Source organism: Benincasa hispida, chromosome 4 (assembly GCF_009727055.1).
Source record: "Benincasa hispida cultivar B227 chromosome 4, ASM972705v1, whole genome shotgun sequence".
NCBI lineage: Eukaryota > Viridiplantae > Streptophyta > Magnoliopsida > Cucurbitales > Cucurbitaceae > Benincasa > Benincasa hispida.
In genome coordinates this window covers 53,391,539-53,452,857 of record NC_052352.1, presented here as the reverse complement: position 1 = coordinate 53,452,857, position 61,319 = coordinate 53,391,539, and the positions used below count along the sequence as shown (strand labels likewise).

Below are 61,319 nucleotides of genomic sequence, written 5' to 3'. Positions count from 1 at the left end.
CTAAAGACAAATGTTTACAGATGAAGGAAAAGGGAAAAGGGAATAAACTATAGGATTGTATCAGCAACAGCGGAAGCACAAGGATCATCTAAGCATTCAAATTCACTAATTTTGGCAAAATATAAAGCATACTTTTGCAGAAACAAATGAGTTTCAAGACATACCTCTTATAGAACTTCTTCAAAGCTCCTTCACCAGCTGCTATCTTCTCCAAATCTTGTTGCAGACCACCTCAAGATCTTTTCCACTATTCTCTTGGTGCTCTAGACTGAGTTGTGAGACTCAAAACAAGCTTGAATCAAGGGATGAAAGAGATATGATCGCTGCAGAAAACTAGTTGAAGAACTTTTTCTTTAAACAAAATTTGCTCTCAGAATTTCTATAGATTGCATCTCATTTTTCACTCCAATCTCTTCACTATATTGCAGATCAACATGCAAAGGAGTGAGTTGCATGAGTTGTAGATGCTTGGAGAAGAAAAAGCCAAGAAGATGCATTATGTGTGGCTAAAAAGCCAAGAAGATGCATTATGTGTGGCTACTTCAGAGATGGATAATGGAAAATCTCTTTTTTCTATTTTAGTGTTTTGCTTTAGTACTTTTTTCCAATTTTATCACAAAATCAAATTTTGATTTTATAAAATCTATTTTGATTTTAAAAAATGAAAAATTTAATTAATTTTTAAATAAAACTTAATTAATTTAATATCAAATATTAAATTAATTTTAACATATATCCATCTTTATATATTTAAATAATATTTAAATANATTTTAACATATATCCATCTTTATATATTTAAATAATATTTAAATATATAATTCTCCTATTCCATTTAATTCTAAAATTAAACATGTAACTATATCTCATATAATTACTAATTCCCTTAATTATAATTTGCACGTTTCAAATTAACTTATCACGCTATTCTAGAGGTAGTCCATTACAAGCTAGTAGGGGGACCTCGCGGACCTACAGATCATGGGCTCCAACGATCCGAGATCAATTGGCTAAACTCATTAGACCAAACTAATCTCCATACGTTAACTAATGGGTCACTCCTCTAAAGCCCATAGTTGCACTCCCTTTACTGTAGATATATTATGTCCACATGATTTAACAATAATCAGCAAGTTGACCCTTCATAGGTTGTTCGTAATAACGGTTGGGTCAAATATATGTTTTATCCCCGAGATTACGTCTTATTCCTCAAGTCCCTACTGATCCTCTAATGAACAACTGATTTGTGATCCAATCACTAAACCAAACTTTCTCAGCCCAGTGAGAGGGTGGGGCCCCTTGTTCGACCTGGATTCAGTACTTGAGAGAACAACCTCCCTTCTATCCCTAAATCGGGTAGGCGTGAACTCCGTCTTGCACCCTATGTCCCTAGCTATCTATCCAGTTTTACCCTTGAAATGGGAGTCTTATTGAGCCGGCACCGTTGAGCGTACCCTCAACTATGCAAATCTAAGGGTAATCGCGAATAAACAAAAGTTCATAGTTAGCTCAGGATTAAGATTGAGTTACCTAGGTCATCTAGGTGAAATAGTCAGTCTTAAATAGTAAACAACGTTATAAAGTAAGAGTGACTTATTTCTAGGTACTGATCTTATGCAAACTCATTACATAGGACGCCTCCACTTCTCATATCATAACATGTACGAATTAGGATCACATCGTATGTAGCACTTTACAACTCTTTGTAACAACTATAGAGTAGGCCGCATCCAATGGTGTTACCAGAATAAGGTACCCAATCTCATTCATGTACCATAGATCATTTTGACTATTTACTCGAACCTGATCCATTCTTATGTCTCCACATAAAGTTCAAGTACTCATATAATACTCATGGATCTTAGTTTATTGGATTTAGACTTTCATACAATTTATGAGATCAATAACAAGTATATTGATTATAGAAGATGTCAAGTTGTTTTTTGGAGAATCTTTTATCTTATAAAAAAATATATATTATGTACCAAAGATGAAAAGAAACTTGATCTCCATATCATGTCTACTGGAAAATATGTATAAAGTATCTTTTGAAGTTAATGAAGTGTTTGCTTTTTCAAAAGGTGTTCATATTTGTTCTGCTAGACTTGAAAATAACTTCTATGTGTTAAAACAAACTGAAGAAAAATCCATTTTAAATATACAGATGTTTAAAATGGCAGAAACTAAAAATAAAAAACGGAAACTAATGCCTATCTTTGCATCTCAGACTTGGTCACATAGATCTCAATAGAATTGAGAGATTAATTAAAAACAGTCATCTAAATCAGTCAGAAGACAGTTCTTTTCGTCATCGTGAGTCATGTCTTGAAGAAAAAATGACTAAAAGATCTTTTTCCTGAAAAGTTCTTTATGCCAAAGAACCCCTCGAACTTATACATTCAGACCTTTGTGGTCCGATGAATGTAAGAGTACGAGGTGGTTATGAATATTTTGTCATATTTATTGATGACTATTCTAGATATGACTATATTTACTTAATAAGTCACAAGTCTGAAATGCTCGAAAAGTTCAAGGAATTCAAGACCGAAACAGAAAACTTATTAGGTAAAAGAATTAAAACGCTTTGATTAGATCAAGGTGGTGAGTATATGGATTTACAATTCTAGAACTATTTGGTAGATCATGGAATTCAATCCCAACTCACAGCACCTGAAACACCACAACAAAACGGTGTTGTAGAAAGGAGAATCCAAACCTTGTTAGACATGGTTCGATCAATAATGAGTTTTGCTTAGTTACCTTAATCTTTTTGGGGGTATGTAGTACAAATTGTGGTATATATTATGAACATGGTTTCCTCAAAAAGTGTTTCTAAAACACCGTATGAGTTGTGGAAAGGACGTAAAGGTAGTTTCAGTAATGGGGATATCTGGTACACGTGTTGGTACAAAACCTTAAGAAATTGGAACGACGTTCAAAATTATGCCTTTTTGTGGGATACCCTAAAGAAACAAAAGGTAGATTTTTCTATGGTCCCCAAGAAGATAAAATATTTATTTTGACAAATGCTACATTCTTGGAAGAAGATCATATTAAAAATCATCAACCTCGAAGTAAACTAATATTGAAAGAAATTACCAAAGATACTACACACAAATCAACAAAAGTTGTTGATCAAGCTGGTCCATAAAAAATAATTGTTGCCCCATCACATTCTTCTCAAGAGTTGATAATGTCTCGCCGTAGTGGGAGGGTTGTTAATCAACCTGAACACTACATGGGTTTAACAGAAACTCAAGGCATCATACTTGATGATGATCTAGAGGATCCATTGACCTTTAAACAGGCAATGGAAGATGTTGATAGGGAACAATGGATCAAAGCCATGGATGTAGAAATGGAGTCCATGTACTTCAATTCTGTTTGGGAACTTGTAGATCAACCACATGAAGTTAAACCTATAGGTTGTAAATGGATCTATAAGAGAAAAAGAAACCAAACTGGCAAGGTGTAAACCTATAAAGCCAGACTCGTGGCAAATGGTTTTACCCAAAGGGAGGGGGTTGACTATGAAGAAACCTTCTCTCCCGTTGCCACAATAAAATCAATAAAAATACTCTTATCCATTGCCACATATTATGACTATGAAATATGGCAAACGGATGTCAAGAAAGCTTTTTTCAATGGTCATGCTGATGAAAGTATTTCATGTCTCAACCAGAAGGATTCATTGACCAGGGTCAAGAACAAAAGATTTGTAAACTTAAGAAATCTATTTATGGATTGAAACAAGCTTCTAGATCCTGGAATATAAGATTTGACACCACAATCAAATCTTATGGCTTTGAACAGAATGTTGATGAACCTTTGTGTATACAAGAAATAGTCAACAAAATTGTAGCTTTCTTGGTACTATATGTTGATGATATCTTGCTCATTGGGAATGAGATAAGTTTCCTTACTGATGTAAAGCGATGGTTAGCATCACAATTCCAAAAGAAAGATTTAGGAAATGCTCAATATGTTCTTGGGATTCAGATTTTTCGAAATCGAAAGAACAGACCCTAACACTATCTCAGGCATCTTATATTGACAAAATGTTGTCGAGATATAATATGCAAAATTCCAAAAAGGGTATGTTACCTTTTAGACATGGAATTATCCGTCAAAGGAATAGTGTCCTAAGACACCTCAAGAAATTGAGGAAATGAAATGAATTCCATATGCATCGGCAGTTGGGAGTCTGATGTACGCTATGTTGTATACACATCCTGACATATGCTTTGCAATTGGAGTCATCAGCAGGACACAATCATTGGACAGCTGTCAAAAATATCCTCAAGAATCTTAGAAGAACGAACTATATGCTTGCCTATGGACCTAAGGATTTGACTCTTATAGGATACACTAATTCTAATTTTCAGACTAACATAGATTCTAAGAAATCTACTTTAGGATCAGTTTTCACTCTTAACGAGGAGCTATAATATGGAGAAGCATTAAACAAAGTTGTATAGTTGACTCTAAGATGGAAGCAGAATACGTAACTGCCAAAAAAGCAGTGTGGCTATGCAAATTCCTGATAGATTTGGAAGTAGTTCCAAATATGCACCTGCCCATTACTCTATATTGTGCCAACAGTGGTGCAGTTGCTAATTCCAAGGAACCAAGGAGTCACAAACGTGGAAAACATATCGAAAGAAAGTACCATCTCATCAGAGAGATCGTACAACGAGGAGACATGATAGTCACGCAGATAGCCTCAGAAGAAAACCTTGTTGATCCTTTTATGAAGGCCCTCTTGGCTAAAGTGTTCGGGGGCCACCTGGTTGGACTAGGACTACGAGCATCATAATTTAGGGTAACTGGGAGAATGTCAAAGGGTATTTTAGATGCCCTAGTTTATTGTATTTTTCTCTTTATTTCTCAACATTGTAAACATTATATATTTATATATTTGTCTCACTAGAGTGTTAGTCCAAGTGGGAGATTGTTGAGAATATCCTAAACTAGCAGTTTGTCATATTTTTAACATATTCTATTTATCAACAAAAATATTGTTGAGTATTTTATTCAATTATTATTGATATTGCATTCTTTTATGAAAAAACTCCATTGCTATAACATAAATACTTTAACTTTATGTGGCCACATAAAAGAGGATCAAGTTTTAGTATGTTTTGGTCTATAAGTATACGGATGAGATTGGGTACCTCATTCTGGTGACACTATTGGATGTGGCCCATTTTATATATTGATATAAATGATGTGATCCAAAAATTATTCATATAGAGACATGTGAGTGGGGGTATCCTATGCAATAAGTTTGCATAAGACCGGACCTCGAAATAGTCACTTTCCTTTATAACAATTGTCTACTATTAAAACTGACTATCTCAAACTCAATGACCTAGGATAACTTGATCTTAATCTTGAGCTAACTATGAACTCTTGTTTATTCGAGATTATTCTTTGATTTGCATAGGTGGGAGTAATCCACCACACAATCCTTGCAAAAGAATAATAGAGAAGATCTTCGTGGTGGTCTACTTGTAGATTGAAGCATCTTTTCGTGGAGCTTGGCTAGTTGTGAAGAAGTTTCATCAAAGGTATTGTGTTCAACAAACCTTTTTATGAATTAGTTATTCTAAAGCATGTTTTAAACTCAAATTAAGTGTAATTAGTATGGATGGCAACGCGGTTGGGGCGGGGCGGGGATGCATTCCCCAGCCTCGTCCCCGCCCCGTTTCCTGTTTTGGGGACTTAGGGTCGGGATTGGGGAATCCCCGTTCGGGGATTCGAGTCCCTACGGGGAAAATCCCTATTTTTTTTTATTTTATTACTTATTATTAAAATTAACTAAATTTAATATTATATTGAAAATTGTAGATTTTATATAGGAAATTAGTATTATTGTATATATATAGTTGTTTTAAATTAACATTACATGTTTTTTATTATAAATTAATAAATACTAAATCGTTTATATTAAAATTTTAAAATTAAAAAAGAAAAAAAACTGAAGTAATGTTTCCTTATTATTATTTATTATTATTATTATTATATTAACAATTAAAAAAATTGGCAGAGACAAGGATCGGGTTTGGGGTCGGGGACAGGGCAAGGATCCCCTCCCTCCCACCTGTCCCCGATCGGGGATTCTTGATTTAAATCCCCGGTTTGACTTCCGTCTCCAATCAAACTAGAAATTCCCCGCCTTGATCGGGTCGGGGACCCGCAGGGACCTGCCCCGCGAGGAATTTTGCCATCTCTAGTAATTAAAGTGCTTATTGATTCTGATTTTCTCTGTTGCATGTTTATTTACTCCTTCACTAATGATTATAAATTAGGGTCAATTAAAGTAATTAATTATACATGCATAGCTAATTTGTCAGATTATCCCATACAAGACAATTGAATAATAATCTCAAGATAAATTCTCATAAAATTCAGATAAGTCTCACAAAATTACATATCGCAGACTCAAGAACGAATTGGGATGAAAGTAAACTACAAAACCAAAGCTAAATTCTTACCCTTCAGCCACAATTCATCTTCTAATTCAATACAATGCAAAAAAAGGAAGAAGATTCAGAGTTCTGGTCAAAATAGAGGAAGAAAACCAAGTAGAAACATAGGAGGGTCGAGTATTCGAGTGTGTGTGACCTAGGTTCGGACTAATGAGTTATTTATAGAATCGCTCATAGCGTCGCAACACTAGGGACAGTGTTGATGTAAAACCCAAGTTTTAATTACCTCAGTTAAGTATATTTGAGCATAAGGAAATGAAGAGGGAAACGTTTAAGTATGAGAAACTTGGTTTTCGGGAGTTTAATAACCTAGCCTTGCAAAAAGAAATTTTAGCTAAGTGTTAGTCGTGAAAATGATGGCTGGGCATCGAGTAAGCACAAGGTAGAATTCGAGTAAATGCCATCAAGCATCGAGTATGTGTGATCGAGGAAGGATCGTGCATTAAGAATGTGCGATCAAGGTAGGATTGTGCATCGAGTATGTGCGATCGAGGAAGGATCGAGCAACGAGTATTTGTGTTAGAGGAAGGATCGTGCAACGAGCAAGCCATCGAGCATCGAGTTTATCCATCAAGTATTTTTCAAAATACCATTGAATTTTCCATCAAGTATTTACCAAGATACCATCGAGTTTTGCACGAAGATTCAACTTTAAACCCTATGTAATCTGGATAGTTGGCTTAATCTTGGCTCTTAATCTCCACTACTGGGTGAGGTGGCTTAAGAAGATTTCATGTAGAAGGTTGGGCAGTGGTATAAAAAGGAAAAAGGGAACTTCAAAAGCTCGTTTTGGACGATTCCTTCGAGAAAATCAAGAAATCTTGGTACCATTGGAAAGCTCTAAGAGTCTAGTTTCTGAAGCCAAGCCATTGGAAGGAAGTCTCACCAGAAGAAGGCCGAAGAATGAAGGAAGTAACAATGGGTTCCGGTTTTGGGCGAATCTGGGCCGTCAGCGAAGAAATCAAGATCTAGGCTGAACCACCTGGAATTTCAAGTTGAAAATTTAAGATAATATTTTTATCACCTTTTTGAATAAGTTTGTAGAAGGAACTTTTGTAAGATAAGGTGTGAGGTTTGAGTTACATATTTTGGACACTAAACCTAGAAAGTGTTGAACAAGCAGGCAACTTAGTGGTTTATGGCCATTTGGGAAGATTTAAAGCTCTAGATCAAACCATGAAGATTCTTACACTCTAATTTTGAGGTAACATTTTAACACAATTCTGAGCATATTTAAAAAAGGAATTTTCTTAAAATGAGTTCTGGATTTTGAGTTATTAACATTAGAAGCTGAAACTGGAATTTATTGGGCGAACAAGCAACTACTTGCTAAACGTGGGTTTAGCATCCTAAAATCCTACTAAGTATTGGGTGTGGGCGTTAGAAAGGAGGTGACCAACTGAAGTTTAAGCCCTTTTAAATTTGACTAAGTACCCGACGCCCTAAGGTAAGTTACAAAGAATTGAAAGCGAAAGGAATAAATGTGAGCTTAATTCTAGAAGCGAGTCTAAAAAGGGAGACCATGGCTAGTAACTAAAGTATTTCGATATGTTCACAGGGTTGACATTAGTAGGAGAAGCTCATAAATCTTAAAAGGATTTCCCAAAGATTGTGAGTGACTCTAATGTTTACAAATGTTTATTAATGATTTAACAAGTCATGCTTTAATGAAAGTTACTTATTGATAGCCAACCTCAAACGTTTACCAAGCTATTTACTTTATTGATGTTTATGAATTTTTGATAGATTAATAACTTATAAAGTATGGATAGGTATGTTCCAGGCATGATGTTCTTAAGTGATTAATGTCTAATGCTTATGAAGTATGTTGCCCTAAACAAAGCCTGAATGGTTAGCGCATGCTATTAGGGAAAGCTAAGTCTATAAGACAAAGCTAAGTGTGATGTTTATTTGAAGGACTCCTAGTAAAGTGTGTTTAGCTTAATACCTCGAAGTGGTAACCGAGCTTAGAGACATTTAATGATAGGATCCTAGCTACGTACACGTAGGGCCAGTGGGACTGAAAAGGTGATGGATAGAGGAGCCACATCCAGGAGATGAACTCAAGTTTCAGTAAAACTTATAAATGAAGAATGCTAAGCATTGATTGGGTTCCGCATTAACAAGAACTATGAAGAATGATAAACCATGCGATTTCATTGATAATTGTTGAAAAGTTTATATGTTTTCAAGCACTTAAGTTACATGAGATTGCTTAGCATTTTCCTCAAGTATGTACTTGTTTTATTGCATGCCAAGGTGATATGTTAGTCTTATTTTAGATTAAGCATTCTATGTTGAAACATGCGTTCTAAAGACTATAGCTAAGTTTCTATAAATGCTAAGCTTAAATCTATGTTCTGAAAGATTCATAATATGTATGATTTTAAAGCATGATATGTTTTTAGTGTTGGATCGATATGGCAACCCTAGAGGGAGGGTGAATAGGGTTTAATTAAACTTTTTTTTTTCTAAATTAACCCAATTAAACTAATTAATACACTTTTTATAAATAATAAGAAAAATTCAATTTATGCAACAAATAAGATGACAAAAAGTGTGATGATTTGATTCTATCAAATTTTAGCAAATAAATAAGAACAAACTAAAACATACAATAAATTGCTTAAATTAATTGCAAAAATAAAAAGTAAAGAGTTAGAGAAGAAGACACTGTAATTTTTATAGTGTTTCGGTTAAACTTGACCTACTTCACTCTCCAAGCGCCTTTTGGGAATTTGAATAAAATATTTCCAATTCTTTCCACAGATTAGAGCCCAACCGTTACACCACTGCTCCTTTTATGGGTTCAAGAGCAAACCCGATCCTTTCCACGGTTTAGGATCAAACCGTTACAAATGTTGAAATTTTTGAAGAACACAATACAACTCTCACTAGAGTGGATTTACAAGTTTAAGCACTCAACAAATTTATCCTCACAATACAATAACACTCTCTCAAGAATAAAATGAAGAAAAAAAAATTGGGAACTTAGAGAGAGCAACAATGGAGACTTTTGAGTTTTGGAGGATTATGAAATGTAAAATTTATTCATACAAAATTTGGAGAGAAAGATGGTTTATATAGAGATGGGAAAGGAAAAAAATATTTAGAAACCACAATTAATTTGGACCATTGGATTTTGGAAAAGAAAAATCAATGGTGGAGATTTTAAACTAAACTAGTCGTTAGATACAAACAAAATATAATATTAAATTTCCTTTTCTTTTGAAATTCATTTTCTTTTTAAAATTAATCCAAAAAATAAAAAAAACATACCATGTGTCAAAAACTAGCCGTTAGACACAAACACAAAATAATATTAAATTCATTTTCCTTTTAATTCATTTTCTTTTTAAATTTATTCTTTTTAAAGTCAATCCAAAAAAAACATACCATGTGTAAAACAAACTAGTCGTTAGACACAAACATAAAATAATATTAAATTATTTTCCTTTTAAATTTCTTTTAATTTCATTTTTTAGATCAATCCAAAAATCAAAAGTCCATCATATGTTAATCTCTTAATGATCCACCATTCAACTAATATGTTGCCACATGCCTACATGCAAATGGTCTGGTTATGCCACGTCATCCACCACGGTATTTTCTCTATAAACTTGTTTCGATCATATCGTCTTCGTTTTAGCTCCAATTTAAGTGATTCAAGAGGTGTTGGAATTGTTGTTCCAAGCTCTACGCTATGGACATATTAAAACACTAAAATTTTCAGTAATTAAAAATTGAGTTTGTTATCATCAAAACATTGATTAATTAATTAATTAAAATTAATTAATTTGAGATTAAGGGCCAAAAAGCCAACATTTAGTAATCCGGATACTGAAAGCATGGAAGGTGTCCAGGAAGTACATAACATGTTGACAGTACTTAGTAACTCTACATGCACATAGAAAGTTTCGAATGAGAGGCCGAAGTATGGGTCTCCTAGGCCATATCTCAGTAACTTGAGGCCGAAGTATGGGTCTCTTGGCCTGATGCAGACATTAGAAGCTTGAGCGATGAATGCTCGTTCTCAACTAAGACTCAAGAAGTATTCACAAATGTTATTATGTTTGTTGCTTCAAGTTTTATGGAAGTTGTTCGACGAGTTACAGTTAAAGACATAAGTAATGGTAAGAAGTGACACATCTTGACTAAGGTTATAGTGAAAGTTGGGCCGGAGGGTCCCTCCCCCAACCAAGTTTTAGTTTGGTAAGGTTATACTCAAGAGCGGACCAGAGGAGCCGCTCTTTTGAAAAGATATTTAATGTGTAAGTTGAGGCCTAAGGGCCTCCTAGGGTTGATGTCTATGATGCCTTTGTTATGTTTAGTTACTAGTAGAGAAGTTTTATGTAAATACTTGCTTGACTAATTTCTCAGTTTTCACCTATGGTTTTCAGTTCATGATCTCTTTGTTAAGCATGATTGATATATATGTCTTCTATGTTTCAAAGGTTAGTCACTCACTAGGCTCCTAGCTCACCCTGTCTAAATGTCTTCTCCATAGGTAGCGGTCATTCCCCAGAAGACGACTCTGTTGTTGCTCTGCCACTCAAGACCAAGTTGTTAGAAAGCCTAAGTGTGGGGTACGTATAAAGTAGTACACATGTATTATGTCATATAGGGACTAGTTGAGTTTGTTGGGTTCACTACTTATGTAAAGTATATAAGTTGTATTAATGAAGAGTAATGTAGAACTCTATCAATGAATGTTATTGTCTTAAATTTATGGTTGAGTTTATATGCATTTCAGGGTTCTAAGTCAGGTTAAGAAGGGTAGTAGGCAGTGAGTGCCAGCAAGAGGGTTGGTAACTGCTACAGTCATATCTCCTTGCATAGCTCTGGGCGAAGATGTGACAGTTGCGCTCTGTCCTGCTTCCGCGCACTGCTCTAAGTCGTAGCATCGCAACACTACATGTAGTGTCGCAACGCTGCTCTATTATTTAATCGTCCGCTTCAAGTCATAGCATTGCAACGCTATTCTATACGGAATGGGTAGGTACTGTCTTATAGCATTGTGCAATGCTCAAATCGAGCGTTGCGACACTCCGACTGTGCAGAAAACTTCAATTCTTGGCCTTCTTTCTTCAATTGTTCAATGGGGCTCCTATCTTGGCCATCTTAACGTCTTTTTATCCCCAACACTTCATTCATTTGCTTATACACTGGAGTCCTACAAAATAATCGATTTAAAAATATTAAGTAGCTTAACAATCCCAAATTAAGTAAAGGAAGATAGCAAATTTCCGGTGCTATCAGTTATATCAAATATAGCATATAACCTAAAGTTTATATTATATCACATATAAGACAACCTATAGTTTATTGTTCTCCCATTTAACCTATAATTAATATTTGAATCATATTCAAATATTATTTCCTCTCAAATAAAACCTTACATTACAATGTATCATATACATTATATTAATTATATCATATATAATTAATTCCCTCAATTAATTTGAACACTCAAATTAATACAAAATTAATTCAATTTTTATTTATCTCAAGTGAGCTACCGAGGGGACCTTATGGACCTGTAGATTGAAGCTCTAATTGTACTTGATTAATTAATTAAACTCTTTAATTAAATTAACCAACTTTCATTAACTGTTGATCACTCCACTAAAGACCGCCAGTTGCATTCTTTGCAATATAAATATATTTATGTGTCCATTGGATATAACCAATCAATGGTGTATTGACCCTTCACAGATTGCTCGTAAGTACAGCTGGGCCAAAATCACCATTTTGCTCCTATAGTTACATCTAACTCCTTAAGTACCCTTGATCCCTCTAATGAACAATAAGTTAAAGTCCAACTATAACTAAACCTTTCTGGGGTTAGGAAATGGTGTGGTGTCACGTTGTTCAAGCCCTGAAATCCCCTTAAAGGAGCAATTTCTCTAACTATAGAGGATTATAATCCTTTTTGTGTAACTTCATTCATAGCTCCCCAATCAAACGAATCCCTAAAATGGTAGGCATATTGAATTGGGGAAATTGGTCACTCTCACCCATACAGATCAAAGGGCTGCCTTCAAAGGCAAGAATTCACAACTCACTCGAGATTCAGGTCAAGTCACCTATGGTCATTCTGGTGAAATTTTAGTCTCTTCTATCAACAGTGTTATATAGAGAGACTATTCATTTTATGGTCTGATCCTATACAAACTCTTTGTATAGAACACCCCTGCTCACATGTCTCTACATGATTGATCGGCATCAGATTATTTGTAGCTTTTTACAACAATTGTAATAACTACAACGCGGGTCTTATTTGTAGTGTCACCAGGATAAGGTAGCCAGCCTTATCTATCTATTGCAAACTGTTTAGGTTATCACCTAAACATGATCCCACTATATGTCTCCACATACATGTTTAAGATACAGAAGATAACTTTGGATCTTAGTGTTGCGTTTTAAAATCTTACTGTGCTGAACTTGTTATGATTATGTGATCTAGTGTACACTTAAGCTCAATGGACAATGTGCTAGACTAAATATGCGCCAATGTATGCAAGTATGCGCCTCTATCACACATTTTCTTATGACTTGCCAAGTATAACAAGGTCACAAGTTTCTTGGAATGATCCAAGGTCGAACACGGGGAATCTTTAATTGAAATATTTGCACGATAATATGTTCTATGACAAAAACAAATAATATATGATAAAGGGAGAAATCATGAGGTAAAGACTATGTTATGGCTATCTAAACAAACTAAGAATAGATAAAAACTAGATCTGAGAATGTTGTGATAATCAGTAGCTTTTGAGTTGTGAAAATGAATGGAGAAGATAGAGTTTGGAGGAAGCCAATATCAAGTCCCTAAGTTGACATCAAGAGTAATCCAAGACTGCATCATCCATTCATCGCACAAGTCTCGATGGCCAACCTAATTTTTCATATCTCTTCGACGCATGAATGATGTCGTGTTAGTCATAAGATTATTTATTTCTATCTCTAGAACCACTTCTTACTTTTCTTAGTTAGTTCCATAACTACTTACCCTCTCAAGCAGTTGGTTATAACTACTTGACTTTATGAGTGATCATAGGCAAGCATTTTCATAGCCTCACACTAAGCAAACAAGATTAACTCTTGCTTCAAACAAGTGATTTTCAAGGCTACTAGTGTTTGATGAAAAAATGAAGTGGAAAGGCTCTCTCAAGCTCTACTCCAGCGAGATTTCGGTCAACACTTGAAAGGAATGGTGGAGATGAAGGATTCTAAAAAAATAATCTCTATTTGTTCTTCGTTTGTGATCATAGAAATTTGTCTTAAGTGGAGAGCTCAGGAAAATACTGGATTATTTGTCGCATGCGTCAAGAATCTATATATAGAGTCATCCGCTGATTGCTTTGGTAATCCCACTCTTGGACAATCACCATCACTTTTAAGGTAGGTGAGAATGTCAACGTTGTCATCATGGCCAACCTTCGGAAGTTAGGCAAAATATATGTTGAGTCAGTGTCAAAGATCTTAAGGCAGGCGATCAACTTTTTTCATCAGGACTAACGCATGTGATCAACTCCTATGATAACTACAAAATATAGACTTTGGTGCATGTTAACTCATGATAACTAGTCAGCAGGGATTTTGAATGTATTTAACAAGAGTATCATTTTAAGCAGGAATTCCTAATAAGATTAATGCATATTCTACTTTTTTAACCTCATTATTCTAAGTAAAAGGTTACAATAACTTGTATTTCTAAAAGTTATCAGACGCCCAAATTTAGAATAATGTTTTTCCTCAAGCATATCTTATACTAAGAAAATTCAGGCTTACTATACACCTCTAATATGCGCTAACTAACTTCTCATAATGCTTCTTACTCGCACTTTTTCTTTCGAGCTACACAACTTTCTTAACACTGATCACTTTTTAAGAAAACATTTTCCGAGCTTCTGACAAACCCATGCTAAAAAATCTTCTACTCATTTTGAATACTTTTGTTTTCCTTTTATGATGCATTTTGTAAAAGCATTTTTGAAATGCTTGCGATTACTTATTCGAATTATAGACAATACGTTGAACTTGGTTACACCCTTCGGTTTGGCTTGTCTCCACGGGTGTTATGCGAGCATCCAACTACGATTGCGTGCCCATTTCAACTCAACTCTTATCTTACCTAAGTTTCCTTTTGTCAAACATTAGAGTTGTGGTTATTTGTTACTAATTAAATTACATTGATCTAGATTACCTACCTTTATTTTGGCTTACCTGCACGGGTGCCATACGAAGTATCCAACTACGAGCAAGTGCCCTTCACAACTTAACTCTTATCAGGTTGGGTTTTTTCCTTGCGCTGATAACAGAGTTTATTATTAGAGTATACTTGTGGGATTTTTTTTTTTTTGATAGATGATTATTGTAAACGCAATTTGTAAAAATAAATGCATCTACTTAGACCTCTCCCACCCCAAAACTTTTTAGAGTGGCCAAGTCCTCATTGCTTAAAAACTAAAAATAAAATAAGTAAAAATTTTTGTAAAAGAGGTTTGAGTAGAGGCTTGCATGCATAAAATCTTAGACTGGCAATCTTTAAAGAAGCTACTAAGGCTAAGTAAGTTTTGTAGCCATTAGAGAGTGACGTTAGTAAAGTAGCATAATTATCATCATTGTTGTTAAGCCGTCATCGCAAAAAAAAAAAGGACATAAAGCAAAGAAGAATTTCAAAAGAATAAAACATAAAAGGTAACAAGAAAAGGATAGATGAAGGCAAAATAAATGACACATCAAAGAAGATTTCATTGCATTAGTCAGAAGATGCGTTAAAATACAAAAGAACGTCAATCAAATACAAAAGACATGAAGAAAAATTAATTCCAAAAATCCAAAATCTAAACAACACCCCGAAATTTACTATTGCACTAGCGGATCATCATTTCTTAGCTCAAGAAGTGCAAGGTTTTGCACATCAGAAAAGTGTAAAGGTCGGCGAAGATAAGGGGGAATGGTTGGGCTATGAAGGTAGGCGGTTAATGAATTGAAGTACTTATGGTTCCGCTCCATTTGCATGTGTTAGAATTGATGGAGGATTGTTATGTCTCATTGCACATTGATGAGGGATCGGCAGATGGGCACGAGCTGAGCTTGTAACTCTTGGGGAATGAAGAGCTTGAGTTCATGGAAGTTGATGGCTGGAAGAGGTGGTGGTGCTGGATGAGGTAGTGGTAGCAAAGTATCCAAGTACTCGCCAACAATGGATTGGGACTGGTCTAATGGACCAGCATCCACGTCAAGTGGGCCATGAAAGTTGGACAAGGGAGGAGGGGGAGGTGATTTCTCTTCGGATGGCGAGGATGTGGTTTTATACGATGATTTTGAAGGAGAGTGATGTAGTGATGGAGAGTGAGGTGGTAAATTGATGGGAGAATTATTATTTTGACTGGATGTGCTCTTTAGGGTCCTAGAGCTTAGGGCTCTTTGCGGAAATCTCTTTATCCTTGGTAGAGAGTCTCGGTTGTTTGTCTCATTAAGGCTGTGAAGAATTGAGGTCAATTAGGATTGGGCGCTTGGGTCCTACAACTGGTTCGAGACGTTGTGGGGAATTTCACAGTATAATTCGTAGTATCTTGTTTGAGATCACCCCGTGCACTTCTACCATGGGCTCGTCTTCAATGCAAACGCTACGTAAAGACAAAGTCTAGTAACGGTCGGTCCATGGGAAGAAGAGCTGACCTTAAGGCTTGCCAAAAATTCCCCTGAGCTTGTTGTGATGATGCGCCTAACATCCATGGGAATGCCTTTTGCGATGCAATAGACAACCATCAAACGTTCCCTTGAAATGGTCTTGTCATGTGTTGTTGGGATCAATCGCTTCTTGACCAAGTATACCCATAATCTTGCTTCCAGAAGCAGACGATTAGATGCCAAGGTCCGGATGCTAGTGACAGAAATTTTAACTAGTAAAGCTGTGGACGTTGAACAACAAAACACGACCCTCAATTGTCACTGCATCCTTAGTCTCATGCAGGCTACCATGATAGAAGGCACGCACAACACTGGGCATAACTATGGACGGGCATTGACAAAATGCTTCCATTTTTAGCTCTGCAATGATGCTTGTCAAAAAGTTAGGTAGAGGTACAGGCGCTAGAAAGAATTCCATCTTGATCAGCAGGTTATCATTCTTTTTCTTTCCAGCCTTGGATGCCCTTTTCGTGGGAGATGACTCAACCACCTTCTCTTTTCCTTTGCCTTGAGCTGCTATGAGTCGGGCTCGTTGTCTCTTCTTCCTGTCATCTTCTTGTTCTTTCTTTGACAGGCCCAAAACTGACATCATTAATAAGCTTCAAACTTGATCAAAAGAAAATTTGTAAATACCGAATTGCTTCTATTACTACTAAAATGTAGCAACAGTGGTAAGTCCGAGTTGATCCGCAGGGAAGCGCGATTTGTTTCATTAAGTTAATTTTCTAACTAGAGCGGTAAATGGGGGGGTTTATGTGGAAGAGATATATGTGTGAAATTGAAATAAAAGGGTAAATGTAATCTAGAATATCTAATTTCTAAAGTAAGAGAGAGTTTTCTGTACAATTTCTTTCATGGCCAAACAATCCATATACTCCATGAAATTTAATTTCTATAGTTGGCTGAGTCTCACATGGCCAAACAACCTCTATACATCATTTTTTCCAGAGACCACCGTGTCCTTTAAGCTCAAGCCCGATTTGATCTATTTGTTAACTATCTTCAAAGGAATTCCATGAGAGAATCCACATAAGTGTTGGGATTGGTGTCCTAATTCTCCCAGAATCTCGTTGTTTTGTAAAGATACACATTGTTTGATGAATAAAATAAGTGTTATTTAATTCTGGCATTTACTCATATCCAATAAATAAAGCTCATTGGTTATCTTATGTGAACTTAAACATGTATATGTGATATACAAGTGGATCATGCCTTAAGTGATAACCTAAATAGGTCTGTAGTATAAGGATTAAGGTAGGATACCTGATCCTGGTGACACTACGGATACGACCCGCTTTGTAGAAGTTTGCAAGTATTGTAAACTACTACAGATGGTTGATCCTAAGCATCCATGTGGAGACTCGCGAGCAGAGGTATCCTATACAAAGAGTTTGTATAAGACCTGGACCATGAAATGATTAGACTTCTTATATAACGCTGTTGTACTAGAGACTTGCATCTCACCTAAACGACCATAAGTGACACGACCTCAATCCTTAGTGTTTTAGAAACTCCTGCCTTTGAGGGCGGTCCTTTGATTAGTATGTGTGAGTGTGGCCAGATTTCCAACTCAACATGCCTACCTTTTTGGGGACTTGTCTGATCTGAGAGTTGGGAACTCAATCCACAATATGGAATTCACTCCTTTCTCAAAGCAGGGATCAGTAGAGAGATTGCTCCCTTAAGGGCTGATTTCAGGGCTTTAACATAGTGGCCACAGCTTCTCTTTGGAAGAGAAGACTAGGTCATAGTAGGACTACGACTTATGTTCATTAGAAAAATTAGTGGTACTTAAGGAGACAGATGTAACTATAGGGGCATAATGAGTATTAGTCCAACTGTACTTACGAGCGATCTATGAAGGGTTGTTGCACTACTGATAGGTTAAGATGGACACATAATATATCTGTGGTAAAGAGAGTTCAGCTGTCGGTCTTTAGTGGAGTGCTTGGTAGTTAATGGATGGTGGATCCTTTAACTAAAGAGTTTAGTCAGTTATTCACGTACCGTTGAAGCTTCGAGCTACAGGTCCATGAGGTTTTCTTGGTAGCTCAATGAATTCAGTTGAGGATCAGTTCTTGGTGTTGATTTGAAATGTTCAAACTGACAAGAGGTATTTTCATTATATATGATATAATCGATATGATGTATGAGATACATCTAGTGGATGATTTATGTAAATGAGATTTACATTAAGTACAATAGAATAGAAAAAGAACTATGGTTTATATGTTTCATGAGATGAAATATTAAAACTATAGGTTATAAATATAGTATGATAAATTGGTTATCATTTATATTTATAAAATATTAATTATTGGATAATTAATTATTTTTCTTTAATAATCAAATGAGTTGATAGTTATTGGATTCATTGTAACCGTGAGTTTAAAAGGAAAGTGGTTTTCCTATTTTGAAAAGAAGTTTTTTTTTTACAAAAGGTTGATAAAAGTTTTTGAGATTTCTCTCTGCGAAAAAAGGGATCTCACGATAGTTGTCAAGTAAATACAGATTTATTAAACGACAGCTGGACGAGGTAAATGATCGTGCAGTATTTACTAAACGATCACATAGTTTTGCTAGACGATCGTTTGCCCTAAGTAAATGATCGTGTGGTGTCTGTAGGCGACAAACCGAGCTAAGTGATGAGCTAAACAATCGCATAGCTTTTGCTAGATGGTCGCTTAGCTTTAACTAAACGATTGGGCATCGACCTATCTAATAGGTCTCCGCCATCTCCCACTTGCCCAGTCGTGTACACATCAGTGTTTCCTTCTTTGTTTGCCTATTCCATGTCTGAACGGAGCCCACCCTCTGGATTCTCATACCGAGAATACCAAGGTAGCCTTTTTGGTTGTTCAGACTCAACTCGACATCGTCGAGGTTTTCTGGAGGCCGTTCGTGCTGTTGTTGACGAGTTCGTGGCCGAGGCAATCGTTAAGGACGAGCGCGAAGTGTTCGTGTTGTGTTCGTGCTGTGTTGCTCATGTAGATCGAGCATTCGAGGTTGTTTTTGTTCGAGTGGTCGTGTGCAACGGAGCGTGGAGACTCATCTTCAAATGGTCGTAAAGTTTCTCTCTTTGTGCATTTGAGTTTTTTCATGTTGTAATTTTTGTATGAATTGTATAATTGCTTGTTTGAAGTCGACTATAAATGTTATGTTCATTCATGATTGTGATTTGGAATAATCGTTCTTCCACTGCTCATGAAAATCTCAAATTCTGATTTCCTAAATAAGCACATAAAAGATTTTTACATGGTGTGTGATGGTACGAGACCCCATGGGGTGATTGAGGAAGAACTAAACCTTAGGGCCTTCCCTTTTTCATTAAAGGATGTCGCCAAGGACTGGTTGTATTACTTGCCCCCTTGGTTTATTGTGACTTGGAATGACCTCAAAAATAAATTTCTTAAAATATTTTTCCCGACCTCTAGGGCTAATATAATTAGGAAAGAAATTTATGGGATAGAACAAAATTTGCGGAAAACTTGTTGGAGTATTAGGAGAGATATAAGTAATTGTGTGCTAATTTTTCTCATCACCAAATTTTTAACAATTACTAATCCAATATTTTTATAGTGGTTTTCTCCTTAATGACAAAATTGTTATCGATTCAATGACAAAAGGAGCTCTTGTCGACAAGACACCGATGGAGGCTCAACAGTTGATTTCCCGCATGGCAGAAAACGACCATAACTTTGGATGTAGGGCTAATGAGTTTGACCCATCTTCAACAAAAGAGGTAAATGAGTTGATTCCCAATTATCCAATCTAATTGCTTTTGTTACACATATGGCACAAGGCAAAATCCCTAAAATAAAGACATGTGGAGCTTGTGGTGTGGCGGGCCATTCATTCGATGAATGTCCCCAAGCTCAAGTCAATGTTATTGGTGGCTTTCAAAAGATCTATGACCCTCACAGTCAAACTAACAACCAAGGATGGAGGGACCACCCCAATTTAAAGTGGGGGTCTCAAGGGCAATTTGACAATAGGAACCAATCTTCATCTTACTCATCCTCAGGTATGTCACTGAAGGATGTAGATAAAACTCTTGCTGACCACTCTTTTAAATTTCAACAGGATATTCATCAATTATAAAGGGATTCAATCCAAATTTCACAAGATACAAAGTCTTTGCAACAAGAAACTAAATCTCTTCAATAAGAAACAAGAACGAGCTTCTCCAATTTGAGAACATAAATCACCCAATTGGCAAGGGTGGTGAGTAAATTGGAAAGCAAAGCATCAGACAAGTTGCCAGCACAACTGGATCATGCTAATGTAAGTGCCATTACTCTGAGGAGTGGGAAGTAGATCCACACCACATCCTCCACACCGATCGATCCACATGTTCAACCTCCTAAGAAAATACAAGAAAAGGTAAAGGAAGAAGAAAAAGGTAAGGAGTAAGAAACAAATGAATCACCCATTTTCCCTAAGGTAACTTACTATACCCCCCTTTTCTAAGGAATTTGTTACTTGACTTAATTGGTCAATCGGTTCCCTAAGGTTCAACCCTAGACTTGCCGCTTATACTACTAGTTAGTATAAGAAGTAGGTTCGGTGAATTACAAATATTATTTGGTCAGGCCAAGGGTTTATTAACGACGTAAATAACAGCTTAACAATCAATATCGGGTTGGATCTTCTTCATGATTTTTTAAGCGAGAGGGGGAGTTGGTTGGTGACTACTTGTTTTGTTTGGTTAGGTTAGTTGTAGCTACATTTTGTTTGGTGTTTTCGTTGTTGATATGCTATTGTTGTTTGTTATCTTATATGTCTTTCTTGGGCTAAACTAGTTTGGTTAGTTGTTTGTAGTTTACTTTGGACTTGCTGACTTGTTCTTAGTTCTACTTGGACTCTTCTTACTACTATGAATTAATAGTGTTATTAATTCTCTGTCTAATGTTGTTAAATTTCTAATTGGTTTCGTTGGTGTGGATTTTTCTATCTTAAAAAATATATCTTACTCAAAGAGGAAGTTTGTTAGAAATGTGATTTTGGCTAAATATATTTGTTTAAAGCCCTGGCTCTGTGTTCTTGGGTTGTTGCAAAGTTGTCTCAGATTTCGTCTTTGTGGGTACTTGTCTCAGAGGTTGTTCTTCAAGGTGTCATCTTGTCAAGATGTTTCTTTCCTTATTTAAATTATTCTAGATAATATTTTCTTTGAGATGTTTTTCTTTTTGGTGAATTTTTGATATTATGTGAGGATTATTTCCATCATTTTGCTATCCTATTTAAACCTAAGAAATTCTTGTGCTAAAGTTGCCTCAACTATTGTTTGTGAGATTCTTGTATGAATTTTACATAATCTTACAACATTGCATTGATTTCAAGAAGGTTTTATGCTTTGTTTATGGCAGCGTGTTCTTTACTTGGTCTTATAGTGAATGTTTCATAAGAATAAAGAATTTTCAATATTAGGGGAAGCCTGAGACATTGTTGACTGAGAAGAATTTCTCACACCTTCGGGGGAGCCTAAGGTTTCATTCTTCAAGAAGGGAGTTCTCAAGTATTAGAGGGAGCCTAAGTCCTCACGTGAAAGGAGTTCACAATAAGAAGGAAAATATCTTCAAGTGAGAAGGAGTTTCATACACTTAGGTGGAGCCTAAGTGATCTAACAATAATATACGCATACTAAGGGGGAGGTTAAGTTCAAGTGAGAGGGAGTCTCACATCTAAAAAGAGCCTAGGCACTTAGCTAAGTTGGGTTCTATGTGTGTCATTGTAATCTTCTCTATTTACAAATAAGTACAACGATATAATCGCTTGACTTTTATACATTAGTGGACTATCTTTCCTGGGTACTTTGCCCTCCAGGCATAGGTGGTGCATCAACGAACTCGATTACCAATTCCTATGTGTTTATTCTTGATTTACTCTTTGTTGCTTTTCTGTTGTCTCTAGCAATGCTAAGACGTTGTGTGCAACTTCCATATGGTGTATACATAACCACTTTCCAAAATTTCAAAAATTTTGTTGAGTAACTTTAAGTATTTAATTAAAAATTTTCTATCATAGTTATTTATGCTAATTGATTATTTTTTAAAAGCAAAATACGGAAAAACGTTCACCACGAGGAACATGATCCCTAGGAAATTAAATGAAAAATTTTGCGGGGATGAGGAATGAAATGGGAAGTGGGGACTGTTGGGATTGATGCTATAAATCTCGTAGAGTCCCATAGCTTGTAAACATTGTTGAACAAACTCATTGTGTATTTAATAAAATATATGATATTTTATTCATTGTCTATAAAATATATGATATTTTAGTTAAATTAACCACAAGCCAATAAACTAACATCCAAAGTTATCTTTGTAACTTAAACATATATGTAGACACATAGGGTGGATCATAGTTAAGTGATAACCTAAATGGTATGTAGTAGATGAATAAGGTTGGGTACCTTATCTTGGGAACACTACGAGTATGGCCCGCTATGTAGGTGTTACTTTTGTTGTAAAGTGCTACAAATGATCTGATCCGGATCATTCATGTATAGACATGCGAGCGGGAATATTCTATACAAAGGAATTTATAAAAGACCGGACCACAAAATGTTTAGTCTCATTATATAACACTGTTCATAGTAGAGACTTACATTTCACCAGGATGGCCATAGGTAACATGAACTGAATCCTAAATAAGTTGTGAACTCCTATCAATGAGGGCAGTCCTTTGATTTGTATGGGTGAGAGTGGTTAGATCACAGACTCAACAAGCCTACCATTTTTAGGATTCTTCTAATCGGGGAGTTGGGAACACAGTTACACAAGATGGAATCCACTCCTTCCCCGAGGCAGGGGTAAGTAGATAAATTGCTGGAATCCACTCCTTCCCCGAGGTAGGGGTAAGTAGATAAATTGCTCCCTTAAGAGCCGATTCTGGGTCTTGACTAATTGTGGCACTACACCTCCCCTATCCCGAGAGTGGTTTAGTTATAGTTAGACTATGATCTATTGTTCATTAGAGAGATTAGTGGTACTTAAGAAGTAGATGTAACTACAAGGGCAAAACGATAATTTGGCCTAGATGTACTTACGAGCAATTTGTGAAGGGTCATCGTACTGTTGATTGGTTATATCCAATAGACATAGAAATATATCTGTAATGCGAAGAGTGTAGCTGTCGATCTTTAGTGGAGTGTTCGACAGTTAACGGATGGTGAATAATGTAATTAAAGAGTTTAATTAATTATTCATGTACCATTGAAGCTTCAAGCTACAGGTCCATGAGGTCCCCTTGGTAGCTCAATAGGATTTAGTTGAGAATTAGTTTTTGGATTAATTTGAAGTGTTCAAATTAATAAAAGGTTTAATTATATATGATATAATTAAGTTATATCAATTATATGTGATAAAATTGTCATAAATGATTTGATACATTATAGCTTAATGGGAGAAAATAAATATTTGAATGAGATTCAAATATAGTTTCTATGAATTGGATTCTTAGTCGTTAAATTTTATATAAATAAGATTTATATTAAATGTCATATAAAGAGAAAAGAAAACTATAGTTTATATTTATGTGATACAATAATAAAATTATAGGTTATATATTATATTTGATATAACATATAATTTAATATATATATATATATATATAATATGATAAATTAGTTATCATATTGATATTTATATTATAATTATTATTTAATAATAAGGAAGTGAGTTACAACTCCCTTCCCATTCTTTTCTTTAGTGGGTGGTGGTTATTTTTGGCAAGGAGAATAAAAGAAAAATGTTTTCTTTTTCTTCTATGTTGTTGTTGAACGATTGAGAAAGTGTAAACGACAGAAGTGTTATGTGTCTTTGAGTTTTTTATGAAAATTCTCAATCCCTCCTCTACATTAAGTTTTTCCTCATAATCCAAAATAGCCAGAGCCCACCACTCCTGGGTTCCCACCCTGAGAATACCAAGGTAACATTTGTGGTAGTATTCGGTCTCGTTCAAGGTTGATCTTGAAGAAGATCTTCAAGGAGTTCGTGATTTGTTCAAGGAAAAACGTGAAGAAAATGTCTTCAAATGTGAGGTTTCTTGAAACTCTTTCTAAAGCATGCTGTAATTTAGAATTAAATACATATCTTGTTGCTTGTTTACTGTAAACTTTGTATTCAATAAAAATAGAATTTGGTCAATCTACTTCCGCTCAAGGTTCTCTCCCGTTAGAGTTCCTTCAAGGACAAGGATGAAAAATTTCCCTAGCCTCGCCCCGTGGACATCGTCTCTAGTATTAGTGATAGAACCCAAAAAAATGAACATGAAAACATTAAAAAAAAAAAAAGTTAGATATCATTAATACATTGTTTTCTATTGATAATATATATCCATAATAAACCTAAAAGTAAATTATCATGTAAGAAAACATTGAATAGTGAATGAAGTAAATATCACTTGGATATCATTTTATATTCCATTGAATAAAATATCAATAATAAACTATAAGGCCTCCCATTTATTATACGTATAAGAGGATGGGTAAGAAAGGCGTTCCACAGGGACAAGAGCAAAGTGGGACATGAAGCAGTAAAGTTAGTGATTTCAGTGGGTGTTAACAGTGTGGATGTTTTGGGTTAAGCCTTAAGGAGAGAGAGCTAACACTCTGTAATTTGCTGGAGAGCTATCTTTGATGATCTTCTTACTTTCTTGTTCTTGTTATGAACTCTTGATCCATCTATCATATTGTGAATATATAATACAGGGATAGTGTTTGCCATGTTTTTGGATATATTGTTGGATAGATTTCTTTTTGTAGGTGCTTGGATATCTAACAATCGGTATCAGAGCTCGATTCAATCTGGAGATCACTCGAAAAATGGCACAAAAACTTATGGAAGAAAGGTTTGAAGCCAATGAGAAGGAAATGTTGATGCTTAAAGAGATGGTCCTCAATGTTTGTCACAGTATTGATCAAATGGAGAATGAGATGAGAAGACTTTTGGAACATGTATGTAATGGAAGTTCGATGCTTATCGAAGGCTCTCAAATAAAAATGAAAGAGGTGGAAATGGAAGAATGAGAATCATCCCAAGGAAAGAATGGGGGAATTGATTGGAGCAAGTATAAGAAGCTTGAAATGTTGATTTTCAATGGGAAGGGACCTAATTCGTGCCTTTTTCATGCAGAAACTTATTTTGAAATCCATGAACTTTGTGATATAGAGAAGGTAAAATTATCTGTGATTAGCATATCGTACGAAGTTTTCGACTTGTATCGATTGACACACGACCAGAACGTCAATACATGGGAAGAACTGAAAGAGAGAATGTTTGAGAGATTACGACTGAGACTTGAAGGAACTCTCACAAATCATTTGATGAAGATGAAGTAAGATGAAACATATGTAAAATATCGAAGAAGTTTCACATATACTCAGCTCCTCTACTGAATATGGAGAAGAGCGCGATAGCTCTCAAAAGGAGCTAATTTCATGCCTCCAATCTCACTTGCTTGTTAAGTTTAATGTGTTTAAATATTTATTTTTGTATGAACTCAAGCAATTCATGCCTTATGGAGCTTTATAGGTCGCACAAGGTTGATTTGGAGCTATTAGGAGTGATATAGAGTACCCAAATCTTCAAACAACGAGAAAAGACCAATTTGGCGCCAAGGAGTTAATGTAGCGGTACCATGCTCAGCACTATTTCAAGAAGGTAAGAAAATGATGCAGCGTCTTGATGCTCCGGAGATTGATGAGAATGGGAGGGTCGCATGCGCACACGGCCGAGCATGGGACTAAAGGTATTAAAATAGCTCTTTTTTGGAGCTATTAAGCAGTACTGTGAGTGGTGCCATAGAGTGCTGCGACACTGGCCTTTAGGGCATTCTTTAACTTCTTTGCTCAGGTTGATGCTTTAAGGCTCTGTTTCAGCCCTTTTAATCTGTTTTTTTCCCTAAAGGTCTATTCTACCTATTTTATACTTGAAACCTATAAAATCCTAAAATAAACTTATAAAATCAAGGAACAAACCCAAATTAAGTGGAGTGAGATAGCACATTTGAGGTGCTATCAGTTTCATGTTTAACGAAAGGTACTTCCAAGGCCATCGATGCAAAATCAAAGAAAAACGGAGTTGAATTTCTTGATTGCGTGCAAAGAGGTCAATATTGACGAGTTAGAAGTTGGAAAAACAAAAACAGTGGTAGAAACAAATACCCTAAATGTTGTGAATAACGTTGAGTTAACTCTTCGTTCCGTCTTGGGTTTCTCAACTCTTGGTTCAATGAAGTTGAAAGGATTAGTTGGGGAAAATAAGTGATAGTGATAGTGGATTGTGACGCGACACATAATTTCATTCACTAGGATGTTAATAGATGACCTGAATCTCCCTCTGATTGAGACTACTTACTATGGAATCATGGTAGAGAATAGGACAATTATCAGAGGTCAGGGCATTTGCCACTCAATGATGGTGGTACTACTGGATGTCACAATCACAGAAGATTTTCTACCGTTAGAACTGAGAAGGGTCGACGTGATTTTGGGATGAATTGGCTATATACCATGGGATTTATGGGGGTACATTGGTCATTGTTGACTATCACTTTCTCGTCTGGTGAGACACTAGTGACATTGAAAGGTGATCCATCCCTAATTAAATCTGAAGTTAGCTTGAAAGTATTGACTAAAACATGGGAACACAAAGATTAGGGGGTTTAATAGAATATCAGAATTTGCAAATTGACAGTAAGGAAATCTGGGAAGATATCAGAAAGAACAAGAAGAGGAAAGACTTCTGATGATGATAGAAACATTATTGGCAATAAATGAAAACATATTTGACACTTCTCAAGAACTTCCTCTAAAACGGGAGGTGGATCATAGTATAGTCATGGCCTCTTAGCAGCAATCAATTAATGTTTGTCCTTATAAATATGGGCATACTAGAAAGGATGAAATAGATAGATTAGTTGAAGAAATATTGACGACTAGAATTATTAGACCTAGTAGGAGCCCATTTTCAAGCTCGCTTCTGTTAGTAAAAAAAGAAAGATGGAGGGCGACATTTTTGTGTTGATTAATAAAACGTTAATCAAGTACCCCATTGTTGATAAATTTTCCATCCTCGTAATTGTAGAACTATTGGACGAGCTATATGGTTCGTGTGTTTTCACCAAGTTTGACCTCCAATCTAGCTATCATCAAATAAGGATGGATGAAGTTGATATTCTGAAAACGACATTCCAAACTCATATGGAGCACTAGGAATTTTTAGTAATATCATTCAGTCTCACCAATACTCTAGCCACTTTCAAGCCCTTAATGAATAAGAATTTTAGAGCTTTCTTGCAAAGATTTATACGAGTGTTTTTCGACGACCGCTCGGATATATCTACACACGAGTCACTTGGTTGTTGTCTTTAATGTACTCAGGGACCATTAGCTTCTCTAATCAATCTAAGATACAATATTTAGGTCATTGGGTTTCAAGTGAAGGGGTTAAGGCTAATGGTGACAAGATCCGAGCGATGCTGAAGTGGCCCTATCCTAAGAATTGAACTAAATTAAGGAGTTTCTTAAGACTAACCTGATATAATAGAAGTTTTTTGAATTATAGGAATTTGGCGGCCCCCCGACAAAAATACTTCACTAAGATTCCTTTGAATGGAATGAGGAAGTGACTCTAGCTTTTGATAGTTTGAAGAAAGCAATGTCTACTCTTCAGGTACTTTCTCTTCGAAACTTTGATCTTCCTTTTATTATTGAGACTAGCGCTTCAGGAACTGGACTCGGGGTTGGGTTAATGAAGAAATCAAGATTGATAGTCTACTTTAGTCATGCTCTTTCCTTTCAAGCTCAGGCTAAATCGATAAATGAGCGAGAATTGGTAATGATTCTTTTAGTCCAAAAGTGGCGGCAATGTTTGTTGGGAAATAAATTTATAGTCCTTTCTAATAAAAAAAGAAAAAATAGTGAAATTCTTGATTGAGCAACAGGAAATACAACCCCAATTTCAATGGTGGCTGACTAAATTACTAGGGTATGATTTTGAGATTCTCTACCAACCTAGTTTACAGAACAAAGCTGCATATGGCCTATCGAGAATGCTAGAGCAAGTTGAAGCCATGGTCCTGACTGCTCCTACCTTGTTAGATATTACTGTAGTCCAACAAAAGGTGGAACGAGATGATGAACTTCAAAAGGTGATGGCAAAACTAGAGCAAGATCCTTATCTGGTGCCGAAATTTTCTCTCCACCAAGGAAAATTACTCTACAAACCGATTAGTGCTTTCTAAGAACTCCACAAAATCGGATGAAGAAATGCTATGATCTTGAGAAAGGAGGTCAAGTTTAATGTTTGTAGTTGAGGATTTATAGGGCAACGATCCTTAGCTCAGAAGCACTGTGAGAAGCTCTCCATGAAATTTTATGGTGCTTACATAGTGTTGGAACGTAATAGAAATGTAGCTTACAGACTTCAACTGTCAGCCGAGACTAATATTCATAATGTCTTCCACTTTTCTCAAATGGAGAAGTTTGTGGGAGTAAGTCAATCGATTCAAGCACATCCTCCTTTGTTTTTTTTGAAGAGTTTGAGCTGCAAGTGAGTCCAAAAAATGTAGGATTTATATAGGGTTAGCTAGGAATGTGTTGAGTAACCTTCGAGGATTTGGGTTTAACAACCTTGTTGACAAATAAGACCTTTAGATGTAATACTCTAGTATGGAATGAATTCAAGGAAAAGTTTTAGAACCAATTACCTTGACGATGAGGATCAAGAGTAAAAAAAACTCATTTCTAAACTTGTGATTTGAATCATTTCACAAGATAGCTTGATCAAGATTACGTGAATATTCTAGTATGCAAATTTAAATACAAGAGATGCAAAATAAGATTCTTATAGCCATGGGCTCAAAAGAATTTTAATTTCATTGAAATTTGTATCCCTCCTTTTTGTTACAACAAGCATGGCTTGTTATAGCTTTCAGATCACCACCTTAATACAACTACTTTAGTGGTATAAAGGAGCACTGATACAAGTAACCTAAACGAATATTTTAAAGGTCTTTAAATTTAAAATAAACTAATAAATCATCATAAATCCGAAAATTGGTCTTCTAAATCAGCCACTCAAGAGTTTGTAACCATCCATGAATTATTGAAGCTTCACTTGAAGTAATTTGGTGTAGCTTTAAGTCTATTTCCTTGAATTAAGGTTGACTCACCATAAATGAAGCTTGAATGCATTAAATGGAACTACATCTTGAACTCATTATGGTGTGATGCCTAGATTTATATAAGAATGTGATAGGGTCTCAATTATATATTTACTGTTTTGGCTCGAAAATAGCTCAGGAAGGTCAAGACCCCCCTCCTGAATACAAGCTCAACAAGCTTAGACTCTCAAATGAAAAGATTCATACCCCCTGCTTCTACATTCCTATTTTTATAGCAATTTGTCATCTCTCCCTACTAACAGAATTCCCCCACTACTAACCGAATTTGTTATAGATTTGGTGGTCCCTTCACTAACTAATTTTATTCTTTTCCATAGTTACATTTGTGCCCCTCTCCCACTCTTTCTTTTGGCCTTTCTTTCGTATCTCCTAAATATGGGAGGTCTATCATTACCCTCCCCCTAAAGCATCACCTTGTCCTCAAGGTGAAAATCAGTGAATTGTTCAGTTAATTGTGCTCCTCCTTCCCAAGTTGCGTCTTCTACTGGCAGACCTTCCCACTATATGAGTACTTCAAAATCATTTGGTGATGATGTCGTTGAACCAATCTTCCTAACCCCCAAGACTACCAATGGTTTTGGTTGTTTTCCCAAAGGTCCCACCGTTGGTGAGGAGAATCGTGGTAATATGGTTCCCTCGGTCTTCCTTAATTGTGAAACGTGTAGTACTGGATGTATGGTGACATTGTGAGGTAGATCAAGCTTATATGCCACAGGTCCAACCTTTTGTATTATCTGAAAGGGTCCGATGTAACGTGGTGCTAGTTTTGGGTGCTTGTGCACCAATAGTGATCCTTGGCAGTAAGGCTTAAGCTTGATGTAAACCCAATCCGATACTTCAAAGTTTACCTCTCTTCTTTTTGAATCTGCTAGGGCCTTCATTCTTTGTTGTGTTGCTTCCAATGTTTTCTTCAACTGTTTGAGCATCTCATCCCTGTTTTGAAGTAGGAAGTTTACCTCTCTTCTTTTTGAATCTGCTAGGGCCTTCATTCTTTGTTGTGTTGCTTCCAATGTTTTCTTCAACTATTTGAGCATCTCATCCCTGTTTTGAAGTAGGAGGTCTACTTCTCCGACTGTGGCATTCCCTTGTGTGTAATGAATGAGTGTAGGTGCTGGTCGACCATACAATACCTCATAAGGTGTACATTTGATGGCTGTGTGGTAAGATGTGTTGTAATTGTATTCAACCCATGCCAGCCATTTATGCGATTGCGAAGGAGTCTCCATGGTAAAGCACTTGAGATATGCCTCTAAGCCTCTGTTGACCACTTCTGTTTGTCCATCCATTTGTGGGTGATAGGATGAGCTCCTCTTGAGTTGTGTTCCCATCAATTTAAACAATTCTTCCCAAAATAGACTAGTGAACACTTTATCTCTGTCAGAGATGATACTTCTAGGCACTCCATGTAATCGCACAATTTCCTTCATGAACAAAGTGGCCACTGTTGCTGCTGTATAGGGGTGACGAAGAGCAATGAAGTGCACATATTTGGATAGCCTATCAACCACTACCAAGATTGAGTTGTATCCCTCAGATTTCAACAGTCCCTTTACAAAGTCCATGCTGATATCTTGCCAAGTGAGCTCGGGTATTGGTAGTGGTTGTAGTAGCCCAGCAGGGGCTAAGGCCAAATACTTGGCTTGTTGGCAGACAGAGCAATCCCCTACAAAAGCCCTTACCCTTGTCTTCATCCCTGTTCAGAAGAATTCCTTTTTTAACCGTTGGTACATTTTCACTACCTCATTGTGCCCCCCAATTGGGTTGTTGTGGAATTCTTGTAGGAGTAATGGAATGATAGGTGATTGAGATGGAAGTACAATACGTTGTTTATACAATAGAAGCTCTCCCTGAAGTGTATATCCCTGGGGGTGTGTTCCTCCGCTCGAATGTTATCCCTAATTGCCCTTAGTTCATGATCTTGCTCAACTTGGCTTGTGAATACCTTCTGATTGAGGGCGTGCAGTACACTGATCATGGTCATTTCCAGCGTGGTAGGCAGCCTAGACAATGCATCTGCGGCAGAGTTTTCCCTTCCTTTCTTATACTCTATCTTGAACTCGTATCCTATTAATTTAGCTACCCATTTCTGGTATTCCCCTGCTATGATATGTTGTTCTAATAGGAACTTGAGACTTTTCTGATCTGTTCTTACAATAAATTTTCTTCCCAATAGATAGGGGCGCCACTTTTGTACAGCCATGACTATATCAATTAGTTCTCTTTTGTAGACAGCCTTGAGTCGATGTGTGGGTGGGAGGGCCTTGCTGAAGTATGCCACCGATCTTCCTTCTTGCAATTAGTTCTCTTTCTATTATGAATGTTTGATTGAAATCAGGGAGTTTGAGGGTGGGTAGTTGGGCCATGTGTTGCTTCAAAACCTCGAAGGCTTCCTGAGTGTCCTTGTTCCACTGTAGCTTATCCTTCTTGAGCTGCTGTGTTAAAGGGAAAGCCAGCGAGCCATAATGAGGTACAAACTTGAGATAATAACCCGTTAACCCAAGGAATTCCTTGAGTTGCTTGACTGTTGTTGGTGTTGGCCATTAGAGCATAGCTTCCACCTTTAAAGGGTATATCGCTACTCCTTGTTCTGATATGATATACCCTAGATAATCTATTTGTTTTGCCCCAAATGTACACTTCTTAAGATTGGCCATAAATTGGTTGTCCTCCAAAGCTTGTAACACCACAGATAGATGATGCACATGATCACATAAAGAAGAGCTGTAGATTAAGATATCATCGAAGAACACTAACAAAAATTTTCTTAAGTATGGATGCAAGAGATTATTCATTACCGATTGAAATGTAGATGGAGCATTTCTCAATCCGAATGGCATGACTAAAAACTCGTAGTGGCCTTCATGAGTGCGAAACGCGGTTTTGTGTATGTCTGAAGGAGCCACTCGGATTTGATGGTATCCTGACTTCAAGTCAATCTTCAAGAATACCCATGCACCAGCCAATTCATCAAGGAGTTCTTCTACCATTAGAATAGGGAAGTTGTCTGGTACTATGACTTATTTCAACGCCCTATAATCGACATAAAACCGCCAGCTACCGTCTTTCTTCTTCACTAATAACACCGGACTTGAGAAAGGACTTACACTGGGCTAAATGATCCCCACAGTGAGCATCTCTTCAACCTGCTTCTCAATCTCGTCCTTTTGGAATTGTGGGTATCTATACGGCCTAACATTCACTAGTCCTGCCCCTGTCTTGAGTTCGATGTGGTGTTCATGATGTCGCATTGGAGGTAAACCCTCTACTAAACTGAAAACGGCTTGGTATTTTTCTAAAATCTCTTGTATTTCCGGTTGTAGCTCTACTACTGATTGTGCCTCTCCATCTTTTTCAGAAGTCATGAGCGAGTTTAGCTCGAGAAGGATGCCTTGGCCCCCTTCTTTTACCAATTACATTGACTTTAGTGAAATCCGTGCTTTCATCAAGCTACGGTCCCCTTGCAAGTGAATTTTCCAGTCACCTACCTGAAATTCCATCTCGAACGTTCCCCAATCGCATTCGACTCATCCTAAAGTCATCAACTATTGTACTCCTAACACCACATCAGCACTGCCCAAGGGCAAGGGAAAGAAGTCATTGATAATAGTTAAGTTTCGAAGATTAAGAATTACCCCCTTGCAAATGCCCATCGTCCTCACTAATGTCCCTGTTCCCAGCATTATCCCATAACTTGTCGTCGGTGTCTGTGGTAGTTTCAGGGCTGATACTAGTTCGTTATCGATGAAGTTGTGTGAGGCACCACTGTCAATGAGAACAATCACGTCCCTATCTCCTATAGCTCCCCTGACTTTAATCGTCCGGGGTGAATCGATCCCTGCGAGAGAGTTTAGGGACAGCTCTGCTGCTTCTTGTGCGCCATCCTCCACCACCATAGATTCTAAGTTAGTCGTCAGGGGTATCTTGGCCTCTACTGGTTTGTCCTCTGTTTCTAGGGTCTCATCTTCTTTCTCCTCATTGTGGTAAAGCATAATACTTGGCTCCTTCTTTTTACATTGATGCCCAGGTGTATACTTCTCCTTACAACGATAGCAGAGTCCTTTATCCCTTCGGATTTGCATCTCACTTTCAGATAGTCGCTTGAAAGCTCCGACCGTGAACGGTTTTCCGTTGACATCTTTTAAAGTAATAGAGTTTGAAGACGTACCTGTCATGCGGGTCAGGTTGAGAGAGATCGTTCGGGCAAACAAGTGCGTGTTCTGGTTTGAATTGGAGTCAGGTTGACCCATGGTCGAGTTGGGCCCCGAGTTTGAAGACACGCTTGTTGATTTGGCCAGATTCGGGTTGCTCCATTTTTTTCTTCGAGCCTCCTCCATATCTTCTATTGTATGGGCCATCCTCATTTTCTCCTTCAGCCCAATCAACTTGAACATCCTCATTTCGATTTGAATATCTACCTTCAGCCCACTAACAAACTTTCTTTCTAATGTCTCATCGGATAGGTCTTTCAACGGCCCTGAGAGTTGCTCGAATCACTACCGGTATGCTCGCACACTGTCATCCTGCTTCAAGGTGAGAAACTGTGCCCTCCTGTCTTCCTCTTTGATTGGTAGGAAACGTAGCAGGAGTTGTTCTTTAAATTTGGCCCATGTGTCCATCTGCGTCCTCTCTTCCTCCCATTAATGCCATTCCAAAGCTTCTCCTTCCAAACACAAGATCGCAGCCTCGATTTTTTCATTCTCTAATAACCTGTTCACAACAAAATATCTTTTAACTCTGTGAAACCATCCCATTGGATCCTCACCTGGTTCTCCTTTGAATATCGGTATTTCCAGCTTCCTATGTCGCATATCGAATAAGGGCACCTCCCTTCTTTCACCGGTTGCTTCCCCATATCAGTCACTGTCCTTTCTGATGACCCCGATTCCATTTCCTTGGCTGTTTTTGATTTCTTCGACCAAACCTCCAGTGCCCGGATCATCTTCTCTCCATCGACTCTCCCAATGCTTCGATTTTTGCAGTCATCATGCTCTCTATGATCTGTTGCATTTCTCCAAACTTTTGATCCATCTTGTTTTCCATTCCAACTTGAAGTAAGGTGAGTTGTTCCTCCACAACTGATAGTTTTGCCTCCATCTTTTTCACCATACCCTTTCCCACGAATCGGATGGCTCTGATATCAGATTGATAGGGTATCAATTATATATTTACTGTTTTGGCTCAAAAATAGCCTAGGAAGGTCGAGACCCCCCTCCTGAATACAAGCTCAACAATCTTAGACTCTCAAATGAAAAGATTCATACCCCCCTGCTTCTACATTCCTATTTTTATAGCAATTTATCATCTCTCCCTACTAATAGAATTCCCCCACTACTAACCAAATTTGTTATAGATTTGGTGGTCCTCTCACTAACTAATTTTATTCTTTTCCATAGTTACATTTGTGCCCCTCTTCCTACTCTTCCTTTTGGCCTTTCTTTCATATCTCCTAAATATGGGAGGTCTATCAGAATGTTAATAGTGTAGATGTTTTGGGGTTAGTTAAGCCTTAAGGAGGGAGAGAGCCAACACTATAATCTATTGGACAACTATCTCTTATCTTCTTATTTTCTTGTTCTTGTTATGAAGTCTTGATCCATCTATCATATTGTGAATATATAATACGAGAATGGTGTTTGCCCTATTTGGACATATTGTTGGTTTTTTTTTTTTTTTTGTTTGCAGGTGTTTGGATGCCTAACATAAACATAATAGCAAACGAGCATAAAAACAATCAATGATAAACACCTATCACTGATATACTTAATATAATTGATAACTCTTTATCAATTTAGTAAATCTACTATTGATAACCTTCTGTCATTAATAAGTCTATTAGATAGGTATAACTATGACAAACCTCAATGATAAGATTTATCATGGAGAGGCATCAGTTAGTGATAGATCTATCATTACGAAAATTATGCCAATATTTATGATGTAACCTAAATAATCTGAAAGGAGTAATCCTCCAAGAATCATGATTGTAAATATTTTATTAAAATTATATGTGTTTCATACAAAAGGAAAAGACTCCTATTTATATAATTTTTTACAAATAGGGGTAAAAAGAAAACTAATCTAGAATATTACCTAACCCCTTTCTTCTTACATCAATTTAGTAAAACTTATGCATTTGGTTAGATTTACTATTATTTTGTGATGAGATTGACATATATGCTAACCGAAGCCCAAATAATATGGGAATTGAATTGATTGAATTTTCGTAAAACCTTTACCTTCAATAAAATGTACCATGTGATAAAGTAATAAAAACACAGGTCCCATGGTGTGAAAAATTGACCAAAAAATAACAAGTTTCAAAATTCTAGGCTCTACATATCTTTATATTACTCGCAATAGAATGTAGCAAGTTCATTTGTTCACAACTTTCATGGCGGCCTTTAACAATACAGACTCACCAAATGATAAGTGCTTTTGAGATTAAAAAGAAAAAAGAAAATTATACATCAAGAATCTGTTCTACGATCACTGGAAACCTCTACCAGATTCTCTAGGTCTGATTTTACCACTGGAGGAGGCAAATCTACAAGCATTTGAGGAGGAGCAAAATACATGTGCAGAGACATCATGCACACTATAATGCCTAGAAAAAGCTGTTTAAGAACAAAAGAAAATGGTTAACATTAGAGGTTTGAAAGAACAGAACCCGAAATAAGGCTTCTTCTCCTTTTTCTAACAGTAGATAATAAATAATGACTTAAATTTATAAAGAACACTAAAAAAGAAAACAGTCAAGTGATTGAATCAGAGAATGAAGATCCAGCTATGGATGCATATGGACAACACAAACAGACACCAAATGAGTGCTAGAAAAATGGAAATGCCTTTAATACACCTTTAATATAAGATTTTTTATGCCTGCAAGAATGGCCTGGTGTTGGCTCTTATTGTTTTGCTATACATTATTAGCCTCTAGCTTTGGAGGGTGAGTTAAAATAGAAGGTAAACAAAAGATAGTAAAATCCACAAGCAGACATTTGCTAAGACATTTGCTACAAAGGGTGTTGTTAAGCTATTCAAGTCACCATGGGAGGCTCGAACTCTTTAAAAAAGCAACACAAAACACAAGTTTTCACACAATCAAGATTTTCAAAAGGGCTTTTTGCTTTTTTCCAAATAATTTGCCTTAAATCAAATAGCAAATAGCTACATAATGAACATGACGACTCAAGATATAGCAGCTACATGGTAGAAAAAGAGAAACAGAAGAAATTTATAAGCCAGTCGGTATCTAAGTTTACCTGCAGTGTCGGCCTGAAGTTAAACAGATACACAGATAGGATTGTTGTCAGAAGCATTGCCATTGAAGTAGAATACACCTAGATTATTAGACAGGAAGGACCATGAGTATTTGAGGTATGGCCATGAGATAGTCATATTTTATTATAAGAATAGGAACAAGATAAACAGGTACCTTAACAATGTTATCAGCATATTTCATCAACCATGAAACCAAAAGTCCAGTGGAGCCAAGATTCACAACCACCATCCAGGTAGTAATACTGTATCCATTGAAAAGACGTTGCCACCATGGACCCTTCTCAAATCCACCCCTAAAATCATCAACTACAAGCCGTGCCATGTTAAAAATCGCCCCAAACCTGGAAAAGCCCAATCAAAAAGATTCTAATTTTAGCCTTCTAATCGCGTGAATAAATTTATAACTGACACACAAGGAACCATCAGTCGAAATAAATAAATATACATACATACATATATATATATATATATATATATATATATATATATTTGTTGGATAAAAATCGATTTCATCGATGAATGAAATAATCCAAAGGATATACAAAAGAGCCCATATAAAGCAGATTCCAATTTGCAACAAGGTAACTAATACTATGATCTTTAAGGAGCAATAAACGTTTACACCAAAAAAAAGCATTAAAGATGGATGATTCAAGGATTTCATTTGATGATTTTGAACTATTGTTGAAGATCCGATCATTTCTTTCCTCTCAAATCCTTGAAAAAACCGCACATATGATGCTGGACCATATCATTGAGTGGTCTTTGAAGGGATGTCCATAAGAATCAGTCTAATCCAATTCAAAGAGGCAAATGGAGTCACCAAATACCATTTGAAGACACCTAAAATCTCAGCCCATATGGCCAAACAAAGGGGCAGTGGAAAAAGATGTGGTTCATGGTTTCACTGTTGTTTTGAATCTTTGAAGAAAGCAACACCATGAAAGAGAGAGCTAGATCTAGGGGCATCTAACTTGAAGCCGATCCATAGTATTGAGGCAAGAGTAGCAAATTTCCCATATTAGGAATTTAATCCTTTTAGGGCAAGGTAACTTCCATAGATAACTAATAACATCAAGATTTGTGGTTGCTTTTGTGTGAGATAGATGATTGAGGAGAGATCTAGTGGAGAAAAGGCCATTAGCCTCCAATTTCCAGAACCATGAATCCGACTGGTTGGTGTGATGAAAACCCGACAAGGTGTTCATCAGGGTGGCCCATTCTTCAATCTCCTCATCTTTTAAAAGTTTTCTAAAATTGAGAGACCATGGTTCCTATTGATGATTCCATACATCAGCAATGTTGCCAAACAGACAAGGAAACACAAATTTGAGAGGAGATGTGCCAAACCATATACCAAAAAGCAGTAGATGCCACCATTTCCAATTTTGCACAGAATGTTATCATAAATGAGATCCGTCTGCTTCATAATATGAAACCATGGACGTTGTTAGAAGTAAACTGATGTTCCGTGGGTTTGAGATCAAAGTGACAGGATCCATATTTGATTTTGATAAGATTCCTCCAAAGAGTTCCTTTTTCAAATCTGAAGCACTCCATTTAGCAAAGAGGGATTCCTAAGCCTGACAACAAAAATGCCTAGACCACCTTCTTTCATGGGTTGCTTAAGGATTTTTCATCTCAAAAGATGACAGGAATTGCTATTATGGTCTGCAGACCATAAAAATTTCAAAAGCGTTTCTGAATGTAGTCCGCAACTTCGGATGCCATTTGAAAGAGAGATAGGTAATAATATATGGGTAGATTCATTAGAGTGCCCTTTAGGAGAGTTAATCTACCTCCTTTAGAGAGAAAGTTGTGATGCCATGATTGGAGCCTCTTGTCAAACTTGTCCATGATAGGCTGCCAAAAGGAGAAAGTTGATGTTTGCCATACGGGGAAGCCCCAAATGTTTAGTTGGAGAGGAACCCACTTGGAAATCAAATCTCCTAGCAATGGACTCAACCCACTATATGTCACAATTAATGCCCAGAAATTCAGACTTTTGGCGGCTAATGTTAAGACCTGAAGCTTCCTCAAAGAACATAATGAAACGAAGAAGATTATCAATATATTTCTCTTTGTTTGATGAAAAGAGAATGGTGTCATCAGCAAATAGGAGATGGTTTATATGAATAGCCCCATGGCATGGGGAGTATCATTTACAGAACTGGCCACCAATGTGATTTATGATTCTACTAAAGGAATCCATAACCATGATGAAGAGAAAGGGTGATAATGAATCATCTTATCTAAGGCCCCTTGTTGCTTTAAAATTGCCCCTTGGTTTACCATTGAACACCCCCCCCCCCCGGAAAAGGAAACAAGAGATATGTACAAAGAGCATAAAGCATAAAATATAAGGATCAAGAGGCGCACCCGAACATCTCAACTAGGTTGACACCCCCTTAGCACCCTCATCATATCCTACAAATTAAATGCAATGAAAAGGTGTTCGATGCTGAAATAGTCCTTACAAGAATCAATTAAGATACAAAAAGATAGCTTTCAACCAAAGCTTCTACAACAAAATACCAAAAAGAAGAAGAACAAACTTCCTAAAACAAGATCACACTATGCTGTAAATCTGAATCCAAAGACTGCAAACTTCTGTCAATCTTCTTGTATGAAGGCCCTCCAATTTAAGCTTATTTCTTGTAATGAGTAAGCTGCAAAGGTTTTAGAAAGAGAGCACCACAATGAAGCATTAAACCTAGCAGCCTCAAAACGAGCAAACCAAGGAGTTCCCTTGTCTTGGAACACTCTTTGATTTCTTTCAAACCAAAGTTCAACGAGCAAAGCTTTTACTGCGTTAATCCACAATAGATTTGGAGTTTTCTTAAAGGTTGGCCCAATAAGAATCTGCTGCACATTATTCTTGAATTCATTATCGAAAACCCAACAAATATTAAAGCATTCAAAAAGAGATCTCCAACAATTAATGACATAGGCACAATCAAAGAATAAATGCTGTAAATTTTCCCCTTCTGCTTTGCATAAAACACACCAACTAGGAGATAAACTGTGAGATGACAGCTTCTCTTGTAAAACAGAAGAACAATTAAGTGTCCCAAACAGCATGATCCAAACTGTAATACTCACTCTCCAAGGACACTTGGATTTCCATAAAGCTTTCTGTAGGCAATTATCAAGAGGGGAAAGCCAAAGAAAGATGCTTGACCAACAATTTTACCGAGAAAGAACCACTAGCTTCAAGAGACCAAGTACGTGTATCTTGGCAATCCTGATAATTGAGAAAGTTAGTGGAAGAGATGCAACCTCTACTCCAGCTTCTCCATATACAACCAAAGCCCTTGACTTTCAATAGTTAATCTAGATAATCCCGATCCACCTTGTCAAACGCTTTCTCCACATCTAACTTGTTGGCTACACCTTGCACTCTATGCCTTTCCTTGGTGATCTCATTAGCAAGAGATGCATCCAAAATTTGTCTTCCTTCCACAAAGGCAGATTGGTAGCCCATAATGGTAGATGGAAGACCTTTTTGAGACAGTTTGAGAGGACGTGTGCAATAATCTTATAAACCCATGGCAAGGCTAATCGGTCAATAGTCACCAACTCTTCCGGCATCAATCTTCTTAGGAAAGAGGCAAACGTATGTTTCATTGACATTTGAATTGATAATTCCATTCTGAAAAAAATCTTGGAATACTCCAAGTAAGTCTTCTTTAAGGATGTTCCAAGACTTTGTAGAGAATTTAGCTGATTATCAATCGGGTCCCGGAGATTCATTAGAGCCCAAAGCCTACGCCGGCCAGATTTCTTCAATGGTGAAGGGTTCTTCAAGGGATCTACATTGATCACTACTAATAGGATCCCAAGAGAGACGATATGGGAGGAATCTTGTGCCATGCTTTCGTGGAAAAAGCGATTTGTAAAAGGAGACAAATTCATTCCCAATCTCTGCATCGCTAGTCAAGCTACTGTCTTGTTCACTCAGAATTTCAGTGATGCTCTCTTTTCTCTTCTTTGCAGCAGCATATTTTTGGAAAAAAAGTAGTATTTTCATCTTCCTCTACAAACCATCTCGCTTTGCATTTTTGTCTCCATTTAATCTCTTCATTTACCAATATGGATAGAATCTATTCTTTATTTCTTTAATGGAAAAACGTCTATTGTTCAAATCTTCAGTGAAGGGGTTTTCTTCAGCTTCAAAATCAATAACAAGGTAGATCCCTCAACAAAGATGTTTTTCAGGACTCAATGAGAAAAGAACAGTGAAAAAGAAAGCATCTTGAGTGATTGACGAAGTTGTGAAAGATGTGGCATTCCACATGATGAGGATCCCTCCAAAACGGCTGGCATCTAATGATATGTCCATTCAATGCCTCTAGAGCTCCATAATGATTTGATGAAGTTTTGGTTGATATCTTTGATATCTTTGCTCTTGGTCTCTTGAAGAATAACAATATTTGCATTATTCTTTGTGATAATATTCTTGATAACGGCTCTCTTTTTCCAAGAGCCCAAGCCACGCACATTCCAAGATAAAATAATCATCAAGCAAAAATCAACCCTTCTCAAAGCAAACTTTGGCTTTTTGATCGAGACACTAGAGGGTGACGAATTCTCTGATGAATCAAATAAAATTCCGTTCCTTCCTTCACCGTAGTAGTGGAAGTATGGTCGAATCCATAGGGACCTTCGTGTTTCTCAGTTAGAATCCTTACAATCCCGAGGTGGGGGGTAGTTGTGATTGGAGTTGATTGCAATGGAAGTAAATTGCATAAAATGTAAATAAAAGGAATAGAGTTGTCAAAGTAATGAAAAAGACCTCAATTGGGTTTAATTTGGAATTCCTTTATTCAGTAAACTTGATCAACAAATTCTCGTAACTTGATTTCAATTATTTCTTTTTTGCACTTAACCAAATTAATAAGAGAAGCTGATTAACCAACCTAATTAACTAAGTAGCCCAAAGTGAATAGATGTAAGCATGCTTATCCAATTGGCATAATAGCATTAAGATCTAGGGCAATGTTAAATTTGAACATTTAACAGGAAAAGCCGTGATTAAACATTCGGTTGATTTCCTCCTAGGTTGATTAGAACAATGCTCATTGTCATCAACAACAATTTACAAGCTAAACTAACCTTTTGCTTCTTGTGAATTTAGGAACTTGAGCAAGTATAAATCAAAAGCATTAAATCATACAATCAGGAATCATTTGTCAAACAATTGCTAGACAATATGATCAAAATCTATTAAATTGAGATGGAAATCAGCTACCTTAGTCAAGAATGATCTTCCTAATTGATGGAGAAATAATCCTAAGCACAGATAGAGACTAGAGAGGAAAAATAGAAGAGGAAAAGTGTAGAGAAGTCAAGTGGCCGCGAGATCTTTTTAACCTAAAAACAGAAACTAGTATACATTGAAATCGTCAGAGCACTGCAGCGCTGTACCGCACCCACACGTTTGAATCTCCGCCAAAGTACGTAGCGTCACAACACTACCCTGATCCAAGGTCTTCTACCTTTAGTGTCGAGGGAGCGCTACATTGCTCTATGCCTACACAGCTACTACCTTCGGCACTGCGCATCACCCTCAAGGGCATCTTCGTAATTTTAACTTCTTGTCCTGTTGATGCGTTTGAGCTCCGTTTTGCCCATTTTAGCTCCATTTCAACCTTAACACCCGATTCTACCTCTTAGATGCCAGTGACCAGTAAAATCACTAAACAAGCACATTATACTAAAAAACAATCTTGAATTAAGCAAAGCGAGGTAGCACATTTTCGGTGCTATCACTTTTTTATTGTAGGATATAAAACATTCAAGGTTTCAAGCTTCCCTGATCCCTTTTCATTGCTTTGCCGAAAATGGGGGGATAAAGTCGTATCATGGTGCATCAATGGGATCTAATAAGAGTGTTGGGGAAGGCTAGGGAGTTGGGATAGGACTAGAAAAATAATCTTTTGTGTCAGCTTCGGATGGTAAAGGGATGATGGATGAAGCATTTTTTGGTTCCTAAAATGAAAGATGAAGATTTGTGGTTGATGGTTCTCTTTTTGGATGATGTTTTGGGATGGAGGATAGGGTTGGCAAACTGGAGGGTGAGGATGCAAATGTAGTCTTGAGATTCAATGTAGCTGGTCTAGGATTGTTTGAAGATGAGAGAGGTTGCGTGGGTGGCTCTATTTGATTGATAGATAGCAACAAACGCTTTGACAGGTGTGGGCTCACTGTTGGTTTGACCTTTGTTAATATGGTACACTATCACGCCTCTTAGGAATGCTAATGTCTGTGTGAAGTGGGACTGTTGATGCACCAACATGGCTTGATTCTTCACCCGATGGAACCATTTCCAGGTACAGTTCCCGTTCCTCCATCAAAGAGAAATTCTTTTTATAAAATACCTCAATAGAGTCACCCATCTTCATCATTGGTTTGGCTGCTCTACCATGGATTCTAGTGATAGCTCCTGTGTGGAGGTTTTCTTTTAAAAGAAGATCAATTAACACAAAAATCTAGGTTGATGAAGGGGGGGGGGGGGCAAATTTTGGCTAGGATGACGTCCATAGAGTTGCTTCAAACCCAAAGGCTGATTTCCATAAAATCCATCATATAGAGAGTCTCTTGCTAATTTCACAAGACAGTTGCTTGCCTCTCCAATGTATTTGAATGTATCCATGTTCCATTTTTCCATAGGTAAGCCACAAACTTTTATCCATCCTCCATATGAAGGCATTACTTGGTCCTTGTAAAATTCCTCATGGTTCCATGGAGACCCACTTTTTGCCATCCTTTACAGGTCCCAAGAATTTGTGCTTGCTCTCTATTTTTGCATCGCTTAATAGTCGGCTGAGAAGATGCAATTGAAAAATATGCTATGACATCCGCTTGTTGAGCTTGAAGGATCTTGTACCAGTCATCATGGAAGTTATGTCGCTTGAGAACAATAATGTTGGAAGTATCAAAAAGTACCATAGGTTGAGGAGTATTGATGGTTGATGATTTGTGCTCAATGGAGGTAGATGGGGCAAAGCTCTTTTCCATTGGAAGCCAAGTTTGTTTGTTAGGAAAAGTCACTTGCTTGGCTATATCCTTTAGAACGACGTCTTTAAAGGATGGTGGTTGGTCCAAATAAATGGAGCTTTTATAATCAGAGCCGTAAAAGTTTGTGAGGCCTATAAAACCTTTCCATCTTTTCCTTCCATCACCTACAGGTATTCAGATGTAATTTTCTCCTCCATTGTAGTCAAGCTTGACTATTTCTGCAGAAAAACCATTTTGGTTAAATAACTTTTCAATGCAATTGACTTGGTCATAGACCCTAGTTTCCTTGAAGAATTTCTGGTTTAATGGTCCAACAAGAAGGTTGTTGAAGACTTCATTAATCCATTGAAGGGTACTCCAGTGTGTTGCAAGGGAGAAGGTGACGTCTCTTGTTGATTCTGATATACATATATGAGAACCGCAAGTAGATGGATCGACCTCTATTTAAAGACTTTCTTCTCTATCGATATGGACTTATGCGGAGATCGAGTCATGGTGGGTGGGGATGAAGTTTCCGGAGCTGGAGGGATGGTTAAAAAAAGGGTTCATCGATGCAAGTCAAGCAAAGAGGGAGACAGAAGGAAGAGGAGGAGAGAGGGTAGAGTTCGTCTTCACCCCTCATTGATAAAAAATGAACATAAACTTAATTCTTGGAAGGATCATATTTTCTATTTTGAAAATAAAGCCAGGGTTTCATCAATATGCTTTCTTACATTTCCATATGAACTAGCAAAAGTAACAAGCTTGAGATAGCTAGTTCCCTCCCACAGAGCAAGTAGAAGGTATACACATTCAGTGGTTATAAAACTAGACCACCTTTTTCTTCTAGACCACCTAACCTTGACATAATTAAAGGGAAATAAAAAATGTCGAGAATTCACAGTCCAGTGTGTCCACTGTCAGTGAAGTACATCTGAAATTTCTCATGAAAATTTTATGCCCGTGATCACATTATTATTTTGTGGGAAGTATAAATCACGGTTCTGTCAATAATTGTCAAAAGAGTAAGTAACCTGATAAACATAAAAGGATGGATACCTACGTGTATAACTGAACATTCTGCCAATATAAAGAATCGTTATTCTTCTTCATCAAGAACTCCGTATAAATGCCTGCTAATGCAGAAAGACAGGCAGAAAGAATCCCTAACATGTATCCTTGAATTGGTGCTGAGAGAAGAGATTCACATGAAGCCTCTCCACACCCTTTAACCTGAACCAATTAAAAATTGCACAAAGAAGGAAAGAAATAAACCGATTAAAATTTATAGGACATATCAATAAGTAATTATAATTTGGAAAATTGGAGATATATCGAAGCCAGTGGAGCAAGCATAGGAGGCTTAGAAGCCAACAATTCTATAACATGCATAGGCTTGCTTTGTGAGATCTTATCCAATCCAACATGCAAGGGTTGTGAGACATCCATAGGCCACATCATTAGAAATTCATGTTTAACTAGAGAAGGGATGATCTAAAAAATTGACTACTAATTACAGATAGAATTCTAAAAGAACATCTACTTTATTTTGAATTTCATTCATAAATCTTTGACATGAGATGTTTCATAATTTAAGATATGAATTTTGACTGATTTAGCTACTTAAATATATCTTGGATATCTAGTTTGTTCTTACATTTAGTACTTGAAATATAAGAATCATAATTTAAAATGCATAAGGATGAAACCGGCCATGAGTCTAATAAAGAACTTAGAGTGAATGTGTTCAATCAATGGTGGCCACCTACTAGAATTTAATATCATGCTAATTAATTCCACTCCACCATACTTGATCTACAAGCTCTTCTACTATCAGTAATTCCAAGAAAGGCCTAGCCTTTAGTTATGACTATTCTTATCACTCCGACTTTCTTAAGCTTGTCAAGGTAAGCCTAGAGTTCTCTCTCTTCCCTCCATTTCCATCTTTCTTACTGATCATCAAAGACATCCAAGAATGTGTTCACTTCCATGAAATTCCCATAATTAGTAACAAGTCCATAAGCCAGATTTGAAGAATAGCAGAAGTATACTTCTTTTGTAGTGCAGTTACCTGGCTTGTGGTTGTCCCAACTGCAAGCAGAATAATAGCCATCCACTGCAAGTTGGATAATTTCCTCCTTAGGAATAACCTAAATCAGAAAGTAAAAATATCTGCTCCAGTGTGAGAATAAGAATTCCAGAAATGATATGTATTGATATAACATACTCATTTGTATTTGATAGAGAACCACCTGAACAAAATACCAGTTGTGACAATCTTCAAATTCCCCATTATCTGGTACGTGGATGTATCCACATAAGTCAGGGTAGCAAACTGAACATTGTTGTGGATCAGGTATATAATTGAAGGTATCGGATATAATCGAACAGTCCTCCAATCAGTGGTCATTTTTGGAGGAGGAGATTTCTGGCTCTCCTTCCACAGAAACAAACTTGACACAAAAAGCTGCAAAATATGTATTCAGATATAGATTAACGACACAAAAAGTAAAGAAACTCACATTGAACAAAGGAATGCAAAGCACCTTAAAAACTTCTGCAAGAAAGGGGACTGTCGCATAGTCGTAATCATATCTACCATTACTTTGTGATAACGTAGTCAAAATTCCCTGTCATACGTAGAAGAAAAGGAAAGGGATTCGTTAACCAAAAAAAAAAAAAGAAAAAAGAAAAACCCCCATCAGTTACACCTCTTGTTTAAACTAAAACGCCTTCCCAGTAGAGCATAGAACAATAGGAGCCTCAGAAGTTTAAGAAATGATAAGATAAGAACAGATTTTAACTAGAATTGTACATCAAGTAATAAAAGAAACCGAAACTACTACACTCTAGCTTAACGATACATTCGCAATTTGTACACATCTAACAGAGCTTTATCAATCCATGGTGTTCGAAATGTGATTGAAAGCAAGTGACCGAATTTCAATTCTGTGAGTGAAATGAGAGAGGATTGATATGGAATCACAAACCTGAGAACTGGTAAGCACAGTAAGAAGCAAGGCGACCATGTACCACTGCATTTCGAACAATCTGCGAAGAAACAGAGATCAGAGATCACAGGTATCTAGGGATCGATAGCGAAGAATTCAAAAGCGTAATGCAAAGAAGATGAGGTGAAGAACACAAAGGCATTCGGAGGAAGAAATTGAGATGGAGATCTCAGCTTCGAAGAAATTGAAATGTTCTTTTCTCTTAATTTTTTTCGAAAAATTTATTTTATTGAATGGAGCATTATGCTTGTCCGTCGCGATTTTGCGACGGATAGATCTTTTTTTCCTTTCCATAAACTACTTTTAAATTGTGTTAAAAGTTACACATAAATCTTTTAGGGGTCGGATTATAGTCTCCCGTTATTATAATTAGATCATAATAATTTGTGTTCAAATGTAGGTATAAACTATTTTAGTTTGAAAAAAAAATAGTAAACACTATTAAAAAAATTTTAAGTTTTACTCTATTTTTGTTCTTAAACTTTTAAAACGTCTGTTTTAGTCCTCAAACTTTTAAAATGTGTCCATTTTAATATTTGTGTTAATGTTTTGTTAACTTATTAACAGGGCAATGATATGGTAATTAATGAAATAAATATATATTGCCAATTAGGAAAATAAGGAGTGAACTAGAGATTTAGGATGTTCAAAAAATTTAATGATCCGGAAAAAACCAATCAACACAACCCAACCCAACCCAACCCATGCAGTTTAAGTTGGGTTGGGTTCAAATAAACGAAAATTTTATAAATTGGGTTGGTTCATGGGTTTACCTAAAATAACTCAAACCAACCTGCATCAACCCAAACTTATTATTAACTTTAAAATGTATATTTCTTTTACTTATGATACAATTAGATATACAAATATCTATTTTTAATTTATTTAATTTATTTAGTTTTTTAAGAATTTATTCTCCAACAACACCTAAAATAGTTTTTTTTAACACTTAGGAAAGAGATTTTATATTATACAAATTGAAATTGAGTTGCTAATCTTAATTCAATATATAAAAATAATTAAATCAAATTTTTACATTTTTACATTTTACTTTCTTTTAGAACAGGGAATTAAAGTATATGACAGATTTTAGGGTTTGGTTTTGAAAATGGTAAAACCATTAAATATAAAATTTATGGCAACTCACATGATCCTTGTGTTTACCCTCGTCTACTTCATACTTTTGTTATTGGGGAAACTACAAATACATGGTGAGTATAGAATCATAAACAATGACGAGATTCTGTATGCAGGTAATTGTTGATGTCTTAGTTCTCCACTTTCAAAATAACTGTCTTCCTCAAAATAACCGTCCTTCCTGGTTTTTCTCGCATAGTTAACGTTTCAATGCAGATTTTATTATTAATTTGAATTATGTTTAATCACTTTTTGAATTAATCTCATTTGAATTAAATATCCATATTATTCTACCAAATTTATATTTTAAATATCATATATTATCAAATTTCATTTATCTAATCAAATTTTAGATTTATTCAAATATTTGAATTATTTTTCATTATTTTTACATATTCTTAATAAATTAATCGGATATTTTTTCATATTTTTTAAGCTTTAAATTGTTTTGTATATGTTAATTTAACAGATCCAACTTCAAAATAAAAATGAGCATCATTCCTAGAGATGACCAAAAATCTGCAGGGTTGGGGCCTCACGGGGACTCGCCCTGAACGGGGTGAGGAATCCCCGAATACACGGGAATCTGTCTCTTATACACATCTAGATGTGTATAAGAGACAGGACTAGGAAAGCTTCCTGTCCCCGCATCACCCCGTGGATATCTTTAATCATTTCGTAATTTTCGCTCTCTTTTGAAATTTGAATTTATTTTTAATATTCAAATTAGATTTTGACAGCTACTTCACGAATTGATTTAAAATAAACCAATCTCTTCCTTATTTTTCTCCCCTAATTGATTATCAGCTTTATGTTTTTATTTGATTTACCACTTTTCAAAATATATTCATAATGAATCAATATTTAATTTGTTTATCACAATTTTAATTTTAATTTATAATATATCTTTAGATTTTACGTTATTTTATTCATTTTTAATTATTTTAAATTCGGATTATTTTTTTTTATCTTGATTAGGATTTTACTTAATACTTTAGAAATATTTTCATCTAATAAATTGTATATTTCATTTAAATTTTATCATTTGTTGTATTTTTTAATCACATTTTATTCATTATCATCTTATTATATTATTATATCATTAATTTGTGTTTTTGACAAACAAATAAGTATTCACTTTTAGGATCTTACTGCTTTTGCTATGTCTCTACAACAAATTAGAATTATGAATACAGTATAATTGTAAATAAACAAACTCACTTCCTAATTTTTCTCCTCTAAAATTTTGAATATTTTAGTTTATTTTTCTATATTTAAAAACAACTCAATTATATTTGAATTTATATTTTATTATCAAATTATATTTTATCTTATTACTTATCGAATTAATCACAATAAACAAAAACTTCTTGACTTTTCTCTCCACTTTATATTTGAATTTATCTTTTGTTATCAAATTTGATTTATCCAACAAACTTTCCATTTGTTGAAATATTTGTTACAATGCAATTGTATAAAAATATTTTTTTTCATTATTTTATGCATATTGTTATCAAATTAATTTGATTTTTTTTTCTTCATAATTTCGATGTTTTCAAATTTTTATATAAAAACACGTAAAAATGGTTTGTTGTACTTAAAGAAACATATAAATGAGAATTAAACTTTAAATATTTGAAATATATATATATATATATTGTTCAGTTTATGGGCTAGTTTAAGGATTGTTTTTTAAAATCGTTTTTGAAAATAATAAACCAAACACTTTTTCATTTTTTCTTGTATTTTTTGTTTTTGAAAAAAATAAAAATAAAAATGAATCATGAACCAAATGGGTCTAAGTTTTTGTTCCTTTTCCAGGGGAGGGAATTTTGAGTGAAACCTTTTGGAGAGAGTAAAGGGAGAAGTTTATGTTTTTGCACCTTTCTTAAAAAAAAAAGATTCAAGGCAAGTTTAGAGTGAGAAAAAGAGACTGCAACTTATTTAGAGAAACTAAATGGGGAGAGGAATCAGTAGAGGAAAACAGAGAGATCAAGAGCAGACTCACTCAAATAAAAAAACCATATAGAGGGATGAAGATGGTGAAAGGATATGCAAGTACCCGTTGCGGAGGTGATCGTGTCCTAATTCTAATTTTACATAACATACAAAAAATATAAAAGACAAAAACAAGATATACAAGATCTATTAAGCATATATTTGTGTAGAAATTAAATAAGAAAAAGAGATTCAAAAGTCACATACCCTTGAAGACTAATCTCTTCTCAACTCCTCTCTGGAACTCGAACACAATGAACACTTTGATCGTAAAAACGCAGCAATCTCAATCGAACACCATTACACGAAAACCTCTTATTCTCGAGATAGAGAATCAATAAGTGTTGTGGGCTTCGAGATTAATTTAGAGAAAGGATTTGAAGGAAATAATTTGAGACAACAAATCAATATCACACACGTCCAAAATCTACATAATTTAGAAGTATTATAAGTGGGTAAGAGGATGACGAAAGAATAAATCCATTCATCTTCCATATGCCAATTAATGGGAGAATATGAAGAGAAAAAGTTATTTAAAACCAATTCTCTAATTAAAAAATATTTAATTAAACAAAAGAAACGAATTTTATGAAAGAATAAATCATTCATATTCGTATACCAATTAATGAGAGAATATGAAGAGAAAAAATTTATTTAAAACAAATTCTCTAATTTAAAAAATATTTAATTAAACAATAAACTAATTTTTCTTTAATTAATATATATACATAAATTAACTAATTTAATATTATATATATAAACAAAACACATTATCTCATTTAATCAATGATATTTAATATGGATCAAATTCATATTAATATTTGAATCATATTTAAATAATTATTTTTTTCTCAAATAAATCTTTATAGTATAATGTATCATATACATTATATTCAAATAATTCCTTTATTAATTTGAATAATTTAAATTAATTCAAATTAATTCAATTCTCATTTATCCCAAATGAGCTCACGAGAGGGACCTTATGAACCTATAGTTTGAAACTCAAATGGTACTTGATTAATTAATCAAACTCTTTAATTAAATTTATGAATTTCCATTAACTGTCGATTACTTCACTAAAGACCAACAAGCACTCTTCGTGCTACAAATATATTTCTGTATCCATTGGATATAACCAATCAACAGTGCATCGACCTTTCACAAATTGCTCGTAAGTACAATTAGACAAAAATTTCCGTTTTCCCTATGTAGTTACAACTAACTCCTTAAGTACCACTAATCTATCTAATGAACAATAAGTTATAGTCTAACTATAAACAAACCCCTCTCGGCCCAAGAGAGGGTGTGGCACCATATTGTTCAAGTCTTGAAATGAACCCCATAAGAACTATAGAGAAAGAGAGAATTCCTTCTTATATAGTTGTGTTTCATACTCCCTAAATTAGACGAATCCCCAAAATGGTAGGCATATTGAGTCGGTGAAACTGGCCACTCTCACTCATACAAATCAAAAGACTGTCTTCATAGGCATGAGTTCACAACTCACTCAGGATTCAGGTCAAGTCACCTATAGTCATCCTGGTAAAATGTAAGTTTCATTTATCAACGGTGTTATATAGAAAAACTATTCATTTCATAGTCCAATCTTATGCAAACTTTTTATATAGAATATTCTTACTCACATGTTTTCATATGAATGATCAAGATCAAATCATTTGTAGCACTTTACAACAATTGTAACAACTACAAAGCAAGTCATATTCATAGTGTCACAAGGATAAGGTACCTTACCTTATCCATCTACTACAAATAGATTTCTATCTCTATTAAAGAGGATCTCCACTGCTATAGTCTATAGTTGTTATTTAAGCAGCTTTCTACCATCCCTATTCTTTATGTTCCTCTTTCAAAACCTAAGCCTCATATGGGGTCAGGGTCGGGGTCAAGAATTTGGTTGTATATATATAGAACTATCATCCACGGAGAATAAAGCAAAAGAACTATCATCAAAAGAAAATCAAACAAAAGTAAATAAATAAAATCTAAAAAGCCTAAAATAGACAAAATGAAAGTAAAGGTATAATATAAAACTTGTTTAAATCCTTTTGTTTTGCTTTGTTTTTAGATAGTTGCGGGCAGACCACTATCATCGTCTATCACTGATATACAGTAATATAGACTACCACCATTGTCTATCAATGATAGACCGTGATGTATTATATTACTCTCTATCATTATATAGGTCTAAACTTTTAGTTTTATGTTTAGATCTAAAATCTTACTTTCTTTGTTGCTGATAGTTGAATTTTCCATTTAGTTTTAAAATGTTACTCTATTTATAGTTTTGTTGCTATGATAGATTGGTTTTGTGTTTAGTTTTAATATGTTACTCTATTAAAATTTTTATTCTATCAAATCAATATCAATGTCTATCACTAAAAGTTAATGATATTATTCTATCAATATCTATCATTGATAGACACAATGATAGACAACTATCATTGTCTATTTAGTGATAGTTGATAGACAACTATCAGTGTCTATTAGTGATAGCCAATGATAGTGTTTTATCAGTGTCTATTAGTGATAGTCCATGATAGACCATTATCCTTGTCTGTCAGTGATAGAAAGTGATAGTATTCTATTAGTGCCTACCCGTGATAGATCACTATCATTGTCTATCAGTAGATAATCATTTTGTTGATACTTTTGTTGTTAGTTGTTGGTAGTTTTCTTGATTATAGATAATTTTTTATAGATATGGTAGATAATGTTATTGAAAGTTTTGTTACTGATATATTGTTTTAGTATAACTTTTAAATAGACAGTAGATGAACATGAGTTAATTATGGAAGGTCATGACAAAAAGTTGATAGACACATTGATAAACAAGTGATAGGAAACTATCACTGTCTATCACTGATAGATTAGAAATTCTTGTTTGGTAATTTAAATGTGTTTATATGTAGTTTTATGTTCTTCAACTTCTTCCAACAAAAGAAGAATTTGAATCAACAACCTTCAAAATTTCATGGATTTGGAGGAAAAGGATAGAAGAACAAAAAGAAGAAGAAGAAGAAGAAGAAGTAGAAGAAGAAGGTCTCTCCAAAGAAAAAAACCTAAGAATAAGAAAGTCTCCCCATAGAAAAAGGCAACATCGCAATCATTGATGGAGAGTGCTCCAAGCTTTGACTTGAAGATTTCTCAACTACAATATGAATCTGAATCGCAATCTTGATTTTCGAATTATGTTTCATATAATCTAGAACTTTTTCTTTCTATATTTTCTTTGTACTTGTTGGCAATTGTTGGAATTTATGCCCTAAAACCTTGTAGTTAATTAGTTATTTGACATAATAGTTGATTAATTTAAATATGCATAATGAGTTATCCATTACAGTAAAATCCAAGGTTATTTCACGAGACTTGAATAGTATGTAGTTGATATACAGGTGGATAATGTTCAGGTGACAACCTAAAGGGTTTATAGTAGATGGATAAGGTTGGATACCTTGTCCTAATAACACTATCGATACAACCAACTTTATAAGAGTTATAAACAATGTGATCTAAATTGTTCGTGTGGAGATATGCGAGTGGGAGTATCCTATATAATGAGTTTGTATAAGACCGGACTGCGAAATCATTAATCTCTCTTTGTAACCCCATTGATTAAATAGATTAATATTTCATAGGATAACCATATGTAACTCGATCTCAATCTTGAGTGAGTTATGAACTCCTGCCTTTGAGGACTTGTTCTTTGATTTGTATGGGTGAGAGTGACCATAGTCACCGACTTAATAAGCCTACCATTTTGCGGACAAGACTAGGTGCGGAGTTAAGAACATAACTACCCAAGATGGAATTCACTCCTTCCTACGTTTAGGAGAAGTAGATGAGTTGTTCCTTTAAGTGCTGATTTTGATCTTGAACAAAGGATACCCACCATCTCACTAGCTCGGGAGGGACTTAGAGGACCATAAATAAATTGTTTATTAGAGGGATCAATGATACTTAAGGAGTAAGAGATAATTACTGAGACAAAATAGTAATTTGATAAGTTGTTATTACGAATGACGCGTGAATGATTGACTTACATGTAATGGTAAAATCCACAGATGCAACATATTTTACATTGCAAAGAGTGCAGCTATGGGTCTTTAGTGAAGTGACACATATTTAATGAATGTTGAATAATTTAATTAAAAATTTTAATTAATTAATCTAGAATCACTGGAGCTTCTAATCTGTAAGTCCATTAAGTCCCTATGCCAGCTCACCAAGGAACAACAAGGACCAATAAGTTTTGAAAGAAATTGAATTGTTCAATCCATTAATTGTATATGATACAATTAATATAATGTATATAGATACATTATAATATAAATTTAATTTCGACTGAGATTCAAAATTAAACTTGATAGATCACCATCATTATTTATTAATGATAGATAGAATATAATATTCTATCAATGTCTATCACTGTCTGATAATAAGTTTGTTGTGCTTCCACTGGTTTCACTAAAAAAAATGAAGATATTATATCATTTGTTTACAACTCAATAACAGGAAAAAAAAAAAAAAAAACTTTTATAAACTCCAATATCAATCCACTTGGCAATACACATAAAAAATGAAAATATAATAATTACTTCATTGATTAATTGGTTCAAGTTTGCAAGTCCTACTATTATGACCTTTGCGATCACAACGACTATATTTTGTTAAACTTTTGGCTTCATCTATAGACAACATCATTTATTTTTTAGGTCTTCCAACATGACGTTTAACAATAAGAGACAATGGTTTCACGTTGTCCTCTACAACCCTCCAATCTGAATGAACTCCAACAAGCTGAACACAATCTTTGTATGTTATTGACAATGTTCTTGAATAATAATACTCATATTTGTACCAATCAATATCCAAATTAAGCATCCAAAAAACAACAAATTTCCCCTAACAAAAACAACCAAACATCAAAGATAGCCAACCATTGCCCAAACCTTTCAACAAGACATAAACTTAATAAAAGAAGGTGTTGCTAACCACCTGTGACTTAAGTTGAGGACAACCATTTAATTAGGCTTGTCTTAGAATTCTCAAAAAGGAAAAATTTTCTCATAATAGATAAAAAGAAAATAGAAGAAGAGAGAGATGAAGTTCATTGAAATAATAAAAATGGATGCAAAGTATCTCAACCTAAACAATAAAGTAAAGCTAAATAACTCTTTGAAGGAGAAATAAGCCCTTGCACCTAGATCTTTCAATCTTATAAAGTGACCAAACTAAGGAAAATGCAAATTTACATGAAGATAAATATAGTTCTAAAATATTGTGTAGAGTTTCCAAGATGAAAAGAAGTATTTGATTTTTGCTGAAGCTTGAGGTTTTATTTATAGGCATGGCGAGTCTTCAATTAGACCTCCATAACGTAAGAAATTCCCCCTTCAATTCGACATCAATTGAGCAATCAAATCATATCTGGAAATTAGAATATGTCAAATCTTATGATTTCAACAATCTGTCGAAAATAGTTGGCTTCTTTACGTAGACAAGTTCTTGAGACACTTTATGGGCGCAATGTTGTACTCATCATAAAGAAAGCTTCAATTCTATTGGCCACTTTGCGGGTGCAATCCTAGGAGCACGGTTGAGCGTAATTTTTATATTCTTCACAATCTTGAAAATAGCCTCAGACCCTTTATGGTTGCAACCTTGGTTGCACTTGGGTGTCTCGCAACCTTCTTTGGAAACACTTGGCTCAGATCTCCAGACCATTTTACGCCAAACACATCATGGGCGCAATTTGGGCTGCAATTCACACTTCTATATAATAATCTTAAAACACATCAAAACTACCAAGAATGACCTGTTTATCAACAAATAATATATATATATATATATATATAAGCATGCTCGATACTTATTCTTACCTAAATTTACTCTTTTTGGTGTGATTTGCATCACAAAATACTTGATTTCCTTACAATAAACTTAAATAAGGAGCCTAAATAACCCTTATATATGATCTTGATCAATTTCTCGATGAATGTTTATGGATTTTCTTGATTTACTATTTCTAGTTCCTTGTTGGATTTCGCTTGGATAATCTATGTTAGATTGATGTGATACAAATGGAGAAATGTCAATCATACCATATGAACTTGAAGAAATATATTAAGAAATAGTCATACACGTGGTCCAAATTTACACACCAAAGAAGATGAAGTGAAATCAAGTAAAATCAAGTTTCATTATATAACAATTACTTCAACCTACTTCAAATAGAGTTTCATTTACTATTGGACGGTTACAAATGTTTGGAATGTTGATGGAAAACAAATAATTTCAGATTTATGGTATTTAGTAAATATATTTTCAGTTTTTAAATTCTTTTATGTGTGTTTTAGGTTACATTTATATAATGGTTGATTAAAGTCATAAAGATGGAATGTTACAACTCCTTGTAGAATATCCAGGATTTTATTTTGAGGCTATATAATGTCATGTAATTTGTATTGAAAAGAGAAGAATTGGAAATATGTGGTAAAAGAGCCTTTGGCCTAGAACTAAGTTTCTTTGCAATTTTATGAAGCTTAGTTGCAAAAAGACCATGTTGCCCCTATTCAGGAAGTGTTGCAATGTCACACAATACTTGCATGTAGTGCTTCAAGACAGAAGCGCTGCATTATGGTGCTATCTTGTAGCGTCATGATGCTATCAAAAAGTTTCATGAACAACATTGTGATGTTGCGAAATGTTGGGGGGGTTTTTGGGAAACGATAATGTCGCGATGCACTCACGCTTTTCTATATATATGTTATTACCATTTTAGGGTTTGGTATGGAGAGTTTTATGTGTTTTAGGTTCAATTTTGACCAATTTTGGCGTGGAGAAAAATCATAATATTTTTGCTATTGTGGCTTGTGATCAAATATTTTGGCGTCAGGATTCAAGGTTTGATGACCAAGAATAAATGTGGAACGTTGGTTTTAAGGTTTGTTGGACACTTATTTATGGATATAATGAGATTTTGATGGAATGCTTGTGGATTTCTCTGAATTTTACTATTTTTCTTTTCTTTGCTTAAACATCAAGAGCAAGCATGACAAGTAGATTAAATTGATGACTTAATCACACATAATGTTTAGTTCGACTATGGTATGTATTAGGTATTATCTATGTTGGGTGAAAATTTAACTTTGTTTTCTAAAAGGAAAAAATTAAAGGGAACCAACCTTTGGTTGAGAATCCTACATTGGTAGATTTTGAAAAGGGAGTATACTTTATGTACTCCAACCTTGGTCTATGGGTTTGGGTCTCAAAGGGTATCTATGTTTTAGAGGAAGTAAGGAGATAGACCAATGTGAGTTTGGTGGATGGTCCCACACACGTGCCGCTGTTGCCCGTCCAAGCGCCTGCGTGTGTGTGAGATTAGTTTTCAATCAACATATATTTTTTTAATCATTTATTTTTGTTGATTTTTATTAAAAAGAAAAAAAAATTGTTAGGCGTTGGCCTACTCGATGTTCTCGGCCTGCGTTTTTCGCCCGTCTGACTTCTGCGTGAGGCTGAATGCGATTCCCTCTCGTGGTAGTTCAACTCTGATGGTCTATAAAAGGCACGTCTTTTAGAAGTTAAGAGCACAACATTCATTTTCATTCTCGATCGCTTTCCTCTGTTTTTTTCCCGTTTTCGTTTTCCGAGCATTTAGTCAGAAAGGTGTGTATTCTGGTCGGTAACGCTACATTTTCGATCGAGTTTTTTTTGGGCTGTTTTATCGACAACGTGATAGTGATTCCTAACCTGCTTGCACACTTAGGTAGAGTCGTGAAACGTCTTAAAAAGAGCGAGCTCCGTGACTCAGTCTATAACAAGCTTTTGTTTTGTAGGTTCCGCTTTAGACCGTTTACTGCTATCCTGAAGGTGTTGCTGTTTCCAACAATCCATAATTATAACGAAGACATGCTTAATTTAAGTAGCAATTGATGTTTCTATGTTTTGGAGGGAGTGAGGAGATAGACCAATGTGGGTTTGGTGGACGTCTCACACACGTTCCGCCGCTGCCCGTCCGATTGGACGGGCACGACAAGACGCACACGTGTGTGTGTGTGATTAGTTTTCAATCGAAATATATATTTTTTAATAATTTATATTTTTTGATTTTTATTAAAAAGAAAAAATTGTTAGGCGTTGGCCTACTCGGTCTTCCCTGCCTACGTTTTTCGCCTGTCTGACTTCTGCGCGAGGCTAAATGTGATTCCCTCTCGTGGCAGTTCAACTCTATGGTCTATAAAAAGCGCATCTTTTAGAAGTTCAGAGCATGACATTCATTTTCATTCTCGATCGCTCTCCTCTGTTTTTTTCCCTGTTTTCGTTTTCCGAACATTCAGTCGAAAGGTGTGTATTCTTGTCGGTAATGCTACATTTTCAATCGAGTTTTTTTTGGGGCTGTCTTATCGACAACGTGGCAGTAATTCCTGACCTGCTTACACTTAGGCAGAGTCGTGAAACATCTTAAAGAGAGAGAGCTCCGTGATTCAACCTATAACGAGGTTTTGTTTTGTAAGTTCTGCTTTAGACCGGTTGTTGCTATCCTGAAGGTGTTGCTGTTTCCAACAATCCATAATTATAACGAAGGCATGCTTAATTTAAGTAGCAATAGATGGAGTTTATGGTTGTGATCGATTCTTTGATGTTTCCAAGTTCATCATATTTCACATGATGAACATTAGGATTAGAAAAGTGGTAAAATTGAACCCAACCATTTTAATTAGTTCTCACTCCCTAGGTTTAATGCAACTAATCGACGAGCACAGAATGCTATTGTGCCCAACTTGTTTGCTAGTTTAGAATTAATTTAATTATCTATGTCTAATTAATTCGGATATGGGGAGTCTATCCGACATTCAGATCAGTTGATTTGGCTGTAAGGTTAAATAACCCTATTCCTGTGATAAATCAATGAATGAATACATGGATAGCCCAACAACTCGTAATTAACAAGGTAATCTCCTATTATCCTTCTATAACAGTGCTTGAAAATAGGCACAATTTGTTAGAGAGTGTGTCTTAAATATCATAGTTTATAATGTATAAACAAAATTATTTTATTTAATAAAATAAGGAGTTGTTTCTTTGACATGTAGAACTCAGTAACTATCACACCCCGCCCCCAGACCACCTTCTCAGCCTGGAAGAGGGATGCGACTGCAGCAGTTATCAACCCTTGAGCTGACACTTACTGCCTAATGATTCTTGTGGAATAACTCTGATACTAATAACTTATACACAGCGGAATGATTAAATCAAGGAGATAAACTATAACTGATTAAGTAGGCCCATATTTTATTATGACAGTGATATAACGTTTATACAACTTAAAGACTTAACAACAAAGTTTACAACGACAACTGTAAAAACTCTCCGAAAGTGTAATTGGGGTACGTGGCAGACCTTGACCTTAGCAGCACCCTGGAACTCCTCATCTTCCACTACCTGGGGGGGGAGATTAAGAAAATATTTTGAAGAGTGTGAGCTACTAAGCCTGGTGAGTGGTTCTTTTAAAGATGAAAATCGTTTTGAAAATCATCATGTTGGGAAACCAAGCACATGTTGGCACTCACACTGAACTGAAGTGCAATCAATGGCATAATCACACAGCTACTAATTTGTATTCCAATATCAACACATAGCAAGCATATTCTATCATCAAACAGTACAATCACCTATGGAAACCTTCCTATGACCCCAATTCCCGCCAATGTGCACATCGACCATTTTATTTATCCCGCTAGTCATGCTTAGGTACTTGACCATATTTCCCACCGGTCGTCACCGACAATTATTACCCGCCGACCAAAGCCGACCATTCTTTCCGCCGACTGAAGCTGACCAACTTTTCCCGCCAAGCACCTTTTGTTAAGCATGCTAACCACATCTCAGGCATAATCTCAGTTTCCACAGTCACACACAAACAATATCATGGCAATCATCCTATCACCAAAAGCATGTATTTTGTATCTACAGATGCATATATTCCAATATCAGAGTATAAAGCTAAGTGAATACTCATAATATGCATTTACTATCACACAATATTCTTTATTTATCAAAGCAACATAACATCCACGATATATCGAAACTATAAAGCTATAACACTCACACTATGTGTTAATGATCAAAGCTATAACACTCACACTATGTGTTAATGATCAAAGCTATAACACTCACGATATATGTTAACTATCAAAACTATAACACTCACAACATATGTTAACTATAAAGCTATAACACTCACAACATATGTTAACTATAAAGCTATAACACTCACACTATGTGTTAATTATCAAAGCTATAACACTCACCTTAATTGCTTAGGAGCCTTTCTAATAGCTCCATTTTTTTACCTCGGGCTCCCTTTTTACCCCTAGAATCCAGATCCAATTTACAGCTTAGATTACTTATAGTCGCAGAAGTTTAGGGTGTCCATAAGGGTTTCCTATTCTTGTAATAGCAATGTTGAGTTTTCGGTTCCCAGCCTTATTTTAAGATACTTCCTTCTACAAAACTAGAAGCTTACCATAAAATCTTAGCTTATAACTCTTCATGGTTTAGCCAGAATCATCCAAACATCAAGACTGGCCCAACTTACTTGATAGCTCGACCCCTCTGTCTTTTTCTCATTCTCCAGCCCAATTCCTTAGAGCTTCTTCTTTGGAAGCCTCACCATGAAAACTAGACTCTCTTATCTTTCAGATGGCTTTGAAATTACATCAAACGCTCGAGTAGATTGGGAGATCTTCTCGTCTCAAGTTGATGCATTCTCCTCCACCCTCACTGTCCAATGCACTCTACTCTCCCCCTCTTCTTACGAATTTTATGATTTGTGATTTGAAAATGAAATCCTAAAGGCTCTATTTATAGGCGTCCAAACCTCTTATGGTGTTGATACCACCTACTTGGCTGCATGGTTAAATATTTAATCCTTCCTTTATCAACGTAAGTTGACTTCACCTTGGTTCAATGTGTTCTTCCCAAATGCATCCAACATAATTTCTTAGGGTTTAAGAATTTCTCTTAATCGGACACTTAGATTTTAATTGACGTTTGCCCTTATGTCTTCAAGCTTTTTTATATTTAATTTAGGGTTTTTAATGCATAATCTATAAGATCGTGGCCAAATTCAATGCATAAATGCCCGGTCGTTCGATGTACAAGCGGTTTCCTTCGATCGCGTGGGCGTGACGTTCGAATGAGGTGTTTAGGCTGCTGTCGCTCTTTCCCCCTTTCTCGCTGGTCTCGCTCTTTCCACTCTCACTCTCTCCCACTTTCTCGCTCACAATCTCGCTCTCTCCACTCTCGCTCTCTCCAACTTTCTCGCTTAAACTCTCGCTTGCTCCACTCTCGCTAAGGATCTCGCTTTCTTTAGCCTTCTCGCTCATTTGGCTCTTGGTAGTGTCGCACTCTCCATGTTTCTCGCTAAGGATCTCACTCTCTTCAGCCTTCTCGCTAGCTTGGATCTCAGTAGTGTCGCTCTCTCC

General features: G+C 35.7%; 1 protein-coding gene across 1 annotated transcript; it reads right to left on the bottom strand.

Annotated features, from left to right (window-relative positions):
* Positions 1-35,695: 35,695 nt before the first annotated feature.
* Positions 35,696-46,959, bottom strand: LOC120074998 (CMP-sialic acid transporter 1). Its single transcript, XM_039028128.1, has 8 exons — positions 46,651-46,959; positions 46,207-46,290; positions 45,913-46,127; positions 45,732-45,810; positions 44,724-44,893; positions 36,816-37,002; positions 36,643-36,720; positions 35,696-35,994 (listed from the first exon to the last, which is right to left on the bottom strand). Exons 1-8 carry the CDS (start codon positions 46,699-46,701, stop codon positions 35,848-35,850), a joined length of 1,011 nt encoding a protein of 336 aa, XP_038884056.1. The 5' UTR covers positions 46,702-46,959; the 3' UTR covers positions 35,696-35,847.
* Positions 46,960-61,319: the final 14,360 nt, after the last annotated feature.

Excerpts from the sequence above, each read along its gene's own strand:
- LOC120074998 (XM_039028128.1), bottom strand. The coding sequence starts at position 46,701 with ATGCAGTGGTACATGGTCGCCTTGCTTCTTACTGTGCTTACCAGTTCT. Across the intron at positions 45,811-45,912 it reads ACAACTGGTATTTTGTTCAG|GTTATTCCTAAGGAGGAAAT; the intron begins GTGGTTCTCTAT and ends TTTCTGATTTAG. Across the intron at positions 37,003-44,723 it reads CAGAATGTTCAGTTATACAC|GTTTGGGGCGATTTTTAACA; the intron begins GTAGGTATCCAT and ends GGGCTTTTCCAG.